We start from the raw sequence: 72,089 nt of genomic DNA, 5'->3' as shown, positions 1-72,089 counted from the left end.
GTTTGATTACTTTGATAATTTGAAAGCATGTGCATATACATCGATCTATATTATATATCTTATATATGTTTATATATTGTTTCTAATTATGTATGCAGATTTTTGCATGGTCACCTCTGTGGTTATATTTTAGTGATTGTTAGTGGTAGCCATATTTAAGAGGTGACTAGAGGTTATTTTCTTTTTTTATTATTTTTATTGAATGCTACATTTTTCTCTACTCCCTAGAGGTTATTTTCTTTATCACTCAATTCATAATTATTTTGTTACTGTTAATCAAAAATGTATTTGATATATATTAATAATCATCTTTTGGACATGATTTTTTCATGACATTAGTAAAAATGTCAGAGGAACACACCAAAATATACATAGTTTGCTTACAGTTTGATAGGAATAGAAATCCTTGTCTACTCTGTGTGTATATAGAAAAACAGTTTTAAAGATTGGAAGGGCATGTTCAAAGATGTTCATTGTGATTTCTATAGTACCAACATAGTGAAGTTTTCTTTGCTCATTTCTAACTTTTTATTTAGAAATAATAACATTCATAGATACATCAAGATTGTGCACATTAAATACCTGCATTCTATTCTGTTAGTTATATTTCGGTTAAGCTGCTAAAACACAGAACTAGCAATAGCATATAAAGTAGCTTTTGTCTACAAAGGAAAAAGTTAGGAGTGCAGCTTGCTTTCTGCAAGCTGATGAGCACTTCATCTCATCTGTAGAACACTCCAGATGTCTGAGCTTCTTCTTAGGGGCATTTAGCACAGTAATCAACAGGCCTGGCAGACCAGTTCTCATATGTTTGAATCTGTACACTCCTTAGAGTGGTAGGAGGTGATGGAGTGCCCTGCGTGTCAGTGCTTGTCAAGATATGCAAATCTCCAGTGAGAAATGGAGCCCATGCTCAAGAGCCACTGCTCTATGTAACAGCCAACGATTTATCTTTTTTCATCATAGGATGGCAATTTCTTGTGAAGGAAAATCTTGAGAGAATAAACAACAGGGAAACAACCTCGTATGTGAAAGTCTTTTATTAACATATCTCATGCTTTAGCAGTTATTTTGTGGATTTTGTGAACTGTTAAATAGTCCATCTGCAATGCAAATATAACTGTAATGTTAATAGAAGCATACATTTATTTTTCTCAGTCACTTATAGAACTAAATTAAATAATACCTTTGACTTAAGGGAGTCAGTGTTTTCTGATAAAAGATTTCAAATATCCGGCATGTTAAAAGTGTTGCTAGGGACGTGAAAGATGATATTAGACAAAGAATGACACCGTCTCAATCATTTTTTAATAAAGGAAAACCTACAGTTCTCTGTGCAGCTGCACGCTGCTTGGCTTGACTAGTGGTCAACACTAATATGTATTCAGAGATACAGAGATGTGGCTGAGCACTCTGAAGACTTCTATATAGATGATCCTGTGTGACAGCCGGCTGCATGGCCTGCTCTGCCTTCCCTGGGAGGCTTAGCCACCGTCTCTAACCAAAGCAGCTTATTTTTAAATACTAATACACAGCAAAGAACACATGGGAAAATTCACCCCTGAGGCTTCTCAGGAGTTGATTGTGATAAAACTTGCTTAATTATTTATTAGTAGTTGCTTTATAAATTACTCCAGTTTGACCGGAGGGTGTGAACTCTGGGGTGAGGAAGAGGAGCATGGGAGGGGCAATAAACAGGGGCTGCGGTCGTGCTGAAGGCTGTTTCATTTTGTTATAGCATGGAGAAGCCTTTTGAGATCACCCTGTATATATCCTGGGAACAAATGTTTTAAAGGGGTCTAAAAGATCAAGTTTGTGTTTTCTCTGGATAGGTAGTGCAAGACAGATCTGGAGGGAATGAGAGGGAATGTCCTTATGGACATCAGAGTTCGAGAGAAAAGTTGAACAAGACCTGAGGGTTCAGGGGAAGCAAGAGAAGCTACCAAATATTTACAACAAAAAGGGCAAGGAAAACAGGAGAATATGGAGTTTGATGGGATATGAGGGCCAGAAAGAAAGGAAAGAATTGAGTTTTCTGCTCCAGAAAATCACGTAGTGCAGCAGGCGAACCCTTAGCTGCTAATGAAATCACAGGTGCGGATGTCAATTAGACAGGGGAACCTAAGTGGCAGGTGACCTACTTTCGTGATGGATACACATTGTCACCCAGAAATTTCGTAAGAGTAGATTGTATAGACAAACACATAATAAACAATGACAATAGAAGGACAGACAGAGCCCTCCAACGTCATCACAAAAGGACCTTTTAGTGCAGTGGATAGCAGGGACAAGGACAAAGATGGAAACAATTAGGCTGTATTAATTGTATTTGTCCGGTTGAAATGGGAGAGATTTTTCTTGCTCCACTAATGAGCTCTGGTATAATGACATTCTCCTTTCACCTCAGTTATTCATTCATTCATTGGAAAAAAGTTTTTTTTTCCTTTACAGAATAAATATGCAATAAGATCAAATAAATTTTGATGATTGCCAACAGATGGTGAGGGGCTCAACTTTGGTACCATCTGATCTTTTGCTTTTCTGTTTTTTCCGGCTGTTCTTTCTACTTAATTATTTTCCCCTCACTTCCTAATCCCTTCCATGTAATTTTACACCGAGATTGGGTTCTAGCAGTCTCTATTAATTTCCTACAACCTCCCCTGCTTTCTGATAGGATATACTTTCTTTGTAGCTGTGTTGCTAATGGCTCGAAAGAGCCTTGTTTCTGCAGAACCTTCACTCTTACTTGACCTATGTCTTTGCTCAATTTATTAATTCCAATTAATGTTGATAATTTAAAACTCGCTCTTACAATTTAATCTCCATTGCGCATCTGACACAATGGCTCAGCTACCACTAATTTTGCATAACCAAAGAAGAATTTTAACTGATCCATTGCTTAAATCCTTCTCATATGAGGTATTTATTTTTCCCAATCATGGAAATGTACCTACTAGAGTACCTTACGTGTTCCAGCAAGAAATGTCCTTTTATATGACGAGTGTCTCTGTGCATCTTTTATGGATGGAAGACAAAGTACTTCAGTGGTCCATGTCTTAATGGTATTTGAGGGAGGCCCCTAAAGGGCAGGAACTGATGGGAGCCTGGGAAGACCCCAAAGCAATTTTCCATAGACTCCACAGGTCTATTTACATAACCCACACCTAGAAACAATCTTTTTAACCTCAACAAGGACTAAGTTAATGGACATTAAGTTAATGTCAAGTTCTATAAATGGAGGTTTTCCTGTTCCTGTTTTGTTTTTTCTAAAGTTCTGTCCTTCTAAGGTAAAATAATAGCCATCCCACTGATGAAAACACCCTGTATCACAGATGTGTTGTTATACTTTTGCCTTTGTTAAGCAGTAAAATTTTAATTGTGCCATTTTTCTTTTGATAAAGAATTGGTCCACTAAAACTACGCTTTAAGCATTTATAATAAAGTAAGGCTTAATGTTAAAGATACAATGTTTTTGAATGCTATTTAAAAATAATCATTTTTCTTTGTAATGAAAGTAATATATATTCATTTAATGCTTCTGAAGGCTACAGAAAGATAAAAGAATTCATTGTCTGGCAGTACCCATTGTGTCAATAGTGATGATGGATATAAATGTTTTTGTACATATGCTTTCTGGGTTTTTATGCACATCTGCATTAAACAATGTTTTGGACTTACATGGCATATAACAAGTTTTACAAATAATCACCATATATTATTCACACATATGCCATGTACAGAGATGATTTAAATAATTTTTTTTAAATTCTACTTTCGTTTTGCTACTGACTGCATGCTTTAGAATAGGTGTGAGATGGGCTTTGAAATTTGGTGTTTTCTAAACCAGTTCCACTTTCTGCGGTTGTCATAGTTTGTGCCTTACAGTCCAGTGACTGCAATAGGAATATCCTAAGTCCAAACCAAGTGTTTTCTTCTGCTCCTTCGCAGAAGCTGCTGTGTAGTGTGAGGAGAACCATGTGGAAGTCTTGCATCCGGGAGCTACTCTGAGATTTTCAACTGTAATGACGATATTTTTTCCTAATCATCTACTGGTTTGAAAGTGTAACGTCTGCAAGTGAAACAATTACATTGTACTTGTTTATTTTAAAACTTGGTTATTAATTTTTTACGCTTCATTAGCTATACTTTGAGAGCATTCAAAATATCTTCCCATCCATCACATGGCCTTCCCACATCTAATTAAATGCTTCACTATTATTAGGCCTTTGGTTAATTTCCAAAAGGTTGTTATAAATAAAGCCATGACAACTGGCCTGAGACATGACGTTAGGATCAGATCTTATTTTTGCACAAGAGCTTGAGGCTGTTGCAGAGTCATTCACTGAGACACATTTACCTCTCTACTGCTGGGAACATATAGGAGGGGTGAATGATGACCTTATGGCCCATTAGGGCTTGTCTTCGAAAAAGCAGAGCAAGAAAATGTATTTTTTTTAAAAAAAATACAATCTTTCAACTTTGTTTCTTTTTATTTTGCAGACATAGCTTTTTAGGTGTTTGACTAATACTGAGTCACAGCATAGAGTGTATCTGCAGGCTGGAGGGTGGGGGTTAAGAGCTGGGGTGCTCTAGTTCTTTCTCTTGTTTTTTTCCTACAAATAGTCATGGCATTTCCCAAAGTTAGAAGATGCCTGTAATTTCTGTGCTGTATCTGTGGACATGTGCAGGTCACTTTCCAAGTGTAGGATGCCTTTGGATAACTTTGTTGGTTCTCAGCGGGGACAGCTCTGATCTGGGCAGCTGAAGGGAAGCCAGCGCCACACAGCTTTGTGCCAGGCTCTTCATGTGGGTCGCATGAGCAAAATTCTTTAGGAAAAGCAAAGATTGACCACTTACCTAATGTGTAGGTGTAAACACTTCTAAGGCTCTACACTGATAATTTCCTTTCCAAACAATATGAACCAATTTATACTTAACAATTGTGTACAAAAACACCTTTTTAAAAATTCTTGCCAGGACTATTCTTTAAAGGTATAGCCATATGAATTATGTTTTCTGTCCTTCCATCCCTCCCTCCCTCCTTCCTACCCTCCCACCTTTCTTTTTTGCTCTCCCCCCTCTCTTTCTCCTTTCCTTTCTCTGTCATTTCTTTGTATTCTTTTTTTATTCTCTGTCTTATTTTTACATATTTTTCAGATGGTGTCATTAATGTAGCTAAGACTGTCCTTGAACTTGCCATCCTCCTGCCTCAGTGTACAAAGTGCTGAAATTACATGAAATTACAAGTGTTCCCTGCTATCATGGCTTGTTCTATTACTTTACTAAAGTAGTACATTTCCTCTTTTTTTTTGTATTTTAGCATTCCCTTTACTCATGTTGTTTCAAGTTCTTTGTGCCTGTCTTACTGCAAGCTTTTAAAAATTGCCATCTAAGACTTGTTCATATTTTAAGACATTATGAGAAGAAAGAATATTCATATATGCATTTTTCAGTAGAAGGATGAGGTGGGAAGAATGTTAGAGGAACACATAGGCTGCAGGCACTCACACAGGCCATGTCTGAATCCAATGGTGTTTCCGATTTATTTAGAACATTGTGGCTTTTGTAATTAGCTGGTACTAGTGAGGCCAGTTCACTCAGGGCTTTCATATCTTCAGTTCCTTGAAGAATGTTTTCCCCACAGCATCTGATGCCCAGGTAGCCATGAACTACCTGGTAACCCATGGACTTTCATGAAGCATATGGGCTCCTGGGGCTCTGTGAGCTGAGATCAAATCCTCTTCCCAGGAATTAGAAGATGGGTGAAATTATCAACTAATAGCAAATTATAGAGAACAGATATGCAGAAGGTGGATGAACCAGATTAAAGGTCGAGCTTGTAGAACAAAAGGCTGAAAGTCACAAGCTTGTGCTGAGGAGATCCCTGAAGGTCCATTACATACCGGAAGCAGAGAACAAGCCATGCTCCAGCCCCAGGCTTGGCAGGATGTCCCTAGTTCACTTTCCTATGTATGGTCTGTCACTTGAACTTTCTCAAGTGGATCTCTGTTATCTGCAATTCTGTAAACCTAATGAAACAATATGATTCTAAGGAAAAGTTGGATATGGATTTGGTTATCAGTTAGTGTAACTCTATGAACATGCTACTATATTGTCATTTCCACAGCTAGCTCTTCCGGTTAATAATAGTTCAACATAAAATCCTTGCACACACTAATGTCTGCATTTAGTTGTTAGGCAACGAAGATAAATCAAAGCAATCTCCTGAAGCATACGGTTGAATCACACTCTTCTACATTGCACAGTAGTCGGTGGTTGCAGATTGTCAGATCAATGATGACCAACGAGTTGCTAGGCAACTTGAAAGCCAGCAATCTAGAGCAGAAGCAGCTTCACTCTAAGATGAATTCTTCTTTGAAATGTTTATAAAAACTGAAGGGCCTGACATTTTCTGGACTTTGAACACTAAGATATTAAACTGCCACAGTATAATAAATGCAGGCATAGACATGTGACTACGGGGGTCACGGAGTTGAAGGACTTTATTTCATGAAGACAGGGAATGTGGGCTTTGTGCTTGCATTAGATCTCTTTGCCCCCATGTCCCATGGGGACAATGTTGAGTAACCCAAGTGGACGTGCCATAGTTGAGTAACACCTCACCCTGAAGCTAAGCAAACCTGTCTTAAGGGGCCTGAAGCAGGACCTTATTTTTGATAGCTGGACAGTCGCTTGTCCTTTGCTCTGGAGACTAACACTATCTCTGTCTCTCAAGGCTCTTCACTATCATTATATAAACAGCTTTGAGCAGATAGTGCAGGACAGCTGTCGTCAGTGCTGCCTGCCCCTGCTTGCAGTAAATAAAGAAATGACAAACATCCAGGGATAATTATCTCTGGAAAAAAAAAAGCTCTTTCTCAGGGTGCTTTTATCTTTGCAACCATTTCAAAGGTCGGCTCCTATATCTGCTTGCTTGAATATTTCCTTGTAGTCCATTTTTTATTTACCTTAAAATTATTTTTGTTTTATTCAATACCAGGGAGTCTTTCCCTAAGCAGAAAGGAAAATTAATAGAAGGATCCCAAATTATTCTGTAGTTTAGGAAACAACTACAAGCCCTGTGGTGCTCAGAGATCTTTGGTGTGAAGGCTGGCAGTTGCTTGTGGAAAGCCGTTGTGGGAGAGCCTTCTCTTGGGGGCTCCACTGTTCCCTGCCATTCTCCCTTCCCAGAGAGAAGTAGAGCGATTTAACTTGGCTAAGCTTTTCTCCTTGTTTCAGCCTTATGCCTGGGAGGGCATAGTCATGAACACACAGACTTAGTACATTTCTCTGTTTCTATTGAGGACTGGTTTCATGGGAGCTTGGCGGCCTTCCCAATTGTTTTCTATTATATCTAGATTCATTTTAATTTGTATTTCATTGCTCATACAAGAAACAAGATTACTGTTTTGAGCTTTGTTTCATTTCATTAAAAAAAAATCAATTAAGCCCTGATTTGCTTTGTGTGTCATTTTCTTGGCTACCTCCTGCCTTTTCGTAGTTTCTTGGAGTCATTTTTTAGTTAATTTTAAGCCATTTCAAGGGTTTTAGGTGAAGAGAAGGGACCTTTGGATTTGGGAGGGAGACAGGAGTTGTGGCTTTTTTGGAAGGTCTTGTTCCTGAGCAGTCTGCTGCCAACAGACCAGCAGATTCTGCTACACTGAGTGGCTCTCAGCCTGCCAGGTATCTTCAAGACCATTATTTGAATAATAAAAAAGAAGTGTTACTTCTAAATATTTGATATAAATGAACACATCCTTGGATGTAAATTCAGTAATTCTTTAAGAAAAATAATGTAGGCTAGCCATGTCTAAAGCTGTGAGTTTCCTAATTGGGATTTTCCCAAGATGACTTAACCAAGCCCAGAGTGAGGACTAATGTCACCTCATCGTTCACATGCATGGACATACATGAGACTTCCCAAAGAAGAACCCTGAAAGTAAATTAGCAGACAGACAATGTAATAAGCTTAAATTTCAGCACTTAGTCATGCACTCATGCTAATTTTCATACTCCTTTGTAATTAACATTCCTCCTGACTGGATTAATTGGGTTTGCAGTAAGTAATCATATTTGTAATACTGCAACTGTTCCAAAATGAATTGCTCACATGTTCAATGAGCTGTTATATCTTCTTTCTCAAAGCTGCTTAGAACACACACAGTTTGAGAGCAGTCCTCAGTGCTCACTTTGGGGAGAGTGACACGGGACATATGGGGACAACAACGTGGCGGAACGGTTCCCAGACTTTGGTAGTATGTGAGAATTACCTTGGTATATTAATTAACAATGCAGGTATCCTGAGCACTCTAGAAACTCTGGTTTGGACAGTATTCGGAGGGGTCTGGAAAAGCTGTGCAAAATTCTACACACTGCCAAACAAAAGGCATACAGCTAACTTTGCCAGTGAGTTGAAGGAGGACTTCAGAGCCCTGTGGCTTTAGACTAATTTTGTTAAGACAGCTTGCAAATTATATTTGACAAAGGGATTTTTTGGACCAATTAAATTCTAGTATATGTAATACAGAAAAGTTAAACCATTTGCATTTTTTCTAACCTGAAAAAGACTAGAGATTTTTTTTAACTATCCCCAAATTTATCAATCTATTTTTACAGAATTTGTCTCAAATTGCAAATTCCTCACCAAGCTGAGAATGAAGAAAGGTCCGTAGCCCCACCAACCTTACAAAGAAGGAGTTTGATTTGTGCATTGGTGAAAAAACACACTTTGGGGCACGACTCTGCCTTTCTTTCTTCAAAGCATTGAAGGATTTTGTGATAGATTGCACTCTCCTGCTAAAGGCAGAAGAATTGAGGTTTCTTCTTATAATTTATAATGTTCAGTTGGATGTTACTGTGATATTTTAGCTGAAGGAAAATCTAAGAAAAACATGTGGACCTTAATATTTTAATATATCACGCTGAGCAGTAACTGAGAGCTAGCAATCTGGAGAAACTTGTAAAATGAGAAATTTTGTAGACATTATCTGAGGCAGTTTTATTTAAAGGTTCATTTGATTAGGAACAAATCTTATGATGATAAACAAAATAGTAAATGGAAATTTTAATTTAGTTACATTGATAACAGTTTAGAAATTATTCCAGACCTCTGTATTATAAGGGAAAGTAAATCTATAATCAGTGATCGAAAAAAGCATGATGGAAATAATTATAATCAAATCATCTATGTTTCTTTGAAGTGCATACGTTTATAACATGACTCATATAGCCATGCAAAGCACCAGTGATAATAGGTGATTTAATGATGTTTAAAGCCCTTGAGGAAAGTCATATAAGCTGAGAGAGTTCCCCAGGGACAGGAGTTTAATGCTTGTGATCGTTGCTTGTGCTGATAACACTTGAGTATCTCCACGGCCATGGTTTTAGAAAAATCAAATTGTAAAGCCTGAATGTCAGTCATTCAGCACACCTGTGTGATGTGGTTCACTGCGTGGAAGGGCTAGTCCCCACAAACACAAAGGCCGTGGCTGGACTCAGGGACCTTCTTTTCAAAACTGAATATGCTCAGTGGCACGTAGCAGCCATCGGTCTACAGCAAGTCCCTCCTTCTGTCAGAAATTTTACTTTATTTTTTTTAATTAAATTGTGAAAATGGGATAGCTAATATATTTTTATGCATCCAATACTTGGAACTGTTAATAAATGTCAAGTGTGCTTTCCTTAGATGGTGGAACAGAACTTGGCAGATTTGGGAGGGTTTAGAAATTAGCCCGTGTCTGTAGCATGACCTGAGAGGATGTTTACTAGCTTTGATGGTGAAATTAAAAGTCTGTAGGGGGAGATTCGGTTCTTGTGGGGTTGCTGATACGAGCAGTCCTGATGGTGGAGTGCTCAGTCTTTCCCAACCTGACAAGCGACTCCGTGGCGCTCTGTCTTTACAGATGAAGATCCTGAAAAGGATTACAACGCAGACGGCTCTATGTCTGAAGCCCCTGGTTTGGTTTGGTTTTTTCAACGTTCTCTTCCCTCCAAAATATTCTTTGTAGCTTATCCTCCATCCTCTATCCCTTTCCCTTGTTAAAAATCTTCAAAGTTTGGTTGCTCACTTCAACTCACTACGACTTGGGGCAGCTAGCTTCTGCAGAGCTGATCAACTCTGCACCTAGAAGGCTGTTGTCCTTGGGACATCCGCTGCTTCCTGTCTGTTTATCAGTTCCCTGTGAGAGATCTTGACGATAGATAGAGGAGGCTACTGAAAGAGGGGTAGGCAAAAGTTAGGGAAAAAAAGTGCGTGGAAGTACACCAGAAAGGAAGCTGCACAAAGGAGGTGTATCTGGGACACGGTAGTGAAGAAATTTTTGTTTCCCGCGTAGGAACCGAGTTCTCCCTTCAAATGGTGCGCTTTGGGGTATTCTACTATCCAGCCAGCAGGAGGAGTAGTGGACTTGGAGTGCCGTCTTGTGGGTAAAGTCCCTTGACTCGTTAGTGTCTTTGTCCATGCCCATCTTCCGTCCCGGAAACAGATTCCATTCGAAAAAAATTACCTGTTTTCTTTTCACCTTTTTAATGGTTAATTAAGATACTGGTCACCACGAGAAACATTACACTCGAAAACAGCCCTTGCTTGAATGATAAAACACATTTTGTATTTATGAATTTATTTTAATGCCTGATGATTTTCAGTTTGAAAATTTATCTTTCTAGATTCCACCAAAATCATTAATTCTGGACAAAACTGCCTTTATATCTTGGACTCAGAATAATAATAGTCTTATTTAGGAGCAGTCAGATGAGGAGACTAGGTTACTAAACATTTGAAAACCCCTGGGAAGCAATTATTGTCTTATAAAAAACAGGATCTTGCTATGTAGCACAGAATACCCTTGGTATTCTTGCCTCTTCTTCTTTTTCTTCTTCTTCCTCTTCTTCTTCTCTTTCCCCTTTCTCCTCCTCTTCTCTTCTTCCTCCTCTTCTTTTGAGTTTTAGACATAAACTACAAGCCTGGTTCTTACAACACTGAAGTATTCTTGTTACATAATGAACAAATATTTATTTTATCTAAAAGGGATGTACTAATGATTGATCGTTATTCACTTTTCTTTATAGAGGTTCTAGGGATTGGTTCATTTTTACATCACAGAGTCTGAGGCTGGCTTGACCAAGCCTGACTGGGTTTAGGACAAAGGTCTCAGTCCAGGGGACTAAAATGACAAAAAAGAAACTCTGCTTTCATTTGGGTGGTGCTGACTGTCTACCTCACACCGTAGGGGAGAAGCATGGAAGAAGAGGTTCATGGGGGTAACTGGAAGACAAGCGATGTCACCTACACTTCACAGGGCACCCCCACGAGTGCTGCCGGGCTTCCCAGGGTCCTCTCACATGGGCGGAATAGCTGTGCCCGTGGAGGTGTCCAAAAGCCAGAGCGATTGATAGATTTTGATTATAGTATCCAGTATACAGGCAGAAGAGGGCATCAGATGTGATCTCACTGAAGATGGCTGTGAGACACCATGTGGTTGCTGGGAATTGAACTCAGGACCTCTGGAAAAACAGCCAGAACTCTTAACCTCTGAGCCATCTCTCCAGTTCCCCAAAAGCCAGACTGTCAACCCCATCTTCTCCTAACTAATTAGGCTTTGCCAAGGCCTGCAAGCTAGTAAACCGATGTTCTTGAGCACAAATTACCTGCTCATTTTCCTGACCGGCAGGGGTAAACCAGTCATTTGGGGCTGTTTACAGCCCAGCACTGCTGCAGGTACTGGCGCCCCCTGATGGTACAGAACTGTTGTACAGAGCTAGAAACATTTTAGTTACATCATAAGAGGGGCACATTAGCTCTTGCCTATTGGTACTGTAATACCAAAAATATTTCAAAATAGAGGGCTCTGGCATGGTTTAGATACATCTATCTACAAAGCTGAATACCTTGGGTTATTAAATGAGAGTTTCAAAGCTGGTTTCAAGAGATGTGCCAACCATTTTCTTCCAAATTTCCCCTGGTGCCCCTGTCAAAGGCAAAGCCTGTTTCTAGATCAGTGGTTCTTAGCCTGTGGGTTGCAGCCATTTGGGGACTGAATGACGCTTTCACAGGGGTCATCTAAGATCATAGGAAGACACTAATATCTACATCATTATTCATAATAGTAGCAAAATTATACTTATGATGTAGCAATGAAAATAATTTTATGGTTGGGGGTGTCGCCATAACATGAAAGGGTTGCAGCATTAGGAAGGTTGAGAACCACTGGTCTAGACGGATTGTTGTTCTGACCCAGAACGACACTTCCAGCTTTTCACCTGTAACACAATTTCTGCACTTCCTTTTCAGTGATACTAGGCAGAACAGCATTAAAAGCAAAGTCTTTTGGCATTCAGCATTGCTCAGATGTCTCCTCTTACCAGAACATTTTAATTAATTTTAGAATTTTAAATGACTTAACATTCTCTCCAGGACCCTCTTGTTGTGTGCCATCCTCTTCTGTTGCACACTGACATGAGGTAGAGCTGGTTAACCTTCTTTTGGCAAAGGCTCAGAGAAAGTCATGTATAGAATCTGGTAGAACTGGGGATTAGCCTGGAAGAGAGGACTGATCTTGGGAGGTTAAAAATTTCAAGACATAATCTATGGTTATTTTCTTAGTCCAAACACTAGCAATATTCACTGTGGACCAATTGAGTTGATAAATAGAGGATTGTTTTAATATGTAGTTTCTAAAGAAGAAATAGTTGGCCAGAGAGGGCTGATAAGTGAAATAAATTCTACTAAAGAGACCAGTTGGCCACTGTTTTGCTTGAGATTGAGACCCCAAGAGACCTTCTAATTTATTAATAGTGTCCTGTTATCCTCACTTTGGCACCTTGTCTAAAATGTCTAAATGTCTAAAATGCTATCCATCCGTCCATCTATGCTAAAATTCATCTCAGCAACTGCGCTGTACAGTCCTTGAGTACACTGCTGTCAGGTTCAGCTTTGCTCATCATTCCTAGTGTTTATCAAAGGGATGGTACATGCTAGAGACTAGGCAAGCATTCCTTGTTCTCTCCAGAAGACACTGACTGAGAAGGAGGACACCTCATTTCTAGAGATGACCACTCTTCCATCAAGATTGTTATGGTTTGTTGACTACTGATTTCTTTTATAGTAATTTGTTATATATGATACAGGTCATAAGACAATATTATAGCAAATTTGGAAAATTTGGGAATTTTTATAAACACAGTTAATATATCTGTATGGGTTTTTTATAGTAGTGTTTCTTCTGTTTATCCATCCACATAATAGTTATTAGGACATCAAAACTTATTTAGCCATTTATTGTGTTATTATTTTGAATATAAGATCTTCTCATCATTATCTATTACATACCTTGTTGTTTCCTCCTTTTGTGCTGTGATACAGTGGTGATGGTGTGATTACTTAGCCATTGCTCAGAGTGAGCTTAGAATCTGCTGGCAGAGGATACCCAGATGTGATAATTCTAACAGGGTTTTGGGCCATAGTTCTTACTCATGAGACGCTGGTTTTCTTCCTTAGATCACAAGCAGAAGCCATAATTACATTCACTCCAGAGACTTTCTAAAAATTTTATCTCATGCCCTTGCTCTGCTATTTCAGTTATTAATTTGAGAGTTCTAGCATTTGGATGGCAGGGGTTTTAGTTTTCTTTATATCGTGTGATTGGGAGTGTCAATTCGTTCTCACCAGACATAGAATGCTAGCGATATCAAGGGCGTGCAGACTTTAGGGAATGGTTTCCCACTCAGCAGAGAATGAGAAGTACAAGCACTGACTCCTTAGAAGACCTGGACTTGGTGGATGAGGAATGAGCACCCGTACCTGAGGAAACAATCCAGCACTTAGATGCTGGTGGAGGAAAATCCTCAATAATGTGACCATTTGGTTAGTAGACCTTGCTACCTTTGTAGAGTTAATGTTAAATTTTTCCTCATGTTCAGTCTTTTGCTTTTAAACTAATTGAATCTTGAGATGACTTCTAACTGGAGGCAAATATTACAATAAAAATTACATTCAGCAACAGGGAATAAGTTCTAAATGAATCTTAGCATTTTACTTGACACATTAGTATGTTTGAGTGTGTTAACGATGTCATTGAAAGGTGCAGGGGAGGAAAGTGAACTTGATTTGGCAGGTAGGTGTTCATGGTACTATTATCCACAACTGTCTATGTTGATTGACAGGACACACATCATCTCTTAATAGGCACTGTACTCAGTTGCATCATGTTTAAGTGTGTGGCATTTTTACTGAATATTTGAAACTAGTTTAATAATATTAATTGTGCATAGACCAATTTTCAGCCATGGTTACAAAATGCTTGATGGATCACAAACCAAAAGTTTCTATGGACCTTTGCTTACAGAAAACAGAGGTCAACAGTATCATGCTGCTTATAGGCCATATATCCCAATAAGGACAAATGCATTACCTCACAGGAAAGAATTCTTCCCCGTGTCTGGAAGCAGAAACACAGGCTCGGAGGCTGAAGGTTATGAGCTCCAAGGAACACAGCAAAAACTGGAGCTCAGGTTTCCCGAGTCCTTCCTTGTTCTCTGCTCTACCTTTTTTGGTAGTAATTTCTTCCTCATGAGCACCCTTGATCTAATGACTGGTAGAGATCTATATTTGCATTGCAAAGAGTATCAAAGCAAGGAATTTTACTCAATATTATTTTCTTTTGGAAAACCAAACATGCTTTATTTCATTTTTCACAATTTATTTAAACATCTCACATATACAAAATAGGTACAGTTTATTTATTTTTTGCTTGTCCAAGAAACAAGACTTCTTTGGAACTATGAAAAAGAATGAAAATGAGGTTAGCAGGAAACAAACGCTGAATCTAAAGAAGAGAAAAATGTTGGGCAAATGATCTGCATCTCTTTAGTTGGAGATAAGATGGGATAAGGGACTGCTAAATTAAATTTTAAAAAAAATCACACAATACACCTCAATATGGAAGAATAACTTCTTCTGTAATTCTTCTAGCACCGCTGACATTCTTCAAGTATCTGAAAAGTTAGCACCTTTGTATCTCAAGCAAAACAAAACGAGTACCTCAGTTCATGCCTGTCAGGGTCAGTTCTCATAGAGGGGCCTACACTCATACTTTTGAGGTAGTTTAACCCTTTGGAGGCTCGGGCTTTAAACTTCCCTCTGTGTAAAACAGTCAGAAGCCACAAGTGGTGTGAATGTTCATGGGTTTTTTTTATTTTATTTTCCAATTTTTATTTTGGATTTCTTACAAAGGTTGACAATTTCCACAACAGGTGTCAGATTTAAAAACAAACAAACAACAAAAAAAACCACATTGCAAATATTTTGGGGAAGGACGAAGGAGGGGTCTTGATCGGGTCATATTGCACTCTGCTCTGACCACTCCTTCTCTCTGCCCACAGCTGAAGATGGAGGTGCACAGGAGGCATGGAAGGATTCAGCTTTCAGTTAGAAAAGGGGAGAAATGGCTAAGAGAAAGTTTTTCAGGGTTTTTTTTTTTTTTGGTTGTTTAATTTAGGCTGAGTTCACTTATTTGAAACAGACCGGGCCAACATCCACACTGAATTCTTGGTCAGCGCCACCGATGTCCAAAGGTGCAATGTCCAGGAATGGCAGGCGAGATGGTTTATTTGTTTTGTATTCAATGATCGTCTTGCCCCATTCATTTGTCTTTTTCTGTTTAAAAAAAATGGGAAAGTAAGAGAATGTATAAGGTGCCATTACCTCAGCATTTGACTTCAAGCCAAGCATCAGGGTTTAGGAGAGCTAGGGTCTGGCCGGCCCACACTTTCCCGAAGGTGTGTGTCCCTGGTTAAGAAGTTCATTACAGTGTCAAGGGTGTCTTTCAGGGGAGGGTTCTCACTTAGAATAAGTTTCAATGTATTTGGACACACATCCCAGTAACATTTTTACCATATCATTTTCAAGGTATATGCACGGTGTGTATGTGAGTCTGTGTATGGGAAGAGAGAGCTGGGTAGGTATGTAGTAATTTTACATTTAAAATTTTATTCTACTTACAGCATATTGTATAAAATAGGCTACACACCTTTTTCCATGTAAAGGAGGTGTTCTACACAAACTTGAATGTAGTCCATAGTCTAAGGTGTAGCTGAGGTCTTTCAAATGTCAAAAAGATTTCAATTCTGATATAAGCTAATCTCTAACAACCCGAAATATTGAAGGGAAAGCAATGACTGTGTAGACATGAGAGTTAGCTCAGTATATCAGAGTTTCTTGGAGGCAGTATCTAATAAGAATTTCTGTATTTATCAGAGAATTGTCAGATGAATTTGAATGTGTTTATAAAAGAAAGACCAATTAAGTTAGGTCTCTCATTCATCTGCTCGCTTAATAGTCAAACCTAGATTCCCTCACCCCATTGCCTACATTTTTCCGTTACTTACAGAGCAGCCATCAACAAGGACAGTGTAGGTGAACCTGCTGTTGCCCTCAGCAACGAGTTCAACATCGTTGGAACCCTGCAGCACCACAGCCTTATTCAAGCGACCAGTCTCCTCATCCAAGTATGCAATGCTGTTCTTGCAGTGGTAGGTAATGTTCTGAGATGCACGGTTGGCGAGCAGGCGCATGAAGGCGAGCTGAGTTGCCATTTCCTTGGAGGTTACTCCTTCCATGTTGTATTCAAACTACAGAGAAGGTGAGAACTCTAGTTGAGTGGAAGACTCATTAACTCACTAAAAACAGTGTGGTGTAAGGAGAAATAATGAAGTCATAGCTGGGGCTGAGGAAAAGGGAGCTTTTTAAGAACACTCAATGCACTTGTTAAAATCTGAGCGGCCTTGAGGGTCATAGGATCTACCCGCTGAGGGTGAGGTCATCGGAAAGGGCACCTGACTCAGGTTGTTACGCATGTCTGCGTATGTTCCTTCATTGGAGTTAGCGTCTGTGAGATGCAGCCAGGCTCATTCTGTTTTCCAAAATGTACTGAGTTCTAGTGTCATTCAGTAACATTGGTGGAAAGGTTTGATTAAAAATTCAGGAAAGCTGCCCATGTTCTGAAATACACATACGTAGCTGGGGGGCTAGCTGCTGGCCAGTGCACCTTTACATGAAATGGCATTAGCCATTTCTCCAATGATTACCCATTAAGTCAATTTTGAATAATAATGTTGAATTAGATGGATGTGTCCAGTCTTTTAATGTGCAATCTAGGATAGAATTGGGACTTGTTAAAAGGGCAGTTTCTTTTAATAAACCCATGTGGGTAAGGGATTAAAGTACAAGTAATTAGAAAACAAACGACCCTAATAAAATCATATTTAGTAGAAGGAGGCATATTGGAGGGTTGTGTACCTGGCTGCCACCATTGATAGTTTCTCCTAACCAGATGTGCTTGTTGCTCTGGGAGCTGCTGTATGAGCTCTTGGCTGGGATGTTCACAGGTTGGGCCTTGATGCAGGTTTCACCAGTAGAAAAATCACAGTACACTTTGATGGCATCCATGGTGCATCCTTGGTTAGGGTCAATCCAGTAGTAATCTTTTCAAAAGAGAAAACACAGCTAGTAAACTCCTCACTATAAAATGGAAAATTGGATAATAATTTGTTACTCATACTGATTCCCATGAGAACATTTTAAGGTGTCATTCCATCACCTATTCCACATTTAATGGAAAGAGGGTGGCTATGTTCAAGACTCCCCTTTTCTCCATAAAACATCCAATTAGGATGTTTTCACCACCAGCTGAGGCAGGAGGATCAAAGCTTAAAGGCCTACTGGGATTTGAATGAATTCAAGGCCAGCCTAGACAACTTGATGAGATCTTGTCTCAAAGCAAAATGTAAAACGTGTCTTGAAGATGTTTTTCTGTGTTGGACACTTGCCTAGCATTTCTAAGACCTTCTGTTTAATTTCTAGGATTGCAAGGAAATAAACACAAACTCAACAAACTTCAGGGTGGGTGTGTGATGGGGGAAGAAAATGGAGTTCATTAACTAGGTCTGAGTCTTGATAGACTCCATGTTTTGGGGCTCACTTTCATCCTTACATCATTGAAAATCGATTTTGGGAAACTCATTTGTGTGAGGGATCTGTGTGGTTTGAATATTTTGACTCACCGCTATTCCACTCTGGGTGGCTGAGTCTTAGGTCCCGGCATGTGCGGGCAGGGTTCTTTCGAGAGCCCTCTGGAGTGAGAAGGGTCTCAATCTGGTTATTGAGAGATTTCAGAGTTGCATCAACTTCATAGTCCTTGGGTCTGAGTGAAAGCTGGGAGCGAGGCTGGTCAGCCCTGTAGAAATCTCCTTCAAAACCAAAGTCATAGCCACCTCCACTAACACCAGGAGGGCCAGGAGGACCAGGGGGACCAGGGGGACCCTGTGAAAGTAAGAGTGGAAGAGAGGGTTTTTAACTGGTGATGGTAGGAGAGGTAACTAGGACAAGAAAATTTAAGATGCGCTTCGTATAAAAACATGTTTTAATAACGAGAACTGGAAGCAAGCTTATGTAAACAAACAACTTTATCTCTGACACAGAGATAGACTGAAAAAGCCCATCACACACAGAGAGTGAGCCACTGAAGTAGAACTACTTCTTTGGGCGACTAACATCTCCTCAGGATCGTCTGAAGAAAGCGTCCCTTTGGTCAGGGATGCCCTAAACTATCTCTCCAAATAATACTTACAGCGGGACCTTGGCTACCCTGAGAGCCACGAACACCAGCAGGCCCGACTGGTCCAGGATGTCCAGATCGACCATCTTTGCCAACAGGGCCTGAAGGGCCAGCAGGACCCTAAAGAAGAAGGGTACCGAGAACTTGTCAATGAGGGAAACCCTGCAGGTGACAGGAGCTCAGGGCTCATTGCCTGGGCAACCCTTTAGTTCAAGAGCTGGACCTTTCACTTTGATTCACTTACCCTGGGACCAGCGGGACCCACAGGGCCGGGAGAACCTTGGTCACCATGTAGGCCCTTTAAAGAGAGAATGCAGAAAAATCATACTTTCAGAACACATGTCAGGAAATAGCTTTTTTTTTCAGCTTGATTGGAAAACTTCACTTTCAATGGACTCTGGATTGAGAAAATTGGAAATGTAAAGTGGGGCTCTTTTCTCCCATTATATCTATTATGTTCAATTATTTTTTTCTACAAGCTATTTCAACAGTGCTGTATTAGTCATCCCTCTAATTATATTTATTTTAAGTGGGGTTGAAGGACACAGTTGCCAGGAGATTTTAATATACGTATGTTTCTTTCTCTTTTAACCCTTACTTCTTTGTGTTGCAATAGGAAATACCATCCTCTCTGAGAGAGAAGGAGTTAGCTAGAGAACTGGAATGGCTATGGGAGGCATGGTGTTTTAAGATAGTAGCAGTGGGCATCTGATCAGGGGTCTTCTGAGCTGAAGGTCATTCAGGTAAGAACTCATGCAGGAGGGTCAAATCTTGCTTACAGCGAGACCAGGAAGACCCTGTAATCCGTTGTGCCCCTTGAAGCCAGGAAGACCTCTGGGTCCTTTGTCACCAGGTTCTCCCTTGTCACCTCGAATGCCTTGAGGACCCTATAAAGAAAGAGAAAGAGATGGGTTTCTACCCCTTTAAAACCATAACAGTTTTCTTCAAAGGGTATTTAATTGATTTAAAATTTAATTCATTTATAAAGGAAATTGCCGTCTTCTCTGGCCATCTCCTTTAACTGAGCAGGACATAAAGTCCTAATGACTAACTAATATAAACAAGCAGAATCGGTTTAAAAAAGTAAAGCCATGCGAATAAAATCATTTCTCTGCGTGAACTAAAATACTGAGGTCTAGCCTGTATAGCATCTGTTGTCTCGGTAGATTGTTTGGAATTATTCATCTTAATTCTTAAATGCTGATTATCACCGTGCACATACACTAGGCCCTCTTGGACCGACAGCACCAGCAGGACCAACGGAACCAGCAGGACCCTGTGGATTAGAAAAGAAAAACAGGACTCATCAATTAGGTGCAAATCCTTCTCTTGATGACCCCCACGTATGGAGTCACAGAGAAGTCCATAAGGCTAACAGCATTAATATACTTACAGGTTCACCACGGTTTCCATGTTTTCCAGCAGGACCCACAGAACCATGAGGACCAGGTGCACCGGCAGCACCAGTTGGACCGATGTTGCCAGGGTAACCACGCTCTCCCTACCAGAGGCAACAGTGAAACTTAGCACTAATATATCAGTATTTTAATCACTCTTACATCAGAGAAAGATGAAAAAGTATACTGACCTTGTGTCCAGGTTGACCATCACGACCTGGGGCACCATCGCTGCCAGGGTTTCCCTATGAGAATACAATGCACATTAAGACTCCCAGCAAGGCTTTGTGGTCTCTTAGCCCAACTGTCTCTGTCGCCACTTTTATTATTCCCAGTGTTCAGACAGAAAAAAAAAAAAGAAGCGGAAACGTCCCAATTTAATTTTTGGAAAAATATTCTAAATATTTGGGTCCCCAATTAAAACTATGCTAGTTAAAGGCCATTTCCAAAATGAAGTAATACCCATAGTTTTACTTAAAGAAAAATCTATATGCGGAAGTAGATTATCTAGTTAGGAAACCTCATCTCAACTAGAAGTTAACCCACAAGAAATTCTGCTTGGTTTTATTTGCAAACCAAGTGTTGCACTCACATCGCGACCAGCTTCACCAGGGGCACCATTAACTCCAGGGCTACCCACAGCACCAGGGGGACCACGGGCCCCAGGAGGACCTGCGATGCCCAGAGGACCAGGTTCACCCTAGAGCAGCAGAGAAGATAAAATTACATCACTATCATAAAAGAGAATGCGAACATTACCCTCCCAAAACAAGGCCCAGGGAGCTGTAGTGGAGAGAGAAGGAAAACTGGATGTCTATGGTCCACAGCATGTAGGAAACACTGTTGGCACCACACTTCCCCTATCTCTATACCTATGGGCCATTTGGGTGGATGTGGCTGTGTGCAAGGTGTGGGGCGGGAGGTCTGATGGCTCTACCATCCCAAATAAAATTAATTCATGAAGCTGATTGTTTCTGGATAAAAGATAGTTCCCAGCTGCTGTCATATATAAATGGAATGATTCATGGACTTTCAGAGTCTCATTCTTCTTGCCGGATAAACTCTGCCAGCATTTCACATTGCAGAGAAGTAAATGCAATTAGAGCCTGTATCATTCTTAAGTATGTACAGAGAACAAAGATCATTCTGCATAATGCTGAGCTGCGTCTTTATAGTGTGTGTCGAAGTAAGGTGGTATTAAAGCTTCCTAGATAAGTGACATGGGATCTGTATAAAGAAAGTGCCATGAATAAAAATCTTAAGTGGAGTTATTCAGTGATCAATCTGTCACGTTTGAAGTGGCAGCTTTTAAAATCTTTTATTGTGTAAATGAGAACCAGAATGGTGTCAAACACTCACCAGAGCACCGGCAACACCTGGCAGACCACGTTCACCTCTAGAGCCAGGGAGACCAAGAATACCGGGAGGACCGAGAAAACCCTGAGGACCTGGGGTGCCAGGGGGTCCCTAGATGAGAGAAAAAGAACTGATGATTATTATTACTGGTAAGACTCTATCTCATAATGTAGATTCGCTTGAGGATGCTGAAAATGAGGGATCCTGGATTTAGGAAAAGGTCAGTGACTTCTAATCGGTGCAATACATCCTTGGCTATCCTTTCTCTAAAGATCACCATAAGTTTACATTTTGGTGTGTATATATGTAGTTGACAGTAGCAGCCATTCTCAGAGAGGTGGGGGCCTGATTTTTATAGAATATGCAGAATGCACATTCTGATCTTGACTTCTAAGGTTTGGCGTGGGCACCTTGCGGAGCAGCAGTAACTTTGAGCCAAGGATGTTTAGAACGCAGCTTAAGACGTCTAATTAACTGACAGAAGGATGGCCACAGCCATAGGATTCTGTTCAAAATTTTAGTTCCCCTGAGAGCAGAACAGGCTGTTGCAGTGAAGCTGCTTTCCCGCATCCTCTGTCAATCTTATTATGTGCTTTCAGCGCATCTGTTAACACCATGACACCATATTGTGTGCTGGACAGATTTCCCGGCTCAGCCCAGCTCAACTTGAGAGTCTGCATTACTCACTAGTAGATATATCCCACTCGAACATTGGTAAAGGGTCTTTATTTTAGCTCAACATAAATGTTAAGAAAAAGGAATTTGAAATCACTTACTGCAGTACCAGGTTCTCCAGAAGGACCTTTTTCACCAGCAAATCCAGGGGGGCCGGATGCACCTGTTTCTCCAGTTCGACCAACTGGACCTTGGTCACCACGAGGACCACGGATCCCTTCTTTCCCAGCAGCACCAGGGGGACCAGGAGGACCAGTGATACCCTGTGATTAGATATACAAGGTCATTTACTTCCTATCTGCTCCAGAGCTGGAGAAGAGCTGCCCAGCTCCTGGATGTTAGGATTCAAGCAATGTCACACAGAAAAATGATATCCCAGCCATTTTTGTAAATTTTAAGATTCTCATAGGTAGAAACGATTCCTGCCTTTAACAAAGCAAACTGAAAGGCAGAGTCAGCAGGGAATTTCAGCGATGAAGGCAATGCATGTCTTGTCACTGGTACCCTGGTTAGTGGAATCACAACCAGGAAGAGATGTAAGTGTTAGCAGCAAAAGAAGGGACTTTGGATTCCTGCAGACTCTGCCCAGTTCTTCTTAAGAAAAGACAACTCTGGCATTCTGTTCATAACTGAGGAACTGAATATGCTCTTGACTAGGTTTAATTAAATGCCTACAAGGAATGAAAGATTTTTCTGTTATGAATCTCTAAAAGATTCCAAGAAAACAATATTTTTTGCTATTTCTTTTTTCCTGAAGCCTTAACTAGAATACTTAATCCTTGATAATTAATTAAATTCTCTTAAGTCCTGACAGGAGGGACTGAATTAGAATTAAATTAGGGGCCAAACCACCTTTAAATTCAGAAACAATTATAGCTTAAGAATGGAGGCAGAATGTTAGCTATAAAAGGGTAATTAGATATAGAAATATCAGATGTGACCAAAGTTCCTGTTTTTTTTCTTTTTCAAAAGAAATTGTGCATGAATAGCAGCTATGAAAATTGATACTTTAAAATATAATCTGTAATGATTTTGCCTAATTTTAAATTAGGAAGCACTAGCAAAGATCAAAACTTTGTTTTGATAACTTTGTTTCTAATTTCCTACTAGAGGCCGCCAAGTTTGGAGTGATATACTTACACTCGGTCCAGGGGGACCAGTCCGTCCAGCAGCACCAGGGAAGCCAGTCATGCCCTATGAATCAAGCACATTACAACTCCACAGTCAAACCAACTCCAAGAATTAGGATAAGAGAGACATTATCTCTTTGGAAAATCATTTTGGGACTAGAGATTGGGCCACAGAAGAGAGAGCACTCATCACTTAACTGGGGTCTTGAAGGCTCTCCTCTACACATTTATCAGTATGATCCTGGTTGTAAGGCCCATACTTTACATTAAGGTCGATGGTAGTTTTTGAAATGCTAACAGGTTGTCTGATGGTGATGGGGAGAACATAATATATTTTCATTATGATAAGTGAATATTTATTGACCAATAGGCTGGGTGAAGGGGAAAGGACAAGAGAAAAAGCAGTGTTCTTTATTGACAGAAGTAGGAAAATAAGCCAGAGCATCGACTAAAGGGGGGAAAGGAAGAAGGATTCGTTCCTAGGGACCTCCGGGTCTCTAAAATGTTGTGATGGTAATCCAGGATCGGAGACTTGGTCAGACAGAAGAAGTGAGGCATTAGCCAAAGGAAAAAGGGTATGAAAGAAATACTTAGCTATTTCCCAATTACTACCTGGGTTTCTGCTTACTCCCTTGACTGAGGCAGTAGCAACATCTGAGGCCGTAAGTTGCGTCAGGGGTTGAGCTAATACCCATGTAGCTGACTGTGATCTCGGTGCTGTCTAACTTCATGATTCTTCTGACTAGAATGAATATGACTCTCAAACACCCCCTTATACAGTCCAAGATATTTTGAGACAGGGTTTCTCTGTGTAGCTTTGGTGCCTGTCTTGGAACTAGCTCTTGTAGACCAGGCTGGCCTTGAACTCACAGAGATCTGCCTGCCTCTGCCTCCTGCATGCTGAGATTAAAGGCAACACGACAGCCCAGTTTCAAATTTCCCAGGATCTTAAAACTTTCCAACTGTCACTAGTCCACAGTTAAGGAAGAAAAATGGTAATGAATTGTAAATACTCACAGGGGGTCCTCCATCACCACGACCTCCAACAGGACCAGGTGGGCCATTTGGACCCTAAATTCAAGCAAAAATGAGGTATGAAATCACAAAACAAGTAACTCTTACAAATGTTGCTCTTGTTCTCCAACAGATCATTTTTATCTTTTCCTCTATCCTTGAGGAAACTTTAGAACCGAAACACAATTATCTATGTCACATGAAATAAAGGTTCTTTTCTCACTATTAATAACCCTATAGATTACTAAGAATGAAAATAAGACATTTATAAAACTTTCAATTGGTGTTTAAATGTGAATTCTTAAAAAAATGTCTTTTATCTGGAATGCTTAATAGGGTTAAAAATGTCTTTTATCTGGAATGCTTAGTAGGCCCCTTAGTAGGATTAAAAATGTTTTTTATCTGGAATGCTTAGTAGACAGTAGGCTTCTAATGGCCATGTAATGGACTATAAAAATGCTAGAGTATGTTGGATAACAGTGAATTCTACTTACAGATGGCCCAGCAGCTCCAACAGGCCCAGCAGGCCCAACGACACCATTTTCACCCTTAGGTCCTTTGGTTCCCTTCTCTCCTTTAGCACCAGGTTGGCCAGCAGCACCCTGTTGGAAGAAAAGCAGTGAGCACTGGCATTCGGACTCCCTTTGAGTTTGTCAGATTAATCTGCCCTAGGTGACACTTACAGCAGGTCCAGCAAATCCATTGGGGCCAGCAGGACCAACCTCACCACGTTCTCCCTAGGAGGAAGGTAAAGTTGTTACATTTGCAGTTTCATGAATGTCTGTAAATCGTGAACTCTGGGTATCCAGAAAGCTCTGATTTCTACTTACAGGGCTACCTCGAGGACCAGCTGGGCCGGAAGGACCAGCAGCACCAGCTTCACCCTGTAATGTACAAAGGCCAGAGATGAGTTGTTTAATGTGCCTCTCATAGATGGTGGGAGGAGGAGAGAGGCCAGCAGACAGAGGGCCATTTTAGCATTTGCAGTTACCTTGGAAGAGACTAATGTACATTTCAGAGAATAAAATGAGGCGAATTCTTCCTCTGCTTAAGGCTGGATTCATTTTAAACAGCAGAGTGGTAATGGTTGTTCACTTGCAGAAACACTATAAATCATTCCCCATAATACCAGGAGGAGGACATTTTAATTTTTAGATGGACACAGGACTGATCTATTTGCTGCAATCTTTGCAATACAATAAATAAGCTCCATTTTAAATGGACTGTTCAATGTGAAATGGGCACACTATGTATTTTATTGATTTTCTTTCCTTTTTACAATTGAAGGCTTTGAGAAGGCTTAGTGCATTAGGATATTGATAATGGGCAACAGGGAAAGTCTTTAAAACAAATGATAGGGGTAAAGGTATAGATCAGATGGCCGGGCAGCTCGGGGCCCAGAAAGCGAGCCCAGCAGCAGCTTTTGTTTTTTGCTGCTCTCGCCTTGCACACCAACTAGGTGGGGTTTTTTTTTTTTTTTTTACGGTTTTTAGACCCAGTCATAAAAAATGAAAAGCTGGGGCTCTTTGGGGAATTTTACATAGTTCTATCAGCTAGAGAACTACAACTCAGTGCAAATGTGGACAACTAAGTTCAGAGGCATGCTTACCCGGTCACCTGTGGCTCCAGCAGGACCAGGGGCACCTACAGCACCAGGAGCACCCTAGAACCCAAAAAGAAGCAGGCTTACTGGAAACAACACACACCATTCAGACTGAACTCTGTCCTGCTCCTCAAGCAGTGTCAAAAACCTGCATTGCTCATTATGGTAGGACATCAAGGAAGCTCCTGAGACCCAGCAAGATGATTCAGCAGGTAAAGTGTTTGCAGTCAAGCCTGATGACCCATGTTTGATCCATGAGACCCACATGAAAGAAGGAGACAAGCAATACTAATAACTTGTCCTCTGACCTCCACATTTAGCCATTATACAGGTATATAGTCCCTCAATGGGTGCGTGAGCATGCTCACATACAAACATACATAAGCAGAAAGAGGGAGGAGGAGGTGGAGAAAAAGGAGGAGGAGGAGGAGGAGGAGGAGGAGGAGGAGGAGGAGGAGGAGGAGGAGGAGGAGGAAGAGGAGAGAGAGAAAGAGAGAGAGAGAGAGAAAGAGAGAGAGAGAGAGAGAGAGAGAGAGAGAGAGATATTTATAATAATAATGAAAAAAGAAAGCCCTGGATCCATGTTGGTGCAGCTTATCAAGGCCCTCCGGAAGACAGCTCAGGAAGGCTTTACAGGACCACTGAGGAAAGGACTGATAAAGGTTATAGAAATGTGAAAGGTTAGAGCAGGAGCAGGATGTGGGCGTTCTGAACTCTTCCTCACTTGAAAGTTCCCTGTAGGGAAGCAAATAAGTAGCCTTGTTTGGAAATGTGAGAACTGCAGGACTCTAGGCAAAGAATACCAGAAATGGTTACAGTGGGTTATCACCTTCGGGGAAGAGGTGACAGAGCCGTCTTAACAGGAAGTGTCACAGTGCTGGCAGCTCTGGAAAGATAACTATCCTTCCTCAGGGTCACCTGTGACGCCTAGGGTAGTCACAGCTGCCGGAGATCCAATCTTCCGGCAGAGAAATGGAGAGCAGGGCATCACTGGGGATTGTGGCTTTTTAAAATATGAGAGAATTGTTGCTTTTCTAAAAGCCCTTTTATCACAAAACAAGCAATCAGTGTTCTCATGATCCTACATTTGGTGTGCAGTTTAGAGTTAATATATTGGACACTAAAGACGGTAGAAAAAGTCAAAATGTGATTTTTAAAGTATGTCATGTTTAAAGTTTCTTTTGGAGCATGTAAGATGATCTTACTAGTGATCTAAGAAGTAGTGGATTCCGGTTTTACTAAAATTAAATTTTTTTGTAGTTCTACCTTGAAAATTTGCTGAATTCAAACTGAGTAAAATATAAAAACAGAATTTAAGCACAAACATTAAAAACAAATTCTACTTACACGAGCACCATCTCTGCCAGGGTTTCCAATTTCACCTCTGAGACCAGTTTCACCCTGAAAGTACAAGGCAAGAGCCATGTTTTGCTTTCTGTCTAAGTTTTTGGGTGGAAATGAACTGTAAATGCTTTTTACAGAAGGTTTTATGCCTGCCATAATTTAAGAATTTTAGTGTTTTACAATTTCCTACCACTCTATAGGACACTGAATGAGGAAAACTGTATGAAATTCATTTTGACTCCCCTTTCAGATTATTATTGAAGATTACAAAATAAATATCCCTCTGATATCCCTAATGAAGCAAGTTTCCAATGGATGAGGAGAGAATAAGAAGGCAGCATGGCAATGGGCCGTGGGGCCTGGTCACTCACACGACGTAACGAATGCCGTGGCACGGTTGACAGCTGTTCAATAGAGCGTCCTCCATTCATTAGGGCAGGATGAAGCATTATTGTTAGTGGCATTAAAATGAGCCTCATGTATTACTCAACACCATCTGCTTGCATGAAATTCCATGGTAGCAAGGAATTTTGCCAGATTAGTGGGTTTAGACATGAGGAGGGGCGAGGTGGCAGAGGGGAATGCATATAGATGTCAAAATGCTACCAGAACACCTGCTAAGGATGGTAAACAACTGGGCATCCTGTGTCAGGGTCCAACCCCAAGTGGTACCTTTTCTCCTTTTCCTCCTGGTATGCCAGCAGCACCCCTCTCTCCTGGAAGACCACCAGGACCAGAGGCACCAGCAGTGCCTGGAGCACCAATCGCACCAGCTTCGCCCTGGAATCAAAACCATGTGAAATCAATTATTTCAGTAGCTAAAGAAGAAAGCCAAGACTCAAACTCTTGAAGAATTCCAATTTAAACATTGAATAGATGGCATTCTCGGCTCTGTGCAGTCACAAAGGAGTGCCATCGAAAGGAGGAAGGATGGAACAGGGGTCGCTGTTAATGACGTGATGACGAAAGAGAAGAGGGCGAGAGTGGCTGGCTGCTATTCTTCTACAGCCCATATCTCATCCTCTTAAGGAAGACAGGCATGGAAAAGAAGAAGGCAGGACAATGGGAAAGAGAGATTAAAAAATATTTGTTCACAATCTTTTCAATGGTAAGTCTTTTAGCCCAGGCAAGTGGCATGGAAAAGAGACCTCATCGACGGGGAGACGACTGTCTCCTTAGGAGCAGCACCATGGCTTCCATTTTATATTAAGCTTCACAGTTCTGCACACGGCAAACCTGCTGGCCGGCTACTGAGATGAGTGGATCCCTTTGACAGCACCACAGAATGTCACCATATTCCTTACTTATTGTCCCTCTTTCATTGTTTTCATTTTCCCTTCTAATATCCTTCCACATAATGAAATAGCTTTTCGAAACTATTCTTTACATATTTCCCCTTGAAGGTAGGAATTTTACGACATGCAAGTTGCTGGCTTTTCAGACATGTGTATCTTACTCTTTTAAAAACCTAACCTGGAAATCTACTTTGGAACACAAACTTGTAGACTTGTGCCTTTGGGGTAAAAATTTCAATCATTATAAATCCTATTATTAAAATTTAGACTACTTTTTAGCAATTTTCCTATATGGGGTTGCATGTTGATAAAGCAGAAACTGTTTTCTAGAAATGTAAAGGATGGTTCTAGATTTAAACAAAAGCATAGTGTAATCAGAAAATGGCAAAAGCATACTAATTTATTGTTGGCTTCTAGAAAAAGATTTTTCTCCCTCTCCAAGTTAACTGGAATCTTATTGTTAGTAGGTAGAAATCACTACACAGCTGGAAATAAATAAAAATTTGCAAAAACAATCACTCTTCCATTGGTCCTACTTATTTTGGAACACATGGGCCCATTGCATCTACCCTGTAGACTGTAGTTTTACCTTGTTTCCATCGGGACCTGGGGCTCCAGAGGGGCCACGGCTTCCAACAGGACCAGACGGGCCAGCAGCTCCACTCTCACCTGGAGGACCACGTTCTCCCTATAAGAGAGCAATTAGAAGTCACCCTCAGGCACTTTCTGACACATTCTTATTTGCTTAAAGTTTTAAATTGAGTTATACCACATTTTAGCAAATTAATATATTTTTCACTTCTCACTTTTCTTTTCATATAATGAAGGGAAGGCTTGAGATAATCTTTAAGACATATACTTTCAGTGTTCTGGGACTCAATTCCACAATTTGTTGCTTTGAGAATGTTATAGTCAACCTTTGGAATTCATTTACTTTTAAGGGAACGGTCTTTTCTATGCTGCATGCACAGGCAAAATCAGATGTCAGCCATGCTTGGTAATCAAAAGGAAAGATTATGGAGTTGAATGGCTATGTCATGAACAGGTAAGATCATATTTTCATATCACTGCCCCCTGTAGTAATAATGTAACAGAAGAGTCAACATATTCTGTTACATGTCTGTATATAGGTGTTCATTTGTGTTCATTTTGCTGCATGCCTCTGACTTTGTATCCAGCACCACAGCATAATGTTTCATGGCCCTGGGTCTTTGCTCCACGTTCCACATTGCGATTATATTGGAGGGCTTTGCTCTAACTCTGTTCTATACCACTGTTGTTTTTTCTTTTTCTTTTTCTTTTAATTACCTTCTGGCTTCCTAGTTATGGTGTAAATAGCAACATAACAGGATACTTTGATTTTAAAAAATCCCTCCAATCTTTCTAGCTATACTAATATACATAGGCAAATAAATAGTTTTTCCTTCATAAAACTGGAATTATGAATTTAGCTTTAGACTCTCAACACCAACACAACCAACAAATTTCCATCTTAGATCTTCTGTTTACTTTCCTTGGTTGAAAACTGGTAACTGTAGTAAGTGCATCACATTTGTCTGTATAAATTATTTATTACAACACACATATTTTTTTCATTTATTTTTCTTGTAACCATAAATTTGTTGAAACTATGAGCAGCTAATGAGAAATTTTTACTATTCACTTGGAAGACCAATGATATCTGGAAGAGGTTAGGAATGTCCTTTAGGGGAGGTCATGAGTGGTGTTAGGGACAAGCACTACTTCTTTAAAAAAGAAAAGAAAAGTCAAGCATTAATGAAATTTAACTAAGAAACACTTACTCTTGGACCAGCAGGACCAGGGAGACCAAATTCACCAGGAAGACCCTAGGTAAAAACACAACAATAAATAAATCATGAAATCTATGTGTTGTTCCTACACTCACTTGTGGTTAAGGTATCTAAAACATTCTGAATTACAAAATAAGGCGGTATGGGCTCCACTCATATAAAAGCCTGGTATATGGGCTGCACTGTATAACAAAACCTTTGACTCTATGAAAGATCTAAAAAGAGACTACCACTGCAATCAAAGATGTGTCGAGGCAGACCTGCTATCAGAATATTTGCTTCCTATTATTCAGCTTTCTATCTTTTTAAAAAGCAACAAAGCAGGCTTTTTTTTTTAAATAATGTGCTAAGCAGTAACAAACACAGCCAGGCATTGCACATTTTAGCTATATAACGGGCTGCCTTCTTAATAGAAATTATCATATTCTGTATATTACCTAGTTAATTGTATACCCATGTGTATCTCTTTTATTACTGTCCAGCTGTCTCTTTAATGTGGCTCACTGTTGACAAAAGAGAGCAGGCTACAGAATGTAACTAAATTGAGGCGCATTCATCACAATTAGAGAAAATGACTCAGAACTCATACTCTGATTGTGGAGAGCAGTGTCATGTTTGAATGCCAAGCAAAACATTAAAAGCAATTTTTTCAGGCTCTGGTTTGATGGGAAATCGGTGCATTTATGTTTTCACTATGAAGAAGGAAATAATTTGTATTTTAATATAGCAAAGAACACACAAAAAGTAAGGCTATTACATGAAATAGTCAATAGGTTTTGTTTTCATATTGTGATATTTCAGTCAGTCCATAAAATAAGGCAATTTGAACAAAATATAAATAAGTTCTTTCATTCCCTTGTTCAACACCAACAATGTAGACTGCTATAATTAATATGTGAAATATAAAATTTTTATATTATAATTACATGTCAATAGGGAATTTAAAAAGAAGAAAATGCATAGATTTAATCAAGTCATTATCAAAGCTAACTCACCCTTTCTCCTGGCTTGCCAACTTCTCCAGCGGAACCTGATGGGCCAGGCAGACCCTAAATGAAGAGACATGAAAAACACAATCTCACGGCCATATTAACACTCATAATTGGGCTTGCAAAGGGAAAAACATCATGAACACTATTCTGTCTTACTAAATCACTCCAGAAAAGTTTGTGTTGAATAACTGTGCCCTTTGCTTGAGGTCTGAAACCATATTCTGTGTGTTGTTGTGGTGGTGGTGATGATGTTATAATGAATTAGATGGGAACACTGTGGTTAAAGTCAGAGTATTGAATGCTTGTTGACTTACCTGGAAGCCTGGAGGACCAGCAGGACCCTGTTCACCTTTACCACCTTGGACACCCTGAAAGTAACAGAGGAGATAGCATTGATGTTAATGCCTGCCCTATTGGTATCATAAAAACATGTGTTGGTATGGAGAGTCTAAAATTAAATTAATTTGTCAATTTAGGTGACAGAAAAATGACTTATTTGTATATGCATATTAGCATAGCTAAAATGATTATGGTGTTTTTTTAATCAAAGTATCCCATTACATTGTTAGTTGCCACATATGTCGGAAGCTAGAGAAAATTTCTAAAAACAATAGTACCATAAATCAAAGTTAGACAACATTGATGCCAGTGACAGAAGAGCTAACACTGCTGTCAATGGATCTGCTGTCTGAACTCTGGAGAGAATGGCTACTCTGAAGGACACGGCTCACTTGCTTTAGAGGGGAGTAAGAAGAGTACACACCTGGGGTCCAGGAGGTCCCTGAGCACCATTGTTCCCATCAGGACCTGGAGCACCCTAAATAAAACAGAAAGCTCAGAGTTACACACAAGCCAGATAGCTTAATATGCTTCAAAGTGTCTTGAGAGCTAATTCCTCAAGACACTTTTATCATTTTAGAATTTATCATTTTAGAATTAAAGTAACTCATTGTGAGTTTCACCAAGTTCCAAACGCTGTCTATTATCTTTTGATATAGTTTAGGAGAAGTCCACAGATAGGAGGCGGTTTATGGAAGACAGAGAATACCAGTACATATTCATATCCTCTTAATCACAATATGAATAAAAAAGACAAGATGCACCTGTATCTTGGAATAACAAGTTATTTATTAACTTGTTATTTATTATCAGTTATTTATGACTGATTGGTTATAATTCACTACCTTCTCCATGTAGTTAAATATAAAGACATTATAGCATGGCAAAAGGACTCTTAGGCTTCCACTTTGGAAAGTAACAATGACACCAGAAGATAGCTTCAAACAAAGCCCATTTTGGGGTGATTTCTCTGTAGAAGTTCATACCTACCCGAGCACCAGCAAGACCAGGATGGCCTTTCTCACCAGCTTTGCCAGGATCACCCTATTTAAAAAAAAATATATGTGTATATATATATATATATGTATATATATATATATATATATACAGTTTCATACATATGTATGGAAAAGAGGCCATGATCTCAAGAGGGGACCAAGTCAGGGGCAGATACAATAGAAGGATTGGAGGAAGAGAAGGCAAAGGGAAAATGGTGTACAATAAAAAGACTGTGAGAAGATTTTATGTCCAATTTTCCATGACGATTTTGAAATGTTGTATTTATTGCTTGTTTGTGTAATTCTCTGACATTACTCAGCTTTGAATTTATTATCTAAGACATGTTCCAACACCAAGAAGCTCTGTATCAAAAGGGCTATGTGGAGGTGTGCAGCTCAGGTAGCCTGGCTTCCAGCAGAGTATAAGGCCACAGTGACACTCTGTGGAGGTGTGCGGCTCAGGTAGCCTGGCTTCCAGCAGAGTGTAAGGTCACAGTAGTGCTCTGTGGCTCAGGTAGCCTGGCTTCCAGCAGCCTAAGGCCACAGTGACACTCTGTGGAGGTGTGCGGCTCAGGTAGCCTGGATTCCGGCAATGTAAGGCCACAGTGGCAGGGAAGGTTTAATGAAAGGAGGGTTCTAGAGCTTCCTTGTGTCAAAAGGCCTAGTCTTGAGGTAAAATGCTGAGGACAGAAATCCTTGACAGTGGCTGAGATGTAGGAACTAGTTATGAAGGGAGAGGAGGTCACGATCCTTACAGAGGGGCCTTTGGGTCCAGGGAATCCAATGTTGCCAGCTTCACCTCTTGCTCCAGCTGGGCCGATTGGACCAGGTCTGCCGTCAATGCCAGGCAGGCCCTGAAATCAGAGTTTCAAGTTACTCATCACCCAATGGCTTCCTCCTAGCAAGCTTAGGATGTTTTCAGATGCTGAAACAGATGATGATTTCTGAGTGCACAAAGCTTCCCCTGTAAGGTGTCAATCAATTATGACTCCATTTCCCTGTCCTAAACAGAATGTCAGTACAGAGACAGTCAGTCCAATCTCAGATGTAAACAGTTTGCCCCCTTCCCTCCCTTTCTATCCCCTGTCAGTCTTTTCAGTTCCTCTAGTCATGGTTTTCCCATCCTTTCTCTGTTTTTGGTCCTGCAACCATTTAGACTCCTGAATTAAAATCTATTACCTTCTGTTCCCAAATGATGTAGAGGTGGCTGATATTTATTATCAATGTATTCATGTATAAATAAGCCACAAAAATAGACTTGATGAGGGTGCGATAAGGGTTCTTGAAACTGTAATGGAAAATGAGCACTACTTACGACAGGTCCTTCTTTACCAGATGGGCCAACATTTCCAGGAGACCCAGGAAGACCCTACAAAATAAATGAGGTCTTTTCATACTGTTCCTGTAGCTCCACACTCGAGCCTTGAATATTAACTGAAACCTCACACAGCACCTTCTCCTCACTTCTTGTTTGTTGCCAAGGGTGAATCATTAGAGATATCAGCCTTGCTGGAAAGTAGGAAAAGTACTCTGAAATATTTCTCCTATTTTTGTCTTCCTTTGTATTTTATTTTTGTGTATCTGATCTACTTCTAGGAGTCAGAAGAAAGGGTTAAGCAACATACTATTTGTGCAAAATGCACCACGTTTTTACTCCATGATAGGAGAGAGGAAAAAAAAACTAATACTTTTGGTAAGCAATTTCCAAGGTGGAATTTTTATTGCTATATCTGGTGTTCCCTATTACTTGTTTATGGTACAAAGTTGCCATTGATATTCACCCATAAGAGATAATGCAGAAAAAAAAAGAACAATTCCATTGCTATGGATTTGAGTGTATCTGGATCAAAAGGTCACTCCTCTATGGCTGGTATGATGCTGAATACATTATGGCATTTTATGATTGCTGAAAAAATGGTTTCACTTAGAAATCTAATAAAGTAATAATGTATAGCCTTAATACATTTCATGAATACCTTATCTAAAACTCACAAATTAAGACAAAAGATATATGCTGGTAAGAGAACCAGATTAATTTGGATATTTTTAAATAGATCTAGTTTTCCAAAACTTCATAGCCACTGCTTCAGGTAATACCCAGAAAACCTATGAACTAGCCAAATACACAGAAACTTATTTGGGGCTCTGACAAAGTTGAATAAAAAAGGCCAACATCCGCACATCTACTAACAAGCTTACTGTTTTGTTGTTACTATCAGTGGTAAGCAGCCCTTTAAAATGACATCTATTCCAGACAGGACTTTATGAGGATTTATCTGAAACTTACTCTGGGACCCATGAGACCAGGCTCCCCAGGGCGACCAGCGTCTCCATTAGGACCTCGGACTCCAGCAGGACCACTTGAACCACGATTGCCAGGAGGGCCCTGTTAATAGGAGAGGCCGAGTAAGGGGCCCAGTAATGTATGCTGAGGGCACAACCTGCACCAGCATTGTCAAGGTCTTTCTTGGCAACTGAGTGAAGGACATCTTACCATTACACCAGCTCTGCCATCAGCTCCAGGAAGACCACGAGAACCAGGGCTGCCCTGTAAGGAAAGGAGACAAGGCAGTGGGATTAGAGAAACTTTCCATCCCACAGGGGAGAGTTTACCAACACGGGGCATGATTTCTTCAAAGAGAAAGATATCATTACACACCAAACCAAGATGTTTTACCCAAATGCCGAGGGAATGCACAGATGAGCATATGGTGAAAATAGGTCAACATTGTTTCCAGACCCATTTAATACCATACCAGACTGAGAGTCACTAATTTAATAAAACAGATGGAAGGCAGATGCTTTTTCATCGAGGAAATACACTCAGAAAATCCGACCAATTCCCAGTCAAGGGGTGGCATGATGATCTTGCTGTGTCTGAGTGTTCAGAACTTACCCTCAGTCCTGGGGGCCCTGCAGGGCCTGCAGATCCAGGCTCACCAGGAGATCCTCTCTTTCCTTCTTCACCACTGGGACCAGGAGGACCTTGGGCTCCAGCAGAACCCTGTTTAATAAAAAAGAATAAGAGTAGAAAAACATTTTTATATATTATCTAGCAACTGAAATTAAATTGGAAACTGAGAAGGCTCAATTAACAAAATTGTGATTATAAAACCACTTACAGGCTCACCCTTGTTACCAGTCTCTCCTTTGGAGCCAGCTGGACCGGGTTCACCCTAAGATACAAATAAAACAGTGGTCAAACGACAAAAAGGGGCCAACACTCCACAGCAGACAAGTCATTGGGATGTGTTAGCTTAAGTCATCTAAAAATCCATCCATAGGAAACCGGTAGTGCTGAAAGGCTAAGACCCAAACATGGAGTTTCCCTCATCTACCTATGCACAAGCTTCTAAGCTAGCAGAAGGAAGGGGCCTGTGTGAAGGTGTGGAAAAGGGACCATGCAGGAACATAATGAAGCTGTACAAGAAATACAAACTTTTGTAAAACCTTACAGAGGGAAAACAATAATTACAAGAAAAAGTCTAAGAACATATGAAATACTAGAGTTAGTATCTCAGGATAGAAACCACTTACAACCAGTCCTCTGGCACCAGTAGCTCCAGCAGCACCAACGGGACCAGGAATGCCACGGGGGCCAGGGAGACCAGGAGCCCCAGCAACGCCAGGGAGGCCCTGTGGGGAGAAAAGACCCCCAGCATCTCTTAGGAGGAAGTAGGCTGCAGAGGCCACCGTAGGTAAGCGTCTCTCACCCAGAGCAGCAAAGGTCAACTCCCAGAGATACTCACAGCAGCTCCCTTAGCACCAGTGAGGCCATTTGCTCCAGGGTTGCCCTGCAGGCGGGGTGGGAGGCGAAAGGGGAAGGAAAAGTCCCAGAATTAGAGTGTTTCTTAACTTTTTTGAGCCCACCTTCAGTTATTCTGCTCAATGGTGTTAATTTCGATGACTACTTACAGGAGGTCCAACGGGGCCAGAAAGACCTGGAAGACCCACTTCACCACGGGGACCAGCAGGACCAGAAGGGCCGGGATTGCCAACAGGCCCAAGTTCACCCTAAGAATGGAAGTAACAGAAGGAACAACTGGGAATTAGCAGTAAATCACAGAACAGCACACCCGTTATTACCGCACCAACTTTTAGGGAATTTCTTCAGGATAGCTTATCTGGTTTATTATCACACGGATTTGAGGTTGACTTCTGACTTTATCCCTGTCACCACGCAGTCCCCGCTAATTTAGGAAGCATGGTCAGTTTTTGTTTTTTGTTTGTTTTGTTTTGTTTTTCGAGACAGGGTTTCGAAAAACCTATAGCTCTGGAGCCTGTCCTGGAACTAGCTCCTGTAGACCAGGCTGGCTTCGAACTCACAGGGATTCACCTGCCTCTGCCTCCCGAGTGCTGGGATTAATGGCAAATGCCACCCCTGCCCGGCTAGGAAACACATTCTACAGGGCCTCTAGCAAGTCAGTTTCTAGGTTGCTGGTCTTTCTATAAATTGTGTGCAAGCACACAGTTGAAAACTCTGTACCATTTAAAGGGTGGGGCTGATTGAGGGAGTTGCTAGGCAATTGTCTCTCTTCCTGCAAATACTACTGATATTTCATATCACACTAAAGAATTTATCAAGGCAGAGACAGCAACCAATGTTTTTACCTTGGGACCGGGAGCACCTGGGAAACCCGGAGGGCCGGCAGATCCAATTGGACCCTGAAATCAAAGCAGAAGTTCCCCTGAAGTGGATTAAGAAAACAAGCACCAAGTTCTATTGAGGAAGGACATTGGCTGTTTCCAACACAGGATGAGGTTTTCTTTGTGCATCATTCAGTAGTTCCAGGAATTTGAAATCGCTCTACTACTTATAAACAGACACTTCCAAAGACTTCAGGGAGCACTTGGCAAAAGTGCTCAAAAAATGTCAATTCATAAAAATTAGTGAGCATAGCTCCCGCCCCACACCTTGAAGCCTATTCCAACTCCCCAGTGCCAGAACTTACAGCAGGACCAACGGGACCGACACTGCCGTCACTGCCACGGGCACCCTAGGGAGAAAGTAAAGATGAGCAGTCAGGTGGAAGCTAACAACCTCCATGAGACGGCATTTTAAAAAGATTTAAAACGAGGAAAAAAGCTAGATCACTTACAGCTGGACCAGGGGCTCCTACTCGCCCTCTCTCTCCAGGAAGCCCACGGGCTCCCTAGAAGCAGAAATATTGTTAAGAAAATCGAGAATCTCAACAAGTAACAGGCAGCATTTAGCTTTGCTCAGTTTCTAACACATGCACAAATTCATTAAAAACACAAGCCTTGTTCTAACACCAGGTCAAAGTTGAATGAAGATGCAGAGGATCATAAGAAAGACATCAAGAATACAATGCCAAGAGAAATGTCAGTTACCCAAAACTTGAAAGATATTTCAAGATGCAAAGAGTGCACATTTGGGTTTCCAATGAACTGATCAGTACTTACCGCTTGACCTGGGGTTCCATTTTCACCAGGGGCACCAGGTTCACCCTATATGCAGAAGAAAAATTGAATCTGTGTTGGTTATATAAACCATTTTTCAGACTGTGCAATTTTTACCTTCATATCAGTTTGAGCCATTCATACGTTTTAAAACATCTTTTTATGCATATAGATTGTTTCTCAATGATCTCAGACACATTTGTTTTTTTTAAATGTAAGAGTCTATTTAGTTAAGACACTAAAAAGTTTTGGTTATTTGATTGTACTCTTTTCCAATTTTATCTTTACATTCCATACATTTGGAATCAGATTAGGGATATTATTTTAAAAAGAGAATACGAAAGGTACATTTTCTTTCAGTACAGCCAAATTTACCTTCTTCAGGGGTGTTTGAGTGCTCAGTTTTATCATTTTCATTAGGATACATACAGAGTAAAAGTATCCCTAATAGTTTTCATAGCCATTGGATCTGTTTCTTATTGTGAGTGCTAGTGGGTACTTCCAGTGCTAGTGGTAAAAGAACTTTTCTTTAAGATATTCTAGTTTTTAGAGATATGCTGAGGAATAAATCCAAGGCCTGGTGCATGATAAGCAAGTACCCTACCACTGAGCTGTTTCCCCAGTTGTAGGGAAGATGTTCTTTAGGAATGAGAGACATGGGATTTCTTGAGTTTGCCTTATTAACCGTCAGATGCTAGACTTTAGGCAAGTCACTAGTTCTTTCTAACCTCAGTTTTCCCCATCCACACAGTGAGAACACCTACGAAGTGCCTTTTAGCTCTAACACTGTATGATTTTGTGATCAGCAGTCGGAGCTATAATTCTGGGCTCATGGGAAAATGTGTTTGACCTTATTCATTTGTGTGGCAGCTGGGAAGCTAGACCATATTCTCCATATTCATGTTCATCTCTGGTCTCGCTAGCATTTGTTATTCATTAATTTGTAATTACGTTGGTATTCACTTTAATATCACATTATCTTCTTAATAGGAAAGAGAACCTTTTATGGTTGGAAATGCTGTCAGAGAAGGAGCTAAGCCATAAGATAAAACACTTCTAAGACTTTAATTACCTAATTAAAAATTTTTTGAGTGTGCATAGATAAATCAGAGGAAAGAGGTTGAAAAGTGTATCGTGACATGAATGTATGTATCTAATTAGTGCAAGGCAAAGAGGGTCTCCACTTTAAAGCAGCACACCACGTTCTAATATTTGATTATATGTCTATTTACCTTTGTTTTGGCTGCAGAGATCGAATGACATTGTAAGGGGAGGAGAGAAGAAGGGGGAAGAAAATCTTAACACTGTTTTTCATTTGATTTTTAAAATAAACATAAAAGTTAAATAAGTCTTAGCATTTGGCCTAAGACATATTGAGAGCCTCAGTGTTGTGCCATTGAGGGATTTGAAGAATAGTTGAGAAGACAAGATACTTTTTGAAATATGGGTTGCATTCAGTGAAATAGCCTTTTTGGTAGTATTGGAAGATTTAAATAAATTGCTTACAAACCGTGTTCCTAACTCAGTATTTACCTTCACACCCTGGGCACCAGGCTGTCCCTTCAATCCGTCCAGACCATTGTGTCCCTGCAAGGCAATGGGTAATTTTAAAATGTTTTCATTTCAGTCAGATAAGAGTCTCCCATCTTTGCAATTCTTATGTCTGCTGGACAGATCTTGTGACTGCTGAGGTAGAACAGGGTCCAGTGCTCCATCCAGCTCAAGTGAGCTGGTTCCACTATCCCTGTCAGTCAGCACAGCTGCAGGCAGGGAAGAAAGGAAGGATGCTGAACAAGCCTCCTTCCATCCTCGTCATCCTAATAACCTCGTGGTTTTCATATACTTCTACCTATTTAAAAATAAGCCACAATTAAAGTTTTTCTGCATTGATCCCAGTTTTTGGTGAGTTTTGGCTCCACTTTAATTTCCAGCAGTTTCAAAATTCAGAGACATGGAAGCTAGGATGCGTCTGTCACCCAGGAATTTAAATACACCTGAGTTCTTACCTCTACCCACCCCCATGAGCATGTTTCCTTATTTAGATGGAGAATGTGCTCACCCGAATGCCTTTGAAGCCAGGAAGTCCAGGAGTTCCAGGGAAACCCCGAGCACCCTTGGAAAAAGATTCAGAAGCAAGTGAATAAGGTTTATCTTAGAAGTTATAAGACAATGCTTCTCTCTTTCCAAACCAAGCTATTATATGAGTAACTAAGATGATGGCATTCGTAAAAAAATAAACAATTTAGTTGTTTATAGTTTGATTGATTGCCATGAACAAAGTATCTGCATGCTTTCCTTATTTCTTTCCCTTGCCTTTAATCAGTGGCACAAGTGTGAGCGGATCTATGCCAGCATCCGAGGCATGGTCACTCATAACTAATGCTGTGCTATGTCTCACCTGTGGTCCAACAACTCCTCTCTCTCCAGGTCGTCCAGGCTTTCCAGGGTGACCCTAAAACGGGAAAGCAGCATAGGGTCAGCCTTTACTTGGTAAACCATTAGAAGAGAAAGGTACGCATAAGAATGTGGGCTTAAATACATGTTTAATTAACCATTATATCTCTCAAGTACAAGCAAGCTAATTAGTATTTCATTAATGTAATATTTCCCACATGGGGAGACTCATGTCAAGCATATTTTGAGCCTTCAGTATGGAACTAAATCTCGATCTAGACACTCCTGTTGAGATGCAGCATTTAAAAGTTGTTTCAGAAGAGCTTGAGAATAAACACTTACGTCCTCACCAGCCTTGCCAGGGGGCCCAGCTGGACCACGAGAACCTGCAGGACCCTAAAGAAATGGGAGAGGCATTATGAGATGACGGCTGTGTCCACAAACCTCCCCACAAATATATGTTTTTCATACAGGAGGAAAATGTTCTCACCGTTTGACCAGGTTCACCAGGTTCACCAGCAGGTCCCTGGAAACCTTGAGGGCCCTGAGATATGGGGGGAGGAACATTTACACGTCACTGCACACGCTACACAAATAGTTTGTCATCATCCCCACCACATGAGAGTAATGCTTAACCTTATATTTTATATAAGATGATTGTAAGATGTTGGTACTTACAGGGGCTCCAACAGCACCAGGAGGGCCTCTGGGTCCCATTAAGCCCTGCCAAGAAAATACATGTAGTTAGTACTAAGAACTCATGTCCTGTTTGGACTGGGAAAACTGATTTAGAAACAATTCTGCTGAGCCATTGCCTGTTTGCCATGGGCAAACAAGACCATGCTAGTTTTACCTCATAGCTTCCTCCCTCCCAAGGAAGCATATTTTTTAGAACCCAAATTTCCTGTACCCACATCCTTTCTTGCCTTTCACTTCTTTCACCAACTGAAGATTCAGAACTCAATGAGAGTTGTATGGGGGAGCCACAAGCTCCTCAAGATGTGCCCAGCTGGGCATCTGGAGGTTGTCAAAAACGATGAAGAGAATTGGTCTTTGCACAGATCTGATGGCTAACACAGCATTTTGGCCAAATTCTCTTCATTGTACGCCATCTCTCCATGTCATGTTTAGCTAAGAAATTAATTTTTTATTGTCATAGGGGCATAAATTTAAAAGGATCAAAAGTCTTCCTTAATGATTAAAAGGAGGTTAATTATAACCTTAAAGTCCCTTTCAGGGCTGCTGGTGACTGATGAAATTGTAAAGCAAAAGTGGATGTAATGAGGGGTGAAAGAAAAATGAATTATTATTGAGGCCGCCTATTGGAAGAATCTATCACAGGATATTGAAAACATAATACAAAAGACAGTAGTTTGCTTTTTTCCCTTTTGGGAACACAAATGTAAGGTAAAACAGAATGCTATGGGTTTTGGGGATAAATATAGTTTTATTTTGCCTCTGTAGTAATCAATGCTTATGTAAGTTCATTCGTAAGACCCATTTCTCATACATGGACAAGTTTATAGTAATTTGTTTATGATGTATATCAACCATTGTAGTGAGCCTACCTACTTTTAAATGACTATAGGGAGACACTACATGCTTTATTTTTAAAAGCACATTGTTCTCATTATGAAAATTATTTATTTTGTTTTAGAAATTGCTTCAGTGTTAAAAAGAAGTTGTTGCTTTTCAATGAAAATATTTTTATATCCATTAAGTATAATTTTCTTTGACATCATGAATTTTTAATTATATTTATTCATCTTTCCCTGTATTTGCACCAACTTCATTTACATAAAGGATATTTTATTTTGTGAAGACTGTGATATGAACCATGATTAATTCAGAAACGGACCCTGTGGGGTTTTATAGTTATTGATTTTCCAACATGGAAAATTATTTTAACACTTTATTGCTGCCTATCTTCTCTATTTGTTAAGCACATGTCTGTTGATTGCATATGTCTGTGGAAGTATGTAGATGTACAAACTTAAATTATAGTTTACTGATACTTTAAAGTGAAATATTCACTTGATTCTCCCCAGAGAGAGGCTTTAAAGACAAGAGAATCTGAAATTCATATTAATTTCCCCCAGCTTCTCTCCACCATCTTAATTTTTAAAATAAAATGATATCTACTTCTGCTTTATTTCCCATTTTCCCTCTTCTTGAGAAATGGGTTCTACTTTACAGCTGAGGAATGCCCAGTATTAGCAGAAACAACTCATTGCAAATGTCCAATAGAAACAATACCAAAAGAATGCCTACATTTTCCATTTCATATATGAGCATTTTAAATTACTGGACAAATCAGGAAATTGGATGTCATCAATTAAAACTCCATTATGTCACCACCGAGAGCTTTAATTCACAGAAAATACTGTCTTGCCCTTATAGTACATTAGTCTATTTTGGCCCATTAGCTTCAGAAGACTATCTTGTGAAGACAGAGCACTGATGTAGGACCCAGGTAAAAGCTGTGTTTTAAAGACCATGATAACTAACAGATAAATGCCTTTGGAAAACATAATTAGAATCACCAAGTTGTATGCATGTGTATTAAATTCTATAGTAGTTAATCAACCTAATGTTTTTATTTCTGGAACATTTTCATTCTTTCAAATAAACTATTATACATTTTTCATGATCGTGTCTATTTTTCTGTATTACATCTCAGTAATGTTTGGTAGAAGATTCATTTGTTAGCTAGGTCATGATTCTAATACACAGGGAAGCTTTATAAATTGTTATACAAATGGCAGAATGTGTGCTGGTGACATAAATGCTAAATTTGACTCATTCTCTTCTATATTGGTTAAGAAATAGACAAAAATGGTATTTTCATCAGAATGGAAGAAAAAAAAGAAGTATTCCTTATATCATCAAGTCCTCAAGAGTGAGTCAGAATGTGTTTCATTTGCTGTAGTTCTGAACCTATTGGGGACACCTCTTAAATACTCGTGACGGAGGAAATGTTCTAGTCAAGGACTAAATACATGAGGCATATGTTGCCTCTCATACATCTTGCTTATTGGTAAAAAAGGCCCCAGACTTCCCAGTTAGAAGATGAAGGGGCAGAAACGGAACTTGGGCCCTTCCTATCAGGTGCAGGAAGCATAGTCAATCGTTGTGCTCTCAGAGCTGTGTCACAGTTTAAGGACTATGGAAAGATATAGAGAAATGGATGGATGCTCATATTTCGAGTTGATCTGCCTAAGTTATGGTCATTATGTCTAAAGATTATTTCTTAGACATAAACATCTGTGTCTTTTATGAAGCATGTTTGCTGAGAAAATGAAACTCTTAAGCTGGACTCAAGTTTTGTTATTTAAGTGTAGAAAAAGGAGTTGTTTCATGTATTCTAAATATGGAGTGTTAACTCTCGTTGTAAAGTCTAATATAAATTCCCTCTACAAGCTTCTTTTTCCCTCTAGGAGAAAAAGAGATAAGCATACCATTGGTCCAGGGCCAGATGAAACTCCTTTGTCGAGATACTGAGCAGCAAATTTCTGCAGGGAACGAAACACATATACAAGTATCTATGTCAGTGGTCATACCCTTAAATATTCCATTCTGCTTGCAATAAATTTCCTAATAGCCATGTTTCAAATAGAAGTGACTTAGAATTCACTCCCCCTCCCCCCCCCCCCCCCCGCTATCACCTACCTCTACCTTTACAATCCCTTAGAGCCCTTCCAAGTGAAGCAGAGCTCAGGAGGACAGGCTGTGCTAACAGTTGCCGCTCTAGCCCACAAACCTCTAAGATACTTTTTTGTTCTGGCTGGAGTCTCAAAAAAGGATATAAAGAGTTTTTAAGTTATGGGAAAATTAAAATGCCCCTTAGAAGATTAAACTTTTAAAAAATAGTTCCCAGTAATAACCTCCCTGTTAGAGATCTCCCTTGGAGTGGTAGCTGTATTAAAGAAGGTGCTTTTCAATGCACTCAGTAGATAAGCAATCATAATAAGATCTTTGGGAGAAAAAGGTCTTATTTTACTGGCATACAGTTGGGTATTAGAATCAGGGTTCTGATTCATAGTGCTAACCAATTAAGCAAATATGTTTTCCTTCTTGCAGTGAGGCCATTTGGCGCTCATACCATTGTCAAAGACATAAAGCTAAAAGAAGATATTAATAAAAGAGGGAAATGCACTTTTCTTAAATTAGTTTCAAGCAAATTAAACCTAAAACCGCTTTGAATGTTGGTGCAGCAGACTCAACGCCAAGGAGAATAAAGAGGGTTGGATGTTTGTGAAATTGCTTCAGATCAGGGGCTTCACTTATGGAATTCCGTCTACTAATCAAACTCGTTAATAATGCAACACCTCTTATTTGTGCCTTACTGATAAAAGATATCAAATCCCCAAATTAAATAACAGTGCTGATGGCTGTAGTCACCGTTAGTGAACACAAAGACCTGGCCTGTAATTGACAAGGCCTCAAAAAGGGGACAGGCAAAGCAAAACCTTGAATGGAGAAACCGAAGAAATAAAATAAAATATACTAATTTCCAAATGGAAGATTTTTTTCTTTAACTACTTAGAATAAATTTTACAATTAACATTTTTCTAACAGAGCAAGACACTAAAGTCGGAAATAAGTTAAAATTACTGAAGACACCTTACCCCACCAAGACCAGGGGGGCCAGGGGGACCAGGGGGACCAGGGGGGCCAGGGGGACCAGGAGGACCATCTGCACCATCTCTGCCTCGGGGACCTGCCGGACCCTGTTATAAAGAAAAGAATTTAGGACACGGTTAGAGTAGCCATGTCAAAACCTGGATAGTATGTAAAAAAGACCTAAGAACACATGTGCTAAGATCATGTGTTTAGACTTGTCAATGTGAATGGATGGAAATATAATTTGCGGTATTGGTCATTGATTGACATATGACACAGGTCTAACTTAGAAAGACCTTTAATGATTGGTGGGTGAAGATACCAAGTGGTAGCTAATACAGGGTAGAAACTGAATATTAACTCATAATGGAGCTGATTTTGTGAACTTCGCATGTCACATGTGTATAGAGACACTGTACATTGATGCTGGTTCCTGACTCCTGTAAAAGTGTTCACTTGTTTCAGTGTGTGGTGTGTGAAGAGCAGAGTAACTGATAAGATCATTTTATCACAGGATAGGAACAGGGCTTTAACACTATTCATGTTGTTAGGATAATTAACTGATAGAATTATACAACTAATAGATTGAAAAGAATATGTATAAATCCACATTTCAGGACAGATACAAGATGCAGTTATTTATGTATTGGTAAAAATGTTATATAAATGTAAATCATGCAAAACCATGTAGTTACGCATATGTAACAATGTAGCAAGAATATAGCAAATAGAGTAGCAGATTTAGCAGATTGGCCTGCAACAACAGAGACAGACAAGAGCATTATTGCCAACTGCTTCACAATTATTTCTAATTTATACAAAGACCTTCTTTTTTCCAAAAGAAACAAAACATGTTACAAAGAGATTTGTGTGGTAGGGGATACATTTCCATTATACATATACAGGGCAGGTCAAATTAAAACAAAGAAAAAAAGACTTGCAAAGAATTGGGCTGCCTGTAATAGCGTTTCTTTTTATGAAAGAGTAATCTTGACTGAAAAGGGATATTGATTATATATAATAATGTTCATTTACTTCTTCTGTAAGACATTATCTACTTAAAAGGTGGTGTAATTATCTGAATACATAATATTCTTACACATTGTCAGCCTTCTGTAGCTCCTAATATGTAGTTATTCAAATATGGGCCAAAGCCCTTTAATGGTTCAAAAATTACATACCCTTTCTCCACGTGGTCCTCTATCTCCAGTGGGGCCCTAAAAGAAGACAAAAACGGCAAAAGAACACATGTCTAAGTAATTTACGGTGAACAGGCAAACCAATTTTGAAAATAATGAGTTGTTAAGACTGATCTAAAATATTATCAAACAAAAGCCAAAAAACCTGAATAAAGCAATAGATGATGGTGCATTTTTTTGTTAAAACTATATGCAAGATTTTTAAAACTGAAGGACTAGAGGATGCTATAGTCTCAGTGGTCAAATCAATACTATCTACTGTATTTTTAGTAAAATGATTGTTATAGATAAAACAATCATATTGTTACATCTTTACCACACAGCAACAGAGTCAGATCTTTAAAATAAACTTATAATTATAATTAATATAATATGCATTCTCCCATCAGAATATAAACAAATATTTAGAAAGTCTTTTAGTAGTAGTATGTAAATCATAGATTTATGTAACATAAATGTGATTAGAGACACTTCTGGAAGATAATAAAACTTAATCACATCAAACATTAACACTATTCTATTTTCTGGTTTGGTGAATATGTATTTGTATGGGTAAAATCTTGACAAAGCATTTCTTTCTATAGTTCATTTTAAACTTTGTCAAACTTACATTATTCTGGTAATATCAAATACTTATGGAGAAGTATTATATTCTTACCTTTCTTGCAGATTCCTAGAAAAGAAAAGGTAAATAATGATTATTATGAGAAGAATTTTGCATACATTCATATATTAAAGGTGATTAATATTATCATATTATATACAAATTTATCTATAGATGTCACTACATTATTCTCTATTACCTTAATCTACTATTTTGTAATAAAATGTAAAAGTTTACCAATAAACAAAATGCTGTCTACAAAACCGAATATATATACTAATAGCTATGTTGCAATTTCAATTCATGAGCAAAGAATTTATTCATTTATTTATAATTCTTTGCAAATGAATCAAAAGAAATTGTTTTAGAAAAAAAACCTCATTAGCTCAGTGAGATCTTGTACTTCGGAGTAGCTGGTGCTAAAACCCAAACTTCATCTGTTCCCCATGGGTATTTTATGAGACCGGCCTTACTTAGTAGCTCCACCCACTTAGAAAAGTGTGGTAGTATTTCAGTAGAAACCAGAGGGTTTGGACCACTATACCCCTTTATAATTTCCTTGGGAAGTCAAACTGGCCAACTTCGTTCCTTAGGACACATTGCTGAGATCAAGGCAATCAAAGTATGCACATCTTATTTGTTCTGAAAATAATTTTACTCACCTCTTGTAAAGCTATAGAGGAAAGAAGAAAATAAGAAATAGTTATTGTTATCATTTCATTATCAGTTACAGTAATTAACAAATATACATGGTTTATAAGATTGAATTACCTGACTAAAATACCCCTTCTATTTCTTCTTAAGAATATACTGATAACTTCCAAATTAGTCAGGTCAAAGACACACCAGGGAGCATCAAGATGATTTGCTTACAGTTTTAATATGGAAATATATTTTGAATTAAATGGTTAATTATTTACTACTTTATAAATACTATGAAATATTAATGTGTCTGGAGGACATTTAAATGCTCAGCAACTATGGTGGAAGTGACCTAGGTAAATCATTGACTCTCACACCAATTGATTGATGAGGAAATAATGCATGGCTTAGATAGCCTTTAAAACATAAAAATCGAAATAAACTTCGGAGAGGATGCATCTTAAAGCAGACTTTGTTTTTCATAAAACATTGAAGTGACTTAGCCCTTTTCCCCCAAAGGTCTAATTTACATACATGAAAGCAAATTGATTCAGGAATCTGATTTTTTTTGCTTTAAATAGTTCACTTAAATTAGATAAGGTCATTTGATTAACGTGCATTGACTTTGTTCCCTAAGAAGGATCATTTTATAAAAGAGAAAACTATGAATTAAGATCTTTAGAAATAATGAGGAAAATAGATGCCCACCTCCTTGCCACAATTACTATAAGACTTTAAAGGCTGAGTCCCCACCCTACAGTATAATTGTAGGTTAATGTAGTCTATAATTGTGGTTGGACATGCTCCAGGATGATTCACCCTGAAAAACTGCTTGAATTTGGTGGTCAAGACGTATGTCATTTGGATGGGAACATATGTTGCAATGGTCACCATTTGGAGGGTGGACTGCCTCCAGCCTTGACATTTAAGGGCAATTGGTGAAAATTTCTGTTAAATTGGATAAACAATATGTTTAGTTTATTGTGTCCATCGAAGAAAGAACAGTTTTCCTGAACTGATGAACAGAAGCCCACCAGCCTTACAACCTTTGGAGACTTTCCTTTTAATTACTTAGTTGTGAACCATTTGAACAATGTATGTTGGGCGATGTTTCTTCTACACACTGGTTAGTGTTGATTAGAAGGTGCATTGACATTCCTATCTCTACTTTCTCAAGGGCTATTATATTTTTCTGTGGGAATGTACTCTTTTACTCTTTGATTTCATATAAAGCAAACTGATACCGCTAACTGTTCACTGCCGTTTCTCCTTAGTATCCTCAGTGGGTATAAAAGTGGATGAAAGGAACATACATGCAACAGAAATCAGACAATGGTAGACCCGTGGCATGTGGGTGGGGCTAGCTTTTGAAGTGCTGGATGTGGCCAGGCACCCCTCAACCCTCATCAAGCCAACATCTTTCACTAGTTAAGTTATGAAGCAGTTTGCCAGACGAAACCCAGCTGATCTTCGTTTTTCGACATGAAAGTCTAGTCATGCACGCTTGAATTGAAAACCTTGAAGTTGGCACATTCAATTTCCATACTCAAAGCCACACAGCAAATGAGTAAGAGCCTCATGGGAAGAATTCCAGGCTCTCAAAGGTTGACATTTCTCAAATCTGTTGTTTTCATGTCTGATTACCAGTGGGAACATGTAGAGGGATAACTAAACAGAGCTGGTTTTAGTTAAGAATTACTATTTTCATGACCATGCAATGAACGGGGAAGTTAATTTAACTACTCAGAAGACAAAAGTAGAAGCCTAGACTCCCCATTTCTCCGTATACTCCGACTGACCCCTCCACATAAGGCCCAGAAGTGTAAATCACTCTCTGGACCTAGGGAGTCTTTAACTGGAATTCCATTAGCTTAAGGCCCGGTCCCTGTGCTTTCATTTTACTCCCTCCAGGGGGCGCCTTTTCATCACTATCTTCATCAACGTCATCCACCAACACTGACGCCCACAAGAAAATGGAGACTGGGTGAGTTTTGTATTGTTACATTAAAGGACTTTCTAAACTAGGCCTCAAGTTTCACAAGGTGACCATGAACACACTTCTGGGGATTGAGGAGTGGGGTGCTCTGATTCTTTCACTCTGTCAGTAGTGTTTGTCTCATCTTGAGGCAAAAGGCGTTACCTCCTCGGGAACTTCAGTAACCCGGGGATCCAGACCAGCAGTCTAGTGTTAAGGTTAAGCATTCCCGACTCTTGGCAACCGTCAAGCCTTCCATGTTTCCATCCTTTTAAAGTACTTTCCTTGTTTCTCGTCTGCCCCGGTGTTTCCCCACAGGGCAGAGAGCGTCCTCGCAAGCTGCTTATGGAAATGGGCGAAGTTTCCCCTTGACCGGTCAGAGTGCCTACCTCTCCTGCCTCTCTCCTTCAACTCCCCCAAACAAGCAGAAGACACTTACATTGACATGTTGCTAGGCACGAAGTTACTGCAAGCAGCAACAGAGTCCGCGTATCCACAAAGCTGAGCATGTCTACCACTTAGACATGCAGACTCCTTGTGTGCAGAGCCCCTGTGTCACCAGCGGAGGTATCACCTGGCGGACGCTGACATGCAATCGTGACCGGTCCCTCCAACTTAGCCGAAAACTCCTGCTGCCGTGGTGCTAAAATAATAAAGCCCAGACCTGCCCTATTTATATGGCAAAAGTTTCCCCTGTCGTTGGGTGCCTCCAAAAACGTCTCCACCAATGGGAGAGCTGGGGCCAGGGGCCCCAGCCTCAGTGCTGGGAGGAGACTGCGGGGGCGCAGGGGAGAGAGCGGAGGGGGGAGGGACATGGCCACGGGGCTTCTTAAATTGGTTCCATTCTTTTTGAGGACGTGGACACTTTTGAGGCTTTCGAGGGGAAAGTCTGACTCTCGGTCTGCATACCTCCGCCCTCCCCAGCCACCCGCCCTCTCCCGCCCTTGCCAAGTTTGGAACCACTTGAGGACACCTACGTGGGCACTTTACATATCTCTGGGCAGAGAGGCAGGTGTTGAGGGACCTGAAGAGCGGAGGTGAAAAAGCAGGAGCTGTCCAGTCCTGCCTCACTTTGTGCCCTGTGGGCCGTCGGCAGGCTGGAGGGGGCTGGGGCTTGAGAGACGAAGGGCGACAGCGTGGCGAGGTCTAGAGCAGCCCTCCCGGGTTGACTCCACCCTGCCCCCCTCCCCTGCTTTTCTGCAGCTTTGGGGCCTGCCTGTCCAATTCTCATTCTCTCTCTCTCTCTCTCTCTCTCTCTCTCTCTCTCTCTCTCTCTCTCTCTCTCTCTCTCTCTCTCTCTCTCTCTCTCTCTCTCTCTCTCTCTCTCTCTCTCCCCCCTGTTGATGGTGATGAAGCAGACATTCCCATCCAAAGGATAAACTTTGAACTATTAGATTTGGTTTGTTCAATCCCCCCAGGAAGTCCTTCCCTTCCCAGTTCCAGCTCTGTCCACAGACCCTTTTCAGGATTTCCAGCTGTACTCAGAGCCTGGACCAGATAACGCATCAGTGAGCATACAGCCCTCTTGACCTTGCTGCCAGTTCATAACTACTCTCAGCCGTTGCCAAGTACCTCTCTGCCTTCATCCTCACACCTCTCTCTCCTAATTCTGTTTAGGAGAAAATGTGAAAAGGAGTGTTAGAACTTTTTATTAGGCACCTAGGATGTACATCCCAACTGGCCTCTCTGGACAAAAGTTAACTCTCCCCAGACTCCCCTTGCCCCTCCCTGGCCTTCATACACCGGCTCCGGGATGAGACTTTGATCCTGAAGCACTTGGGTAGAGGACCTTGGTTTTCCAGGGTGGTGGCAACGACACACTGAGTGCTCCTTCCCCAAGCCTCTTAGGCTGTCTTCCAAGATCGCGGGGACCCCAGGCTGCTTTTGGCCTGTAAAGCATCCTTCCTGAGGCAGCAGAAACCTATTCTGAGACCTATTCTGTCCCAGAAATCACATCCTTAGGCCAACTTTATCTTCATAAAGCAGAAATGGGTGGGCTCCTTGGGAACCTTCTTTCTTCCCCCACCCCCTCCTTTTCTGCTTCCTGGTGAGGAAGAATTTCTGCCTAAGTAGGTTGACTCAGTCAGCAGCTGCTATAAACCAGAGGGACTGGGTATAGCTAACTGGCTTCTCTTTCTAAACTTAAAAGAAAAAAAAATAGAAGTAGAAGAAAAGATAACTAAAAATTTCAATAATGTTATTTTTATCTAATTAAAACACGTATTTGAGAGACAAGTTAGGATGTGGTTCTGAAATAATGTGTAGTGAAAGATTTCTGAAAGAGCACCAAGGAAAGAAAATCTTCAAAACTATACATCAGATTTTTTTTCCTGCATTAATCAGAAGCACCAGTTATCATTTTTGCTAATGTGCTGACTTGCTTTTACAGGGTGTCGCTTGTACCTGAAAATTACATATTAATTCTGAACAAAAGACTCAGGCAGGTAAGAAAATAGGTTATGAAAGAAATTCCCTAAATGTCCTTCAGAAAAGTTATTGAGTAACTCTTCTTGGGGTCAACTGGACCAAATCACTTGCTTTGCCATAGCTACCCAAGACTGTAAACATTCCATTTTGCTCTGTGGTTTTCTATGATTGTCAAAATAGTCTCAAGAGTAGAAAATCCTTTGAAAGTTTGATTATATTTTCATCTTTAGGAAAAAATAAATAAAAAAAACCCTATGTGAATATTTGAGAATTAGAGAAACCAGATTTCAAAGACAAGTACATAAATCCCCTCACCCAGGGCTGGAAAGTGAACTGAGAGCTCATAAAGCATTCCTGGAAACTGATGCAAATACCAAAGCTACAGGGCTCCCTCCCTGCTGATGTGGCAGGGTTTGCAGCAGGCAGCGTCAGCACGGGGTGGAAAGCCCTAGACAGAGCAGTGAATGAGGAAAGAGCAATCTCTCTCTCCCTCCTTCTTTTCTCCCTCTCCCCTCTCCCTGTTGTTTCCCTACCTCTGTCTCTTTGTCTCTGTCTCTCTGTTGCATATGTGTTTTGTGTATGTGTTTGTGTGTGTGTGTGTGTGTGTGTGTGTGTGTGTGTGTGTATGAGAGGGGGGGATTCCAGCCATCTTATTGCTAATTTGGACAGTCTCCCTCAGTGATCACCTACTGGGAACAGATCATCCTTGACCAGGTCTTTGTCTATTAGGAGACACTATAGTGTTCTCTAATGCTGGCCTCTAGATACTGTCTAAATATTCTGTGCATTAAAATAACAAATGTTTTTAGTTAGTTCTTTGTTGTTATAGTTGAGGGGTGTGGGTGGGGCTGAGGGAACTGGGAGAGCTGAAGTAAGCAACTGAAGTGAACTGAGTGTCCAGGTCCTGATGGTATGTAGGGAGAGGGAAGGAACAAAAATGGAGTAACTGGGCTAAGGAGCAGGGGATAGTCAAAGCCTCCCATGGCTTTGCTGCTAGAATGAAGAGGGAGGTAAGCTCTCCCTCCCTTAGGTGGAGGACACCCAGAACATCTCTGCCACTGAGGTTACAGGGCACAGGTTGTTGAGGAGAAAAAGAGCAAAAGTTTTGCAGGGCTGACAAGTTTCCCATTTGTCTGGGAGGCCAAATCAAGGATAAGAAAATATATAGACCATCACCTTGGAGGGTATTGGTGAAGGAGCATTCCTGGAGTGAGAGTCAGGCTGGAGAAGACCAGAGAGAGGAGCGAAGCAATAGACCATGTGCTTCAGGATTTCAGCTCCATCATGGCTGGCGGGAGCCAGGTGTAGGTTGAGGGTGAGGCTGGATTAAAGTGTTAGGGATTATCCTCATGTAGAATAGGATCACCAGGAGGAGCTGTGTAATTCTGATGCTAAACCCCACTTAAGAAACCTTCAGCTTCTTCACATAATCGCATTTGCTTTCTGGCATTGAGGCAAGGGACATTCAAGTGCATATGGATTTTTTTTCCCAAGTTGGTACTGAATGAATAATCAAGTGTTTCTTGTGAAATCTCTTCCAAATGAGTAGACAGACAATTCATGCCACCTCTTATAAATTCCGGTTTCATCGACAGTGCTCCATTTTCCAAGCTTAGAAATACGGAGTAGACGCCACCCCTTGTTTACGCTGACATCTGGGTGTGTTCCTGTATAGACTGCATGGAAATAGGTGTTTTGCAGTATCTTGTTATTGACTATACTCAGCCCCATAACTCAGAAGGATGCACTTGGACTGACAAATTTTAGCTTTCAATGAAGTCTACCTCTTTTTAAGACAAGATACTGATTGCCTTTCTTCAGGCAGTTCCTGAGCCATCCTTCAGCTGAAGAGTCCCAGAATGCTGATGCATTCTGGTTGTCCTCTCTGACTTATAAGAACTTTGGTTGGCTTGATTTTCAGACTCTTAGTATTAAAATTCTTTTCAAGTGGCTGGGGAAGAAAATGAGACTTCTATTGCAGTTGCAAGAAAGAGTCTAGATGTTAATGATTGATTGATCAAAACATGAAGTTGAGTGAAAATATATATTCTGTGGTTAATATATTACATATAGAAAAAATGATAAGGATTTAATTTATGTGCTATCACACACTTAGTAGTCATATAATCACATTTTATTGAAAATAACTAGCAGATTAAACAGTAGTACCAACAAGCTTTTGAAATATCTAAAAATTCCAATTAATAATGAACAACACAACTACCTATTATTCTGCATGCCAAGTACTGCATCGTGGTAGAAACTTTAAACTATTTCAAATCATCAGCAATCATTATCTAAATCTTGGTGGAGCATGTTTTGTTATTTCCAATTTTAGAAGAAAAATACTGAGACTCAAGACTTCATTGATATGCCATGATGGGCCAGCTCCCACAGCGCCACACACTTCTAAGCTTCCTTATTCTCCTAATATTTAATACTTACTATCTATGATGAGCCTACTTGATTGATTAATTGAAAGAGTAAATTATTCATTGGTGGCTTATTTTGTTACAAAGAAATTGCTTATTTAATTCACTCACCTATTCTTAGATCTAGCAAAGTGCCTGCTAAGTTAAAGATATTTAACTAACATTTATTCAACAATGAAGAATGACTTGAAATAACATAATTGGAGAATATGGAGTTAAATATAAATACTTGCTGTTTCTGTCAGTGATTTTTAAAAACTATTTAACTCACACATTAAAAAACTATATTGATAGAGGGCCAGTCAAGCTAATTCACTGAAAAGTAGCATCTTATTATTTCCTAATATTTTATCGACCTTTTATTTTGTTAAGTCAAATGGAAATGCTTGAAGGTTTTGGAAGACAATTCCAACAACTTCCAAATCACTGTAGGTACAGTATATGGAGTCAAGATTTGTTTCTGCCATATTTCTAACAAGAGTCTGTCATGAAGAAGTCATCTAGTGGTTACACAGATTGCTACACTTTACACGTGAACTCACATACGAAGCTCAGGGCATGGTGGCACAAGTTTATAAGTCCTGTGCTGGGATGGCACAGACAGTCATATCCCGAGGCACACTGGCAAGCCAGTTTAGTCTACTTGGCCAGTACTAGGGCAGTGAGAGACCCTGTCTTAAAAAAAAGAAGAAAAAAAGTTCTTTAATATCTAAAGAACAGGTTGTTCTCTGGTTACAACATGGTTTTACACACACATATATCTGTATACACATTAGTACATATGCACCATGCAGCCACATGTAAAACATTTCAAATCTTCTCTTTTAGTTATTCTAAAAAACGTAACACACTATAAAATACAAATATATAATTACAGCCACCACGCTGATGCCTCTTAATTGAAGCTTTCTACTCTTGGATAATGTTTTTCTAGTCTCCTGTCCTCCTTCACCACTTGATTCCACTCGGTTCTCTTTGGTTATGTAGATCACAAGCTGAATTTCGGGATATGCTATTAATTGCTTCTTACTGGATTTCAATTTTCAATGTGAAAAGAAGACACCTTTCTTGTTGACTTCAAACCTGTTCGAAATCATTTGGAGAAGGTGGCTTCTTTGGGGAAATGGGTGTGTAAGGGCATACTTTCTCACTTCAAGCAGGTTGACTGACTGGAGCAGATCCTGAAGTTGGAGCTATTGAGCCTGGTGACAGTCTTGGCAATTCCACAAACCTTCTGACTTCTCCCCAGTACAGTGCACCTCACTTTACAGCACCTTGTGGACCCTGGGTGCCATCGCTCCTTACTAAGCAGGTTAGGTAAGATAAGGAAGACTCCTGGTTCACTACAAACCCATTACTTACCCCACAAGATGCCCTCAAAGGCCCATACTTCACAGATGCATGTCTTTAATCTGTTATTTCTATGCCATGTTTCAATACTTGAATAAAACCAGTACTTCAGAACCTTAAATAAGGTGTCTGTGTGTGTGCGCGTGTGTGCGCATGTGTTTGATGGGCGTTTCTTTGGACCTCTTTCTCGTGTTTGAGCTAAATGATTCACCCAGTTTAAAGTTTACTGTAATTCTTCTAATTCATGTTGTTATAGCTAAGTTTCTTTCTTCCTTTTGTGTGTGTGTGTGTGGTGTGCCTGGTTTTGCCATGTCTGATAAGTCTGTGCAAGACAGTGTGGAATACTGGGACTGAGACATGCTCTTGGCAGTTCTCCCAATCTTTCCCCTTCTTTTTGTCCAGGGAGTTTGAATCCCCTAAAACTCAGTGTCATGCTGTGTGTCATACCCCTGCCTGGGTCACCTACAGTGCTTCCCTAGGACTCTCTGCTCAGGCGTATGTTCTAACACCTTCTCCTTGCAGGACCTCTTTGATGATAGCCCTGGTATGCCGTCTCTATGGGTTCCCTGCTTCTAACTTCAGGTGCTTGCTGAAGCTCTTTATTTCTGTTGTTCCTGATCCCTATCTCCAGTTTCCTCTCAGAATCTCCATTAGAGAGAAGGGGATGAGTTTTGGCAGTTTCCCCCCATATCTTGTTTGAACTGTATGTTCAACAAACAACTCTGGAGGTCTTATTGTGTGGCAGGAATGGATGTGGAGACAGAGAGATAAGAAGGAATTTCCAATCTCAGGAAAATATCACTTGCACAGTAGATTTTCTCCAGTTTTGAGGATAAGGAAAATCTTTTTGAAGATTTTTGGAGGTAATAAAGGTAGGAAGGGATTAATGCAAACTCTTCTAATCCTTCATTGTTTTATGTCTGAGGTAGAATGTTCAAGACAGCACAGCAAAGAAAGCACAGCCGACACTCTTCATGTGTCACTCATCACTAGCAACGGCGGTGGTGCTGGTCCTTTCATTCACTATTTCTCACTCAATACAAATTTCAGTTCTCCGGCTCTTTCTTCCCTGCCATTTCACAATGAAATGCCCATAAATTTGCTTTGTTTTACTGAAGACAATATGCATGTGAAAACATCTTGCCAGTATCTGGCCTCCTTTCCCCAAGTGTGCAATGCCTTTCCAATTTCATGATGTGGAATTCTTGGCTCCTGCATGATCAGTCCCTCAGATAACTCCCCAAAGCTCACACCATCAGGCCCTTCTTACACAAATACTGCTTCCCTCTGTTTCAGCAGCTATGGGAGTGCCATTTTCAGGTCTCAGTTTACATTTCCTCTGACTCCCTTATTTCCTAAAGCCTAGAGGCAACCCCCCCCCCCCCTTACTGCCCTGCCATCTGCTTTACTCTATGTTTTTAATCCCAACATCCAGTTTCCTTTTTCTAATTATCCCCATCAGGAGTGACTCATAATTCTTATATATTGGAGTGAAATTTCTTGTGTCTGGGAGAAAGCACACAAAACTAAATTTACATTTATTGAAGTCCCTAGTTCCCTAAAATCCAGAGTGAAGGTAATTCACTAATGGGGACAGATTAATTTGCCTAGCCCAAGAAAACAATGCATTCCTTTTTCAAAGCACAGAGATTTTGTGTTTATGTAGTAAGAAATACATTCCCTAGGCTCAAAGGAGTTAGTAAGGAGGAAAGGAGAGTGAGAAGTAACTGATGGTGTTTGAAAACGTGGAGGAAGCTTCTAGGAGGAGGACGTACTGGAAGTGAGTGTTGGAAGACCTCAAGAGGTGGAAGGATAATATTCCTAAAGAGATGACACCATGCGTATAGAAGGAGGTGGTGTTTCTCATAAGGCACACCTAACCACTGTTACGATGATTTCCCACTCAACAGTGGCTCGCAGATTAAGGTGATTTTGTTTCATGGGGTTTTTTTGGAGTCATTAGTGATGTTCATGGGTACGAGCAGGAGTGTGGCATCTAGGGTAAAAGCCAGGATACTGCTCAGCATCCTTTAGTACATAGATGGAAACAATACAGAGTTTCTATATTCATGTCAGCAGTGACACAAACGAAGGAAGACTCTTGAGGGCTGGGACCTTGCCTGTGTCACTCCTGACCATGTTCATGCCATCTGTCAGGTTTGGAATCATTGTTGACATTCAGGTGACATTTTTTGAGATATCAGAGACAACAGAAATTTAGAATTAGAAGTTGAGGCCTCATTAAAGGGTATTTGGAAAATCAAGTGGTTCCTGAGAGAGAGAAATCAGGAAGGGCATCTTGTGGCACATTCAAGGATCCTCCTTTGATGTCTAGTCCCTGAAAAGCCACTGGAAGATTTTGTGCAGGGATTATGATTCTGAAGGCAAGATAGTCTAATTACTTCTCTCTCTCTCTCTCTCTCTCTCTCTCTCTCTCTCTCTCTCTCTCTCTCTCTCTCTCCTCCTCCTCCTCCTCCTCCTCCTCTCCCTCCCCCCTCTCTCTCTTTGTCTCTTTTTATAACAGGATCTCTCTATGTAGCCTTGGCTGTTCTGGAACTTGCTTTCAAGATGGCTTCGAACTCAGAGATCCACTTGTCTCTGCCTCCAAAGTGCGAAGATCAAAGGCATGTACCACCACTGTCTGATTTTGTTACTTTTCTTTTTCTGTGACCAAAAGCAACTTTGGGAGAAAAAGGTGTATTTGGCTTACACTTCCAGGTCAGTTTATCAATAAGGGTAGTCAAAGCAAGAACCCCAAGCAGAATCTTGAAGCAGAAATTATAGAGGAAGGTTGTAGGCAGAATCATTTTCTGCCTCCATCAACTTCACTCTCTTATATGGTTTAGAATTGCCTTCTTAGAGATTGTCCTCCAACAACAATCAAAACAATCTCTCACAGACATGAGCACATACCAACCTGATAAATGTAGTTTCGCAGTTGAGATTCCTTTTCCAGTTGACTTGGACTGTGTAGTTATATTTCATTTGTATTTTAATGGATCTCGCCTGAAGATTAGAGAGTAAAACAGCCACACTAGTCAGCCCTGCAGACAAGACAATGGTGACACACACCTTTAATCCCAGCAGTCATCACCTTATAAACCAAGCAGTAGTGGTGCACTTCTTTATTACCAGCATGAGAGGATTATAAATCAGGATGAGAAAGGAACTCTTTCTTTCAGTCTGAGGATTTCTTAGAGGTAAGAGCTCTCTAGTGGACTGACTGCTTTGCTTTTCTGACCTTCAGGTTGAACCCTAATATCTGCCTCTGAGTTTTAATTAACCATGCTGCATTTGTTGCCCAACATGGGGCTCAATCCCAGGACCCCGAGATTAAGAGTCTCATGTTCTACCGACTGAGGGATGTGGCAAGTTGACAGTTAAAGCTAACAGTGACACCAGAGATGGTGAGAACATGGCCTAAACTCAGCATTGGAGATAGAAAAAAGACAACCTATGGAACACATGGCAAGGAGTTAGAATTAACGGGACTTGGTGATCAGTTCAATATGGGATATAGGATGACTTAGGTATTGGTATTATTACATAGGATGAAAAAGACAGGAAGAAAAATCAGGGTTTGTATGTTTGTATGTATGAATTTGTCTTTGAACATTCATTGAAGCATTAATTTAGATCCCCACACTCTATAGACATTTGATTAGTCCATTAACTAACTAAGCTTTGAGGATATCAATATAAAGAATCCTAGTTCTTAAAATGTTGCCATGTCCATAATCTTACCACAATAGACAAAGGTGGAAACAGCTCCTGTCCACTGACAGCTAACTGGATCAACTCAATGTAGTATATTCGTAAAAGAGAATCTATGGAGTCATTGGAAAGAATGAAGTCAATGCATACTATATAAGAAACCAAACTCTTGAAAACATGCCAAATGATAAAAATTATTTATAAAAGGTAAGATAATTAACGACATACTTATATGAAATATACAGAATAGATAAATCTATAGATATAGAAACCATTAACAGTGGACAGGAAACAAGGAAGAAAAACAATGGACAGTGATTGCTTAATGAACATTAGACTTCTCTTGACAATGGTAAAATGTTCTGGCTCTAGGTGGGATTATAATAGCGTACACTGTGAATATATTGGAGGACACAGAATTTTACATGTTAAAGTAACTCTCTTATACTTTAAGATAGTTAATTCACATAACAAAAAACCCATTTTAGAATTTCAGGTAAACACACCTCTCCTTTTATTGTTATAGGAAGCACTCAATCTTATGAGAAAGACAAATGAAAATGTAGTGAGTCAATGATGACAATCTATAATTGTCTCTGGTAATAGACAGTGTTCTTCAAATTGAGAAATTATCTGAAGAAAGCTCCAGCAACAATGAAAGCCTTTGGCAGGAGCTGGAGAGAGAAGTGAGTTAAGAAACCATTTTCTCTATTTTTATGGTCGTGATTGCTACACTTCATGTGAGGCATAATGGAGATATTCTTGAGACATAAGTGAGTCCATCAATGTCATGTGACTAGTCAATGACTGAGGTCTTAAATAGGCAGGTTCACCAGGTCTTGGAACTTGAATCTGTTCCTTTTATAGCCTTGATCTCCAAGATCAAGATCCCTAAGAAAATAAAGGCAAATTATGGCAGCAATAAGTAAGATTACAGAGTTTAAAAAAATACTCAAAGATAAGTAGTGCAAAGATATCACTGAAATTTCCTTTAATGTTACAGATGCTTTCTTGAAAAATATTAAGAAATCTCAAATATCTAACTTGTTTTTTTTTTAAAAAAAATAATACAAGGAATGGGAGGAGGCTGCGGAAATGGCTCAGTTGGTAAAGTGTAGTGTAACCTGAGTTCAGATCCCCAGCATACACAGTAAAAAAAGAAGGGGGGGGACAGCACGATTGTAGGAAGGGCAGAGCAGTGCCATAATCCGATGAAGACAAATCCCCAATGCAGAGCAATAATATTTATGCTTTTATTTTCTGTTCTTTTTTAAAAATGTTGATTTTTATATGCTTATAAACCTTTCATTTATAGTAACAAAAGCCTAGAAGCACTGAATAGTTAGGATAGTTCTATCCCTTAGAAAAAGAATATATACAAGCCTAGTTTTTCAGTGAATGAAACATTCATTCTCTTCTCTAGCAAAGCATGTATTGAAACATAGGCACTGATAGAACAGGGGATATGTTGATGAGAACTGACTTCAAGTTATTCATAATTAAGTGTGTGTAACAAATAAACAACATGTAGAGATTAGTATTAATGGTCTTTGCGTGGGAAAATAGAAATAAGACTAGGCCAGAGAATTAAAGTCATTCCCCAAGGGATGAGGATAAATGTTGATAGGCCACAATCTGCTGGGTTTGCAATCTAGGAAATAATCAAGAAAATTAAAAAGCACAGTAATATGCTCCAATCAAATTATTCTCTCATTCTTTCATTAAATATGCTTTTTATGTCTCAGACATTGAGGCAAACATTGAGAATCTAGTCAGAATGTTCCTGTCCTTACAACCTCATAGTCTATTGAAAAACCAGACATTAAACAGCCTGGGCAGTAAATGCTGATGAACTGTCTCTTAGTAAGCATGCACGATGGTATGGGTCACACAACATAAGCATGGCACACAAAGAAGATAGATAAGGAAATGACAAACTCAGTAGCATCTCAGTAAGCTAGCCTGCTAGAACAATATACCACACACCAAGTAGCTTAAAACAACAGATATTTACTTTTCTCTGTTGTTGTTTCTGAGAAGACTAAGATCAAGGTGCCAGTGGATTTGGTCCCCAGAGAGGGACCTCTTCCTGACTTGCAGAGTGGGAATGGGTGAAGAAAATTAACTAGCCTTAGGATGTGAGAATCAGGACAGAGAATGAATCAGAATTGACTTCTGGGTTTCTGTTTTGTTGTGGTAACATTTTTAAAATAAAGAATCCTGGTGGAAAAGAAGATATAGGGATTTGAAAAAAACAATCTTGTCTTTGGAGCATATTTTGTTAGAAATGCTTGCATGTAATTTCCCATGGCTAGAATGTGGGCCGACAGTGCTGGCCTGATATACATAATTATCCCTGTTCATTATTATTTGTGTTTATATCACTTTCTTGATATTCACATCTTAACTTTCCAAAATTCTTTCATAATACTCATAGTCCTTGTTCTTTTTTCTGGGTCTTTTAATACATTAATGTTTTTCTAGATGCACTCATGTGAAACTTCACTTCCAATTCTTCTATAGTCTTAGTTCTAGTTATTAAGTAATTTTGTTTCTATTTATTAATTCTTGTTTCACCCTTGTTATTTTCCACCTCTATCATTTCTAAATAGGAAAGAAAAATTTTATTAAGACACTATAATGTATCAGATATTTAAAAGTGATCAAGTATAACACTATCAAAAGGACAAATAAGAAAGCCAAATGACAAACTGATGTACAGTGGTTGTCCTAATGAAAGATGAACCAACTGAAGTCATGAAAGTAAAGGAAAGGTTTACAAGAAAAGCAAAACTCCAGCTAAGTACTAATGATGGTTAGGGATGGGGTGGCAGAGAAGAGGGGGAGGTGAAAGAGGGAAAGGACCTGTATGGCAAAGGAAGCCTCCATGCACAGTTACCATAGCTGGAGTATAAAGTGTGTAACGGAAAGTTGCAGAAAATAAGGCTCCAACAGAAGCAGATCAGCACTCCATGATAGGAATGCATTGCACCACACAAAAACTGGCACTCCAACTTCTGAGCTACTCTTGCCACTTTTATTACTGCTTTGGTGTTTGACAAGTGTTTACTTTACATAGTGTTTAGAATGATCTTTCAAAGCATGTCCTATACATTATCCATTTAGCCATGACAATGTTCCTTTGGGATATGCTTGACAATTTTGTCAATAGCAGCAAGCAGCCAACTTGATGCCCTATGTCTTCCAAATCAAATTACCAAGGCCTCATCATTCATCTATTCCCTTTATGCATTTCTGCCAAACTATGTTTCAGTTATAATTGTCTTGCTCAAAGACTTTCACTGGCTCCTTATGTTCTACATCAGCAAGAAGAGTCTCTTTGTTTGACATTGTAGGGAGTATCTATAGACATTAGAATCAGCATATTTGCCTCAACATATTTTCTACTAAATAAAATGCTTTATATTGTCGATTGCTGCAGAGGAACTATGCTAAAATTTAGTGATTTACAAAAGAAGTATTATCATATCTTTTAGTTTATGGCCCTAGAACTTAAATAGGGCTTAGATGGATCATTATTCTGCTTTACCTTGCATTTGCTGTGCTCACTGGGGATCATCTGGCAGCCGGTCTGGTAGGAAGCATCCAAGATGGATTGTTTACATGTCTGACACAAGGCTAACTAGAAGACTAGGCTCAGCTGAACTGTTGATTGAAATGCTTGCATCTGGCTCTGAGACAAAAATGAGCTCTCCATCTTTGGTTTCCAAAAAGAATCTTTAAGAAAGAAAAGCGAATATTGCAAGTTCTAGCCTTGAAAATTTGATATCATCACTTCCATTGTATCCTGTGATAAGGACACACACACAATGCTAACTGAGATACAAGTAGACAGGTTATAGAGTAGATTACCTGGAGGCATGCTTCATTAAGGAGTGCCCTTTGAAGATTAATAAACACACTTGACTGTACTGAAATGAATTTTCATTGCACTCACCTGTGCTACATCTAGAGCTATAGTCATTTTTATTTTTCCACCAGACTCCATCCTAACACTCAAGGATAGTCGAGTTTCACACTGAATATTTTAAATCCTTTGGTGGATTCTCTAGTTTAAAATTTTTTTCCATTGTTTTTGAAAGATAGTACCATTTTTTAGTTTGGTAGTGGGAATAGAAAGATAAAGACTGAGTTGAAGTATTCGTGTGGAAGAATTCACAGCTTTGAATATCTGTTTTAAGTAGTGAATGCCAGCAGCCTGAACCAGAGTTGACATGGTCACTTTGCTCTCCATGGCTGTACCATTTGTAGAATTAAGAAACATCAGATGAGCAGTTTGATTCAGAGGGAAAACTAAGTACCCTTAGAACATGGTACTCTGGAGGTGTGATGGGACGATAACTACAGGAATCTTGCAAGTAGTAAGGGAAGAGAAATGGGATGTGGGAGGAAGGTAAGGGAGAGAGATAGTGGTCTGGAGTTGGCTGGTTTGTTGGGGGGGGATTCTCATTGAAGCTGTGAGGTTGAATAAATAGTCTAGAATGGAATTTGTGAAAATGAATTTAAGATTAGTTGAAGATTGATTTGATGAGAATTTTTATAACAGAAAGCGGTTGAGGGCTTTCAGAAAAGAGAGAGAGAGGAATAGGTACAGAGATACAGGTTTCCATGATTCAGAGAGGAATGAGGTTTCAAGATAGAAAACAGCCTCAAATGTTATATGCTGAGGAAGAACTAACAAAGAACTTGAAATTACAAGCATTAAGATGCCATTGACTTACTGGCTGTTGAGAGAGGAGTCCTTTGAAGGAAGCCAGATTCCATCCACCATGAATTAGCTGTGAGGTCAGGAAGTGGGAGCAGTAGGATCACTTTTTTCAGGAGTTTAGCAGTAAAGTGAAATTGAGCAGCTCTACGGTAGATTTACAAACACAACTACTTGCTTATTTATTTATTTAACATTTTATGGTGCTGGAGATTGAAGGCATGAAGGAATTGAAGGAATCTTGCATGCTAAGCAAGTCTTCTACCATTGAGCTAGGTCTCTAAGGCCTATACATACAACTTTCAGTGTTTAATATTCTTCTCTGGGAATATTAAAGGGAGCTGTGTGTGTGTGTGTATACAATGCAAAATTCTGCTCTGCATTAACTTCCCACACTTCCAAAGTAGAGTTACAGAATGCATTTAAAAATATACATTATTTTTTAATTTTATGTGTATGAGTGCTTTGCCTGCAGGTATGCTTGTACAACATGTGTGTTTACAGTGTGCATGAGACTACAAACAAGGGTATCAGACTCCCTGAAACTGGAGTTCTGGATGCCAGTGTAGCATTATGTGGATTCTGGGAACTGAGTCTTCTGCAAGAACAAATGCTCTTAACTACTGAATTATCTCTTCAGCTCCCACAAGGAGAAGTTTGAAGTGTGGACTCAGAGTGTGCAGGATAAAAATGGCTTCCTGGGTTACGGATACCTAAGGACCACAGACTTCACAAAACTCCATGGAGATAAAATGAAATTAATTGTTGGAGTAGAAAATCATAAAATGAAAGCTATGGCGAGGAGTCAAGATGCAAAAACAACAACAACAACAACAACAACAACAAAAAACCAAACTGGAGACAAATCGCTCCAACTGAAACACACATTTTGAGCCATTCCTTGATACAGATTTTCTTCTCTCCTCCCTCTTTCTTTTCTTTCTCTCCCTTTCTCTCCCTTTCTCTCCCTTTCTCTCTTCTCTCCCTACCCACCTCCCTCTAGCAAGCAACGTGGACAGTTTTAAGAGAATCTATCTTTAGAACTTCAGGCTCATTACCCCCCCCCCCCCCCTCTTTCTCCCTCTGTGCTAGGCTGGGGGAGGAGGGTAAAAGGAATGTGGTCTGTGAGTCTGTATCTCAGGAATCATTTCAAACCAAACAGTTTCTAAGTATTTGCTGTCTGGACTGGAAATGGGGGCAGGGAAGTGGGCAGAATTTTGGCTTAGGGGCCATTTGTCATTTCCTGGGAGGTGCTCCACATTTAACCCTTCACAGAAGAACTTTTAAATAGATTCTAGGCTTTGGTTAAAGCAGGTCCAACCCTGGGCTATTTTTTTTTCCGGCCTTTCAGAATCTTGTTTTCTTTCCTTACATTTCTTGAGAGGATGGTTGCTTTCTCTCCAAGGGAAGCAGGTGGTGCTGGAATGTGGAAGACGAGGGCCAACTAGAGTGTGCCACTTCTGTGTGCTCACACTTAGTTGTGATAATCCAAGACAGTATCACACTGTACCGATCGCTTCTACATATGGATTACTGCATAGAATTACGCTGTGTGTATGTTTTCATAAGAAAATCTTTATAAAACCAAGCAAGTGCCTGACGTTTTTCTGGAAGGGGCAGGGCAAGAAAGGGTTACACAAGCCTGTCTCATCTTGATATGTAACAGCTGTGAGAAAGTACAGCATCTGCCTCACACTCAGCTCTGAGGTGCACCAAGTGACTCGCCCATGGCCCATCCCATCCCCCACGGCTCCTTCCACTTACTAAGGTTCCCTGCAAAGTTCAAATCTGGTGTAAACAAAGGCAGCAGCTTTGGGATAGCCAAACACAAGACGGAGTTGATAAAAGCAGGCAGCAAAAGCTTTGTGAGCTTCAAGATGAGCCTTTTGTGCATTGTTTTCAGAAAGGAAGCTTGCATGTGGTGGCCTTAGAAAGAAAATGAGGTAGAACTGAAGACCCCAAACCAAAAGTCCCCTGTAAGCCAGGAAGGTCCACACATTCAATTATGTGAGCAATTGGGCAGCTTTTTGCCTTATGCACTCAGAGCAGATAACAACTTGCATCGCCCCTCTAATCAGTGTCTTACAGAACTGACCTTGCTTGCTACAAATAAACAGGGACACAAAGATGAAGTGTTCACCAAATGGCACACCCCCAGGTCAGCATAATAACCACTTAGGTTGTGGAGAAATCCACAAGATTCATGAGGTCCTTTACTAAACACACCGAGGAACTATAGATTACATTTTCTCCAGGTCTGAAACAGTGCTTTAAATAGCACTCCGGAAGAGAGGGTAGAATGGCAAACTAGGCTTTCCCCCTCCCCTGCTCCCCCTTCTCCTGCTCCCCCTTCTCCTGCTCCCCCTTCTCCTCCTCCTTCTCCCCATCTCCTGCTCCCCCTTCTCCTGATCCCCCTTCTCCTGCTTCCCCTTCTCCTCCTCCTCCCACTCTCCTGCTCCCCCTTTCCTGCTTCCCCTTCTCCTGCTCCCCCTTCTCCTGCTTCTCCTTCTCCTCCTCCTTCTCCCCATCTCCTGCTCCCCCTTCTCCTGCTCCCCCTTCTCCTGCTCCCCCTTCTCCTGCTCCCCCTTCTCCTGCTCCCCCTTCTCCTGCTCCCCCTTCTCCTGCTTCCCCTTCTCCTCCTCCTTCCCCTCTTCTGCTCCTCCTCTCCTGCTTCCCCTTCTCCTTCTCCCCCTTCTCCTGCTTTCCCTTCTCCTGCTTCCCCTTCTCCTCCTCCTTCTCCCCCTCTCCTGCTCCCCCTTCTCCTGCTTCCCTTCTCCTGCTCACCCTTCTCCCCCTTCTGCTGCTCCCCCTTCTCCTGCTCCCTTTCTCTATCTCCTCCTTCTCCTCCTCCCCATCTCCTTCTCCCCCTCTCCTTCTTCCCTTCTCCTACTCCCCCTTCTTCTGCTCCCCCTTCTTCCCCTCCCTCTCTCCTGCTCCCCCTTCTCCTGCTCTCCCTTCTCCTGCTTCCCCTTCTCCTCCTCCTTCCCTCTTCTGCTCCCCCTCTCCTGCTTCCCCTTCTCCTTCTCCCCCTTCTCCTGCTTTCCCTTCTCCTGCTTCCCCTTCTCCTCCTCCTTCTCCCCCTTCTGCTGCTCCCCCTTCTCCTGCTCCCTTTCTCTATCTCCTCCTTCTCCTCCTCCCCATCTCCTTCTCCCCCTTCTCCTCCTCCCCATCTCCTTCTCCCCCTCTCCTTCTTCCCTTCTCCTACTCCCCCTTCTTCTGCTCCCCCTTCTTTCCCTCCCTCTCTCCTGCTCCCCCTTCTCCTGCTCCCCCTTCTTCTGCTTCCCCTTTTCCTGCTCCCTTTTCTGCTCCCTTCTCTTGCTCCCCCTTTTCTGCCTTCCCTCTCTTGCTCCCCCTTTTCTGCCTTCCCTCTCCTGCTCCCCCCTCTCCTGCTCCCCTCTCCTGTTTTTCCCTCTCCTGTTCTCCCTGTCTCCTGATCCCTCTCCTGCTTTCCCCATCTTCCCTTTTCACACCCCCTCCTGCTCTCCTCATATCCTCCTCCCGCTCTCCCCCTCCCCCTCCCCACATAAAGTATAAAAGTTATCCTCATTGATTGAATAAAATAATTTAATTTCCAAGGATAATGTGAGTGGAGCTGACTTGCTACTATTCTGAGGCTGGGGAGAAGAGGGAAGGAGGAGATTCAGGAAGAGGAGTTAGAAATGGGAGGGAGGGAGTGTTTCAGATGCCTGCAAGGAATGGTCCTGGTTTGGAGGCTGAGCACCAGCTTCCTCTGGGAGGAGCCTCTTGAGCCACGCTGGCTTCATTTTGGAAGGGAGGTCTGTGGAGCTATGGCCAGGCAGGGTTCCAGCTGGTTAGCTATGTGGCATTGCTGCTATTGTTGAACAGAATTCTTTCCTTATGACACATCTGTCTTCTCAATTTAATAGAAACTACAGCTCTCAGTACTTTTCTTGCCCTGAACTTGAAGGAAATCAGAAAAGAGAAAGCCTTTTACCCTCATTTTGTAAGGAACTATTTGCTGACCCTGTCATGTGAGGCTGCTGTGTATAAGGAGAATTTTAAGAACACAGAAAGAGAAGCACGTTTGATCACTCCCATCCGATAGATATTCAGAACGAACCCATCATTTATCATGGAGAGCAGTCTGCTAGTTCTGATCGGCTGTGTTTAACTGACTCTGTGTGGCGCCTTGCTTTAAATTGGTTGTGGGAATGTAATGATCAGTGTCCTATTGCTCCGATTCTCTGTGTTAAGTGGTAGCTTCTGCAGCTAGGTTATTAATCTTTTGACAAATTACCAAAATCCTGGCAAGAACAGAGATGAGAGAAGGGTAAGATCCCTGCGCAGTATCTCCTGCATCATCTGTGAATTAAGAGCAATGTTTTATCAGCCTACACACGTGGAGTGATGAGCAGAAGCATCGCCTGGGAATTGATCAACTGTTTTTTTTTTTAAACTAGGTGAAAAGGTTTTGCAAATTATAAGTCAGGGCTTCTCAACAGGAAGAACAGGAAAGGCATCTCTTAGACCTTGAAGTAAAGGTGGTAGCCACATTTGAGGACACTGATTCATGCATGGTTTGAAGCTGAGGCCTCAGTTTCTCATTAATAAAATCTCCCAATAAGAGAGAACTTTGTGTGGTTGTTTATCATCAAGGTAGTACTCTTACCCATTCTGGACCTAACCCAAGGCACATCAAAATGAGATTTCGGAGTTAGACTCAGTGACCTGAGGTTTAACGGAGTCTGGTTCTAACAGATAATCATGAAGCTCTGAGCCGGTATGCCCACTGGTTGCTTTGTCATTGTGCTTTCTTCAGTTGTTACAGTAATTATCCCCTCTCAGCCTCTCCTATTTTATCTCCTCATCTTGTTGTGCACTGATAACAGTCTACATGGAGCGCCATTTCTTCTTCAGAATGTCTCACAGACTCCAGCTACTGAGCCTGTATATCTGGATAGCTAGTCTGCCTAAAAGGGGCTGCAGCTATGATGCACAGCCACAGAGAAGAATATACTTGGGGGAATAAGGGGTGGCAGAGAAACATGGACAAGGGAGACTTAAGTTTTCTCCATAGAATTGTCCTATTTGCCTATAGTTAAAATATGCCGTATGCTGCTGTGGGAAGAGGAAGTCTTAGGCAAAGGAATCATGGAAGAGAAGCATGCAATCTGGGTTTGTGTTTAGAAGATGCAGTGAATCCAGGATTCAAGCCCCTGCCCTTTAGTGTTTGGTATAGATAAATTCATCTGTGCCACCACCTACCCCATCTTTTTTGAAACTAACTCACTGGGTATGTTAGTTTGCTAGGGCTGCCCTAACCAAGTGTCATAGACCTGTAGGCTTAAGCAAGACAAATGCATGGTATCACCTTTGTAGAGGGTGGAATTCTAACCCCCAGGTGTTGGTACACTTGTGGTCTTCCTGAACAGTCTACCAGGAGCCAGGGTGGGGATGAGACTATTATTCTTAGGCTCTCAAGTTGGCACAGGGCATCTGTCTTCTATACCCCCTGCCCACATCAGTCTGTACACAAATTTCCTTGTTTTATAAAGACACTAATAATGCCTTACAGTCCACCAAAATTATCCAATTTTAAATTGTAAACCTCCCTTCAAATAAGATCAAACTTTGAAGTACTGAGGATGAAGGTAAATATGGGCTAGCATTCTCCTCAGATGACCTCCCCCAAAAGAAAAGTATACAAGAGTAGGACAGGCGACATTTGGGACACTTTTTTTTTTTTTAAAAAAAATCTTTTTTTGGAATTCAATTCTGGTCTTTATTTTAATTCTAGAAACAAAGAAGGTAGATTCCTTTGGCTGAGGTCATCCATCATTTTGGCAAAAGGGCCCACTTATACCATGAGCTTCAGCATAGCTAACAACCTGAGGAGTTTTCACTTTCAAACCAGAGCTGTTGAGTAAGCCATATCTTCTAGACGTGACAGACTGACTTCTGGGACCATCAGACTAATTTCTCCTTCTAGGACTCTGAGCCATTTAAGATTCATGTGCTGTGGGAAAGTGTCCATACATTCTTCTAAGAACTGTAAGCCTTATTTTTGCTTGCTTAAGCTGCCAGTCACCTTGTCACCCACGACAACTATGTCTCTATGCATTGCTAGTGATTTTAAATTCTTTCAAGTTTCTTTCTCATACATATATATGATATGCATATGCATGTTTACATATATTTGTATGCATATTTACAGCAGTGCTGTATTTTCTTTACAGTATTACTCTAACTTCCTGTTGGTTATATTCTTGTAATAATTGGCATAATAGAAATGGAGAGTGAACGTCTGTGTTCGTCCTGGTCCAAAGGCATCCATTTCACTCAGGTTGCCGAGGAAAAAGGACAGAAGTTTAGTCAGCTTCTTCTCTTCAGTGCACACCCGCAGGAAGAGAGAAGAGTTGCTGATCAGTTTCTTGAAAAGGGCAGAAAAAAAGTAAATAAGGACTCATTAATTCAGATTTAGTTGTGAATTTGTGGTTATGTGAGCATACCGAGTAATATCAATGGGATCATAAGGGGAAAGATTAATGGGAAGAAAACTGTTTCCAAGTAGACAAAAACCAAGTAGGTGAAGAGGTAATTCTATCTAACAATAATACCCTGAGCATTGAGCATACTGCCTGGTAAATCATATCTGTTCAACAAGTTGACGATGAAGGAATGAATGGAACAGATGAATAAAAAATATAAGATTCACAGATGTTGGTAGCTTCTGTGCTGGTGCCTAGATATGATGTTCTAATTGCAAATCTTCCCTCGTTACTTATTAAATCTGTATCTCAATGAAGCAGTTCTCAGTCGAGTTTTAATTACCATTGGTTCTTTAAAGCAATAAACCTGAATTTCATTAAAAGAATTACATTACCCAAATTTCATTAATTCATAGTCTTTCCCTCCCCCTGCCCTTCATTTAGAATGCCATGGTAAGGTCTAATTTCATTGAAATGACCCAGAGGGAAGAAAGTGGTACCAAGAAGGAGACATGAAAACTGATTAAAGAAAAGATTCCAATGCTTGTCCGAAGCTGTCTTCCTTCATGAAAGTCAACTCTACGGAGAGTGGGAGAACTAAAGCACAGTTGTAAGGATATAGACTGAGGACTACGAATGTCTGGGGACCTGAGAAACTGGCAGGAAGCACAGGGGAGTTAAGAATCATGTGAGAAAAGACACGCTGTCTCGCCGCGTGAATGCAGCAGACTTTTGATGTGGCTGCAGAAGAAAATTCCATCAAAATAACATGGTTCTTTACTCAGCTTCGCTCAAGTTTGCTAGATTCCACAAATGAATTAACACATCGCTGCCTTTCTCAGCGTCTTCACATTCTTCCTTTGATTCAAGTGCCTATGTCTTCACATTCATGAGCAAAGCAGAAGCAGGTAGGTTCACGGATTTCTCTTGCTTGCTTGGAGTACTTGCAAGGCAAAACCAGAACTGCATTCTCAGTGAAGCCCTCATTACCACAGATAGGTAACTAAGCCCAATACTGAGGTTTACTTAGCTGCAGCTTCCATCTCCTGGTCTCATGAAAAATAAAAGCAGATTATAGTCAAGAAAATTGAAGAGAGAGATGGGTACTGGCTTCCTTTGGGCAATCTCAATGTCCTTTTTATTTGGGTCTATGATCGAGTCTTTTTTAGGTAGCCACAGTGTCCCCATTCTTGGTACTAGGATTTATTTTCCATGTTTACCAGGAATGCATTTTCTGTGCTATGTTCCATGTGTGGAGGCTTTTACGGGAAATTGTTTTGTTTTCCTCTGGACATAAACGTGTTGTCCTCAGAACTCACTCGTTCATACTAAGCAAATGAAACCTCTGCCTGAGCGGGGTTTGCGTCCTTGATGATGGTAGGAGACATTCTATTGGGTGTGCTGGAAACACCATTAGACGCATACACCTGATAACCAGCAAATTTTTTTTTTTTTTAATTTTTCATTGTGGAGCGTGACCAGAATGGTACAGAGCAGTAGCAAGAGGGGCCCTGCATCGACCTCACTCCTTTTCCAGGCATGTAACACCCCTTTACGTTTCATCTCCG

The 72,089-nt window shown here is 40.4% G+C and overlaps 1 protein-coding gene across 1 annotated transcript; it reads right to left on the bottom strand.

Moving 5' to 3' along the window:
* Nucleotides 1-15,168: 15,168 nt before the first annotated feature.
* Col1a2 (collagen type I alpha 2 chain) lies at nucleotides 15,169-50,078 on the bottom strand. Its single transcript, XM_038319949.2, has 52 exons — nucleotides 49,863-50,078; nucleotides 47,469-47,479; nucleotides 46,861-46,875; nucleotides 46,185-46,220; nucleotides 45,009-45,110; nucleotides 43,839-43,892; nucleotides 41,059-41,103; nucleotides 40,871-40,924; nucleotides 40,723-40,776; nucleotides 40,385-40,438; nucleotides 40,046-40,099; nucleotides 39,520-39,573; nucleotides 37,990-38,034; nucleotides 37,665-37,718; nucleotides 37,518-37,562; nucleotides 37,177-37,230; nucleotides 36,481-36,579; nucleotides 36,315-36,359; nucleotides 36,103-36,201; nucleotides 35,688-35,741; nucleotides 35,462-35,569; nucleotides 35,060-35,113; nucleotides 34,853-34,951; nucleotides 33,881-33,934; nucleotides 33,321-33,419; nucleotides 32,558-32,611; nucleotides 31,992-32,045; nucleotides 31,543-31,596; nucleotides 31,232-31,285; nucleotides 30,228-30,272; nucleotides 29,015-29,113; nucleotides 27,803-27,910; nucleotides 27,134-27,187; nucleotides 25,793-25,846; nucleotides 25,014-25,067; nucleotides 24,867-24,920; nucleotides 24,678-24,785; nucleotides 24,187-24,240; nucleotides 23,180-23,233; nucleotides 22,141-22,302; nucleotides 21,368-21,475; nucleotides 20,601-20,708; nucleotides 20,200-20,253; nucleotides 20,005-20,112; nucleotides 19,834-19,887; nucleotides 19,391-19,498; nucleotides 18,856-18,909; nucleotides 18,624-18,731; nucleotides 18,058-18,316; nucleotides 17,294-17,478; nucleotides 16,384-16,626; nucleotides 15,169-15,652 (listed from the first exon to the last, which is right to left on the bottom strand). The coding sequence occupies exons 1-52, from the start codon at nucleotides 49,930-49,932 to the stop codon at nucleotides 15,506-15,508; spliced, it is 4,110 nt and encodes a 1,369-aa protein (XP_038175877.1). The 5' UTR covers nucleotides 49,933-50,078; the 3' UTR covers nucleotides 15,169-15,505.
* Nucleotides 50,079-72,089: the final 22,011 nt, after the last annotated feature.

Source organism: Arvicola amphibius, chromosome 2 (genome assembly GCF_903992535.2).
Source record: "Arvicola amphibius chromosome 2, mArvAmp1.2, whole genome shotgun sequence".
NCBI classification, from domain to species: Eukaryota; Metazoa; Chordata; class Mammalia; order Rodentia; family Cricetidae; genus Arvicola; species Arvicola amphibius.
The sequence above is the reverse complement of the archived record's forward strand: the minus strand, read 5'-3'. Positions and strand labels throughout refer to the sequence as shown.

Coding starts and splice junctions, on each gene's coding strand:
- Col1a2 (XM_038319949.2), bottom strand. CDS start 49,932: ATGCTCAGCTTTGTGGATACGCGGACTCTGTTGCTGCTTGCAGTAACT. Junction 29,114..30,227: donor CTGGTCCTGCTGGTCCAAGA/GTAAGTGTTTCT, acceptor GCTCTCTTATAG/GGAGAACGTGGTCCTCCAGG. Junction 24,786..24,866: donor ATGGATTTGCTGGACCTGCT/GTAAGTGTCACC, acceptor TTCTTCCAACAG/GGTGCTGCTGGCCAACCTGG.